The 66,599-nt window shown below is 42.5% G+C and overlaps 11 protein-coding genes across 22 annotated transcripts in view; 3 read left to right on the top strand and 8 right to left on the bottom strand.

The window, feature by feature from the left end:
- The first annotated feature begins 1,698 nt into the window (after positions 1-1,698).
- On the top strand, positions 1,699-4,632 carry LOC108044425 (UDP-glucose 4-epimerase). Of its 2 annotated transcripts, none has more exons than XM_017123552.2 (4): positions 1,699-2,206; positions 2,343-2,583; positions 3,550-3,840; positions 3,898-4,632. In XM_017123552.2, the coding sequence occupies exons 2-4, from the start codon at positions 2,344-2,346 to the stop codon at positions 4,417-4,419; spliced, it is 1,053 nt and encodes a 350-aa protein (XP_016979041.1). In that variant the 5' UTR covers positions 1,699-2,206; position 2,343; the 3' UTR covers positions 4,420-4,632. The 2 variants fall into 2 exon arrangements, with proteins under 2 accessions (XP_016979041.1, XP_016978963.1); XM_017123474.2 differs by having other exon boundaries at positions 1,701-2,206; positions 2,340-2,583.
- A 336-nt stretch (positions 4,633-4,968) lies between these two features.
- LOC108044665 (tax1-binding protein 3 homolog) lies at positions 4,969-6,515 on the bottom strand. Its single transcript, XM_017123779.2, has 3 exons — positions 6,318-6,515; positions 6,048-6,176; positions 4,969-5,732 (listed from the first exon to the last, which is right to left on the bottom strand). Exons 1-3 carry the CDS (start codon positions 6,369-6,371, stop codon positions 5,544-5,546), a joined length of 372 nt encoding a protein of 123 aa, XP_016979268.1. The 5' UTR covers positions 6,372-6,515; the 3' UTR covers positions 4,969-5,543.
- Positions 6,516-6,718: 203 nt separating this feature from the next.
- LOC108044574 (mediator of RNA polymerase II transcription subunit 30) lies at positions 6,719-7,844 on the bottom strand. Its single transcript, XM_017123665.2, has one exon. The coding sequence runs from the start codon at positions 7,746-7,748 to the stop codon at positions 6,780-6,782; it is 969 nt and encodes a 322-aa protein (XP_016979154.2). The 5' UTR covers positions 7,749-7,844; the 3' UTR covers positions 6,719-6,779.
- Positions 7,845-7,869: 25 nt separating this feature from the next.
- On the top strand, positions 7,870-11,866 carry LOC108044285 (DNA repair protein Rev1). 2 transcript variants are annotated; one of them, XM_017123361.2, is made up of 8 exons: positions 7,870-8,006; positions 8,066-9,390; positions 9,445-9,727; positions 9,785-10,208; positions 10,263-10,346; positions 10,403-11,087; positions 11,148-11,334; positions 11,770-11,866. In XM_017123361.2, exons 1-7 carry the CDS (start codon positions 7,971-7,973, stop codon positions 11,308-11,310), a joined length of 3,000 nt encoding a protein of 999 aa, XP_016978850.2. In that variant the 5' UTR covers positions 7,870-7,970; the 3' UTR covers positions 11,311-11,334; positions 11,770-11,866. The 2 variants fall into 2 exon arrangements, with proteins under 2 accessions (XP_016978850.2, XP_016978775.2); XM_017123286.2 differs by lacking the exon at positions 11,770-11,866 and having other exon boundaries at positions 11,148-11,697.
- A 32,600-nt stretch (positions 11,867-44,466) lies between these two features.
- On the bottom strand, positions 44,467-52,237 carry LOC108038453 (pollen-specific leucine-rich repeat extensin-like protein 1). 9 transcript variants are annotated; one of them, XR_006417460.1, is made up of 5 exons: positions 51,790-52,237; positions 51,097-51,510; positions 50,548-51,032; positions 45,149-45,758; positions 44,467-44,775 (listed from the first exon to the last, which is right to left on the bottom strand). XR_006417460.1 is itself a non-coding variant. In XM_017115235.2 (4 exons), the coding sequence occupies exons 3-4, from the start codon at positions 49,449-49,451 to the stop codon at positions 47,211-47,213; spliced, it is 2,175 nt and encodes a 724-aa protein (XP_016970724.2). In that variant the 5' UTR covers positions 49,452-49,536; positions 49,664-49,721; positions 49,776-50,142; the 3' UTR covers positions 46,954-47,210. The 9 variants fall into 9 exon arrangements, 7 of the variants coding, with proteins under 7 accessions (XP_016970724.2, XP_016970725.2, XP_016970726.2 ...); XR_006417459.1 differs by lacking the exons at positions 44,467-44,775; positions 45,149-45,758 and adding exons at positions 49,447-49,721; positions 49,776-49,912; XM_017115235.2 differs by lacking the exons at positions 44,467-44,775; positions 45,149-45,758; positions 50,548-51,032; positions 51,097-51,510; positions 51,790-52,237 and adding exons at positions 46,954-49,347; positions 49,414-49,536; positions 49,664-49,721; positions 49,776-50,142.
- A 1,035-nt stretch (positions 52,238-53,272) lies between these two features.
- Positions 53,273-56,204, bottom strand: LOC108051600. Its single transcript, XM_017133746.2, has 2 exons — positions 55,709-56,204; positions 53,273-55,112 (listed from the first exon to the last, which is right to left on the bottom strand). The coding sequence occupies exons 1-2, from the start codon at positions 55,820-55,822 to the stop codon at positions 53,502-53,504; spliced, it is 1,725 nt and encodes a 574-aa protein (XP_016989235.1). The 5' UTR covers positions 55,823-56,204; the 3' UTR covers positions 53,273-53,501.
- Positions 56,205-56,907: 703 nt separating this feature from the next.
- Positions 56,908-59,207, bottom strand: LOC108051602 (retinoid-inducible serine carboxypeptidase). The gene is made up of 4 exons (XM_017133748.2): positions 59,075-59,207; positions 57,723-58,514; positions 57,484-57,669; positions 56,908-57,254 (listed from the first exon to the last, which is right to left on the bottom strand). The coding sequence occupies exons 1-4, from the start codon at positions 59,139-59,141 to the stop codon at positions 56,959-56,961; spliced, it is 1,341 nt and encodes a 446-aa protein (XP_016989237.1). The 5' UTR covers positions 59,142-59,207; the 3' UTR covers positions 56,908-56,958.
- Positions 59,208-59,848: 641 nt separating this feature from the next.
- Positions 59,849-61,446, bottom strand: LOC108051603 (retinoid-inducible serine carboxypeptidase). The gene is made up of 4 exons (XM_017133749.2): positions 61,390-61,446; positions 60,509-61,294; positions 60,264-60,449; positions 59,849-60,204 (listed from the first exon to the last, which is right to left on the bottom strand). The coding sequence occupies exons 1-4, from the start codon at positions 61,439-61,441 to the stop codon at positions 59,909-59,911; spliced, it is 1,320 nt and encodes a 439-aa protein (XP_016989238.2). The 5' UTR covers positions 61,442-61,446; the 3' UTR covers positions 59,849-59,908.
- A 591-nt stretch (positions 61,447-62,037) lies between these two features.
- On the top strand, positions 62,038-63,742 carry LOC108051606 (ras-related protein Rab-14). 2 transcript variants are annotated; one of them, XM_017133752.2, is made up of 2 exons: positions 62,038-62,335; positions 62,669-63,742. In XM_017133752.2, the coding sequence occupies exons 1-2, from the start codon at positions 62,156-62,158 to the stop codon at positions 63,128-63,130; spliced, it is 642 nt and encodes a 213-aa protein (XP_016989241.1). In that variant the 5' UTR covers positions 62,038-62,155; the 3' UTR covers positions 63,131-63,742. The 2 variants fall into 2 exon arrangements, with proteins under 2 accessions (XP_016989241.1, XP_016989242.1); XM_017133753.2 differs by lacking the exon at positions 62,038-62,335 and adding an exon at positions 62,513-62,602.
- A 44-nt stretch (positions 63,743-63,786) lies between these two features.
- LOC108051605 (vesicle transport through interaction with t-SNAREs homolog 1A) lies at positions 63,787-64,655 on the bottom strand. The gene is made up of 2 exons (XM_017133751.2): positions 64,453-64,655; positions 63,787-64,390 (listed from the first exon to the last, which is right to left on the bottom strand). The coding sequence occupies exons 1-2, from the start codon at positions 64,544-64,546 to the stop codon at positions 63,792-63,794; spliced, it is 693 nt and encodes a 230-aa protein (XP_016989240.1). The 5' UTR covers positions 64,547-64,655; the 3' UTR covers positions 63,787-63,791.
- Positions 64,656-64,974: 319 nt separating this feature from the next.
- LOC108051604 (probable serine/threonine-protein kinase DDB_G0280133) overlaps positions 64,975-66,599 on the bottom strand; it is a 7,136-nt gene continuing 5,511 nt past the window's right edge. The window contains exon 2 of the mRNA XM_017133750.2: positions 64,975-66,599. This exon is cut by the window's right edge and continues 303 nt beyond it. Coding sequence (XP_016989239.1) covers positions 65,175-66,599 — 1,425 coding nt within the window. The 3' untranslated portion in view covers positions 64,975-65,174.

A 66,599-nucleotide genomic window follows, 5' to 3' on the forward strand; every position in this document is an offset into this window, starting at 1 on the left:
GTAAATGTTGCGTACATTTAATCTAACAACGAAATGCTTATACATTTTGGTAAGTGAACTTTGAGAAAATGAAAATAAACTCAGATTCAAATATATTTCTAAAACTGATTATTTAACTGGAACTTTTAAGGAATATATTTTTTCATGCATTGATAACATTTAAATGAAAAAGTAAGTTAAACTTAGTTTAGCGCGTTATGACCTAGTTTCCGTGGCTTATTTAACAACAAGACAATTTCTAACTCAAATTAGTGAGATTTTTGAACAATGTAAATGTTAGTTCTAATCTCCTGATTCTTTTGAGACTTGTTTCGAATCTTCTGGGTTCGCAATCTTCAGGTCGCCTGCCGGATTTCGAGTCGTTCGCAATAGTGCGAGTACAGCTTACTGGCCAGACCCCCCGAAAACCTTAACCCCACAGCTCCACCACTCTCGCGCCGAATTGATAATGGCGATGGCGATTCCGATTCCGATCCCGATGCCGATGCCATAATGTTCGCCCCGTAAAGTGTGTGCCAGAGCGCTTTTATATAGACCAGACCGCACTATATAATATACATACTTCGAGACTTCGTCTTTCTCTTTCGGTTTCTGTTTCTGTTCTGTTTCTGTTTCTGTGACTGTGCAAATTATTGTCGCTCATATAAAAAATATTGCAGGCCATCCAGAGGCGAGCGATGACGGAAGTTCAACTAACTCATTTCCGGTTATGTGTCGGCCGGATCCTCAATTGTCAGTATGTGTGTGTGCTCGAGAATCTGAAAATACACAACGGCCAGTAAGCGGAATGCATGGTCTTGTATCTTATGGTCTTATGGTGTTATGGTGTGCATGGCATATATACACGTCTGCCTTATCGAGAGGGCTTCTCTGCGATCCGTTCCTTGGTGATAATAAAGATTGTATCGTCCAAAAGTAACATAGAAAATCAAGTTTCAGTTGCTATTTGTTTGAATAACGAGAGTCTTTGCTGCCAAAAAAACATTAAAATTAGGTGATAAATTAAACATATTTAGATCTTGTTGATTGCGTACTTTTTACTCTATATCCAGATTAAGCAATGCTAATAGGTGAATTACTTATATTCCAACAAAATAAATTCTCGCGTCCGTAGTCATTTACTTCGAATAAATAATATGTTTAAATCAATTTAAAAAACATTTCCGTTAGAAAACTCATGTAAAATTAAATAATTATCTACATGACGTAGACAACCAGTTGGCAGTGATACCGGATCGCGGGAAATAGGTTAAGCAACTGCTAGTCAAAAGAAAGCCTTAGAAAGTTACTTACTGAATTTAGTGTGATTTCGCATGTCTACTATTATTATAAAGTCACCGCCAAGTTAGCAAAGTTTGACTAATTTTCCTAACTAAATTCAATGCCTTAAAGGACCTTACCAAAATGTATCCGACACTTAAATCGTAATTGCCGCCAAACAACATTTTTTCACAAATTAGCTTTGCAAAAGAATCAGCTCTGAAATTTTGAGACTATTACTTGACCTATAGAATCCTATTTCAAAGAAATGCGATTTCCAATGCTTGATTTTAAATGTCGATTGTAAGCCAGGGAACTTATCGGAATACAGCTTGCCAGCTGAGGGTAAAGTCGGCGGATGTGGCAACGCCGTGGCTTTGTTTACCTATTGATAATATTGTTTTTTCGCAGAGAGAAGCGAAGAGTTGCGTAAATATAAATGGGAATGGAATCGATGGCCAGAGGTCAGCGGCGATAAGGCTGCACATCGGGACAAAGTCGGCCTGCAGCTAGCACTCGAAAGCGGGTGACATTGGAGGACCCCAGCCCAGGCCACAATCCACATCCAAAACTGATAAGAAGTGGGAGCGTGGCGAACGCGGAGAACGGAGAACGCAAAACGGAGAACAAGTTAAATAGGCGCCGTGGAGAGAGAAACGCTCAGTTGGCAGGCAAACGCGGAGCAAAACAGACGTACGAAAACACAGATGAATGAAAACGAGTGCGAGAAACGGGTTAGCAAACGTTAGCACTCATCGGTCAGCGATCTTTGGCATCATCTTCATCTGCAATAGAACCGGAGGTCGGAGACTGGAGATCGGACATCGGACATCGGGCGACATCGGCATCTGAAGAGTTTCAAGGGCAACCCTCGCTTTTTTTCCGACCTGAATCTGAATCACTAGACGGGGCGTCTTCACCACAATCATAATCACCTGTAAAACAGGTGAGTGAGTTGCTTTTGCACGGCAGACGGCTGTTTCGCACGCCTGTAGAAGTGTAGAACGTTTTTTGGTGACGTCAATGAGAACTCCACGCTCGTGTGGCCTAATTTTGACCATTTCTCCCTTTCTCCGCAGCAGGATGGCCCCACCCACCGTTTTGGTCACCGGAGGAGCCGGCTACATTGGCTCCCACACGGTTCTGGAGATGCTCAATGCGGGCTACAACGTCATCTGCGTGGACAACCTGTGTAACGCGTACAGCAGCGGCGCCAAACTGCCGGAGGCCTTGAGCCGCGTCCAGGAAATCACCGGGAAGAAGGTCAACTTCTACAGAGTGGACATCACGGACAGGGAGCAAGTGCGGTCCGTCTTCCAGGAGGTGAGCTTGTGATGGGCACGTCAGCAGTTCGCAGTTCTTGTTCTCCACGCTCTATTGTATGCTTGCGCCAGTGCCAACTGGATACCATTCAATCAGCCTTATCTGGCATGCGCGCTATCAGCTTTTTCTCGTTTGCGCTTGTTTTGTTTGCTCAAGTGGTGGGGCACTTCCGACGCACCGCGCCGATCGACCCTGAACACCAGACCCACTTGGCGAGGTCAGAATCGAGTTGGTGCGCTGGCATCCACATCCACAATTGTTCCCGGGCACGTATGCACGTTGCACTCGAGAAGATTGGGAGGCCAAAGAACACAAGTTGGGCACAGAGTACCAAGTCTACATGTACAGATTACCAAGAGAATTCGCTATAATCGGTTTAATGCGGGATTCGGGCATGTTTTCACGTACTAAATACCCACCATAATCACTAGTAGGTTTTTTTTTAGCCTCTCCGTCAGTTCTTCATTTATAAAAAGTTCATTTAGTTTGTTGACGCCTCAGCAAAAGCATGTTATTGCCCAATCAGCCATGAAATATCAGTGAGCTTTAAAAACGCAAAGCTTATGCTGACACTGTTTTTATAATATGCATACCAATGTTATCTTAACCAAAAGTTAAAATAAGTCAATGTGAGGCCTAACTAACTATAAATGGATTTAAGAAATATTTGCACTTATAACTTTAACAGGCAATAGATAATCATGCTTACTCGTACTGATTATTGAATAGAGTTCGCAGAAATCGACAATGTGGAATTTTCCCTAATCAGTCATAACAGCTATTTATAGAATATTTATTCGCTGTTTTATAACCGTCGTTAAATTAAATAACAAATAATTGCTATTCATATCAAAATAAAGTAATAATAATGATAGGGCTGACATTAATTATACATCATACTTTAAATTTAAGGAAGGTCCTCAAAATTGTTGAAACTAATCAAATAACCACCTCTTTCCTTTACAGCACAAAATCGACATGGTGGCCCACTTTGCCGCCCTGAAGGCCGTTGGCGAGTCCTGCCGCATTCCTCTGCAGTACTACCACAACAACATGACCGGCACGAATGTCCTCCTGGAGGCGATGGCCGACAACAATGTGTTCAAGTTCGTCTACAGCTCCAGTGCCACTGTCTACGGAGAGCCCAAGTTCCTGCCCGTGACCGAGGAGCATCCCACGGGCAACTGCACATCGCCCTACGGCAAGACCAAATACTTCACCGAGGAGATTCTCAAGGATCTGTGCAAGTCGGACAAGGTGGGTGGTTCGTTTTGCCTTTTTTTAGTATCCCATCTAATAGTGTGACTTTTTCAGCGGTGGGCTGTGGTGTCGCTGCGCTACTTCAACCCGGTGGGCGCCCACATCAGCGGGCGGATTGGAGAGGATCCCAACGGCGAGCCCAACAACCTGATGCCGTACATCGCCCAGGTGGCCGTGGGCCGCCGACCCAGCCTGAGTGTCTACGGCAGCGACTTCCCCACGCACGACGGAACGGGAGTGCGCGACTACATCCACATCGTGGATCTGGCCGAGGGACATGTGAAGGCGCTGGACAAGCTGCGCAACATCGCGGAGACGGGCTTCTTTGCCTACAACCTGGGCACCGGGGTGGGCTACTCGGTGCTGGACATGGTGAAGGCCTTCGAGAAGGCCTCCGGCAAGAAGGTCAGCTACACCCTGGTCGATCGCCGGTCCGGAGATGTGGCCACCTGTTATGCGGACGCCACGCTGGCGGATCAGAAGCTGGGCTGGAAGGCCGAGCGGGGCATCGACAAGATGTGCGAGGACACGTGGCGCTGGCAGAGCCAGAACCCCAATGGATATGCCAACAAGTAGCGCTCTTGCCCCCGTTCCTGACCTGCCCTCAGCAAGTTCCTGAGTTACTACACCTTCCTAATAACTCAGGTAATACGTTTATGTTGCCCCTAGCTGTGTATATTTCTTTCCAAATTTCCGTGTAGTATCCCCTGTTTTCGATGTGTGCAAGTGTGTGTATGTAAATCCAAAGTACTTTGTAATTAAAAAAGGCTTTTCGCTGTCGTCATGTAATTCTCTGCTCCCGTATAGTGTTTGTTGACCGCTGGCATCATTAGATGACGTTGACGCGCACCAATTGTCGCATCGCGTAATTAAGGTCGAAGCCAAGGTGGCAGTGGTCGTTACTCGGAGATTTCACTCAGTAATAGCGCATAGTTTACCTGGGAGTAATCTGTGGATCTATTGAATTAGTCAGGCGTCTGTCGAATCCCAATCCAAAATAGATTGACTTTGAGGGCCCGCTAATAAATCTTTAGCAAACAAGCAAGGGAACAATATTAATTGCCAATATAACATAATTCAACATATACAATCCTAAGTCCTTTACATTCATAAATATTCACCGCCTTTCGTAAGACATTTATATAGCAAACATTTATTCAAATGCAATTTAACATTAAAAACTCAATTTTTAAACTTAAGTGATGCGCTTCTACGCACATATCTGCACAGTTAAAGTCATTTATCACAAGTATGTACTATGAATGTATGTCGGTTTCAACAACTTTGCGTTCGTCATTTGCTTCGGTATGGTTTTTGGAATGGTCTGCACATATAAAAGTACAAAATTGTTTATATTGGAGTCTGTTTGAGTGATGGTTCTGGAACTGTTTGTTTATAGTGGTGTTTGGCAATCTGTTTTCTGCTCACGAGCTTGGCGATTCGTTCAACAACGGATGGAGGGGGAAAGAAATCGTGTTCGAATTCAACAAGAAGCATTACTGGGAATGGGTGCTACATTTACGGCTGGCTATGTGTGCGCGATATGCATAAGTTATGAATACAATATATATAATATGGTAAATCTAGGTATGCGGATAGTTTCCAAGGGGCGAAGAGATCCTGGCCAAGATAGGCAGTGGAGGGGATGGTTCAGATGCCGCTTCAATACTGCTGGGGCCCCAGTGCGGAGTGGAGTCCACTTATGTGGAGGTCACGCCCTTGCGGGCCACCAGCATGTTGAGTATGGGGTTTTTCCGGATATAGCTCACGGCCTTTTTGTGGGTGACCATGGTGAAGTCGTAGCCGTTGCACTGGAGGATCTTGTCGTGGATCCGCAGACCGGCGCGTGCGGCTGGGCTGCCCTCGTGCACTTCGGTCACATAGATGCCCTGGTTTAAAAAAGGAACAAGAGTTAGAACATTGTAGATTCTCAAGAAATTACCAAGGCAGAACTAGATTCTTGTATTGAAAACACAAGTGTACACAAATATTAAGACTTAAGAAGCCATTTGGATTTTAAAAACTAATCCCAGTTCAGCTCTTGGTTACTTTTTAACCATGAGCTGATAACTGAGTGAATAACTTTCAATATACTTTTGTAGTAAATATTCATTTGTAGGCTTTAAGGATGAAGCTCTATTTAAGTCAAGAATAGGGTTCTCTAATGGTTTACTCTGAGTGTGGTTGCCCTAGTATCTTCTCACATAATCCGTGTATCCTTGGGGACTCTTTTTGTAGTCCTGGTCGATTCCCCCGCCGATCTTGAAGCCGCACTTCAGGATCTCCCGGCCCTCCTGGTCGTAGTCCTTCTCCTTGTGCAACGTGATGGGGATCTGGAAAGTGTAAGGTCGCGTAAATCGAATGTTCAAATATGAAAGTAGCTTCCCATTTTTTTTGCTCCAGCGACCCAATTTCACCAATACACACAGGCGACTGTGTGCGTGTGAGCCAGGTTTAGGGCATTCCCAACTCACGCTCAAACACTCCATCGCCGTGCCGGCCTGGTGCTGAAACGCCATTTTCGCCATGTCTGCCGATGTTTTGATTAGCTTTGATTTGCTAAATTAGTTTCTAAATGATAATATACAACGTTCTCCTACACAAATGTTAAAATACATTGTTTTCTCACAGAAATGTTAGGGAGCACCTTAGAGGTGGAGATGTTTTCAAAACATCGGTAATATCGATGTTTGGCAGTGCGTCATCGAAGTTTGTTCATCTCTACCGAGTATTGTTGAAAAGTGTCGAGCGGCGCACTGCTTTATAAAATACGTTTGGAGCATGGCACTGCTTAGAATAGCTATCGATATTTGGCGCACATTTTCTATCACTGCAAAGTTTAAATTTAAACTCTCGCATGGAATGCAATGCAATGTTTTCTTGGCAATGTTTTTTAGTTTTATTTAAGTGTTAATACATATTTAGAATCTATAAACCTATGAGCGCCGCATGGCTAGCATGGTGTTGATCTCCCAGATGATGATGCGTGTCCTATCGATGATCTCGCGCAGCTGTCGGTTCTTCAGCTTCACGGTCTCGATGAGCTCATGGTTCTCCTGCAGGACCTTTCGGTACTCATCGCACTGCGAGGGCTCGATCCTCGGCTCCGGCTCATCGCGGTAGGGAATCAGGCTCTCGGCGCTCATGTAGTCCATCCCGGCATCGTTGCACTTCTCGTAGATGATGCGGACCCGCTTGAAGAGCAGCCTGATGGTGCGGAAGTACTCCTGCACCTTCTTCTCGGTGTTGTTGTCCCTGTGCGAGGTGGGCTGGATGTTCTTGAGCGAGGCGAACACCTCCTGGAAGCGCGAGGCGATGTCCTGCACGGTCTCCTGGCCCAAGCGGGATAGCTGCACAATGTTGATCTCCTTGTGGGGATTTTGCTGCGAGATGGCCAGCATATTGTTGTTGCCCCCGGCGCCTCCAGGCGGCATTCCCGCTCCAGGATTGAGCTGCTGCTGTTGGGGAATGTTCTGCTGTGGCATGTTTTGCTGCGGCTGCTGCTGTTGGGGCACCACGCCCCCTCCTCCCAGGCCGACGCCCACGCTGCCGCCCATTCCGACGCCCACGCCCACTCCGACTCCTACGCCCACTCCTTGCTGCGGCATTATCATTTGCTGCTGCTGCATCATCTGCTGCTGCTGCTGCATTTGGTGCTGCGGCGACATGCCGGGCATTAGGCCGCCAGGACCTTGGGGTCCTTGGGGATTCATCTGCATGCCGCCCGGTCCGCCCATCATGCCCATTTGTTGTTGTTGCTGATGCTGCGGCGACATGTGCATCTGCTGCATGTTGCCGTGCTGCATGCCGAATCCGCCCATGGGCATCCCCATGTTGGGGCCCCCACCCGGTCCGCCGGCTCCAGCTGGTCCCTGGTTGCCTTGGTTTTGTCCGTACTTCCACATTTTCCAATCTTATAAAATAAATAAACAACGATTTCGCGACAGTATGTAAGTGGTGTTGGAAAGCGTCAAAAGTGCGCACAAGCAAGCAGCTGTGCCGGCAGACAGAAGTGTTGCCAGACCAGCACCAAATATCTAGTGCTGAAAAACGCCATAGTGACAGTTGAGCGTCATTTGGTGGAATTTTAGCTTTGCTTCCCCATGATTTCAAAAGTGAACTAAAACATGGCCCACGACGATAATAATGGATTCAGTGAATGGGTATGTCTATAATTAAAGCATGTTGCGTACGTATAGAACTCGCAATTTCTCTTTTCAAGGGCGGCTACTTCGAGGCCAAGAAATCCAAGTTGGAGGAGCAGTTCGCGGCCGCCAGCGATCCATTTCGCAAGTCCGACTTATTTCAAGGTATTTCGATATTTGTGAATGGCCTGACTAACCCGTCGGCCGACGAACTGAAGCGGATCATGATGGTGCATGGGGGAACCTTCCACCACTACGAACGCAGCCACACGACCTTTGTGATAGGCTCAGTTCTGCCGGATGTCAAGGTCAGGAACATGAATCTTTGTAAGTTCATCAGCGCCAAGTGGGTGGTGGATTGTCTGGCGAACAAGAAGGTAGTGGACTACAAGCCCTATCTGCTGTACACGAACCAGAAGACCTCGCAGCCCAGGCTTAACTTTGGCAAACCGAAAGACAGCAGTGTGAATGAGAGCAAAATGGAGGTGGAGCCCCCAAAAGATGAGCTGCAAATGGAGCTGGGCGGGATTCTCAGGGAGCTGCAGCAGGCGGTGGCCACTTCGCCGGAAAAGGAGGCCAGTTTGTCCGAGACCAAGATCATCAACTTGTCCACCACTTCGAATACTTCGAGTGCCGCACGCACCGCCGCCGACCCAAATTTCCTGAGTGAGTTCTACAAGAACTCCCGCCTGCACCACATCGCCACTCTGGGCGCTGGCTTTAAACAGTATGTATGTGAGCTGCGCCAGGATCATGGCTTGAAGGGGTTCCCCAAGCGGGAGGAACTCAAATCAGTCGCGAAATCTACCCGAATGGGGTCTGAGCGCTTCGTAATGCATATCGACATGGACTGTTTCTTTGTGTCCGTGGGCCTGCGGTCCCATCCTGAGCTCCGTGGCCTGCCGATTGCAGTGACCCATTCGAAGGGAGGCAGTGCGGCCACCGATGTGCCCGTGCATCCGCAGGCGGATAGGAAGGCCGAGCTGGAACTATTCGCCCAGCGCTTTGAGAACCATCTTCACGACAACATAAAGGCTGATAAGGTGCGCTCGGGTTTCGACAAGAAGATGTCGCTCTCGGAGATCGCCTCCTGCAGCTACGAGGCTCGGGCCAAGGGCATTCGGAATGGCATGTTCGTGGGCCAGGCCTTGAAGCTCTGTCCGGAGCTGAAGACGATCCCCTACGACTTTGAGGGCTACAAGGAGGTGGCCTCTGCACTGTACAATACAGTGGCCCAATACACCTTGAACATCGAGGCAGTGAGTTGCGATGAAATGTTCGTTGAGCTGACCGATCTGGTGGAGGAACTGGAGATGGATGTGATGGCTTTCGTGAGGCACCTCAGGAAGGAGGTGCACCTGAAGACGGGATGTCCCTGTTCAGCGGGGGTGTCAGGCAATAAGTGAGTGGAAAATGTATTTAAAAAAACACTACTAAAGTAAATACATCTTTTTAGATTACTTGCCCGCATGGCTACCAAGGAGGCCAAGCCGAACGGCCAGTTCTTGCTGGATATGAAGCAGGATATACTTTCTTATATGGCGCCTATGTCTCTAGATGCTCTGCCAGGAGTGGGCAGCAGCATGAGCCACAAGCTCAAGCTGGCTGGGCTCAACAACTGTGAAGATGTCCAGAACTCATCACTGGAAAAGCTGGAAACGGTGCTGGGAAAGAAACTGGGCCAGAATTTATTCCAGAACTGCAGGGGAATTGATGAACGCCCCTTGGCTTACGAACAGGTTAGTTTAACAATATTTGTTAGTGTTTATTAATAAAAAAAACTAATTCCTTTATAGGCCCGAAAAACGGTGTCGGCGGAGGTGAACTTCGGCATTCGCTTCACCAATTCAACCGACTGCGAAAAATTTCTGCGTCAGCTCAGCGACGAGGTTACCAAGCGACTAATTGAGATTAAGCGCAAGGCTAAGTCAATCAACCTTAAGATCATGGTTCGTGCACCAGAAGCTCCAGTCGAAACCTCCAAGTATATGGGTCACGGAGTGTGCGACACCATCAACAAGTCGTCGCTAATTAAGCATGCCACGGATGACGTAAATGTGATCACCACGCAAGTCCTCAACCTGATGAAGGAAGCTGATCTGCCGCCCCATGAACTGCGCGGTATTGGCATACACCTGACAAAGCTGGAGGATGCCACCGAAGTTCAAAAGGAGAACGTCATCAAGCGGATGTTCGTTAAGATGACTGAGATGAAGAAAGGTATTCAATTCGATCGAAGTATGCATAGAAATTTACCCTTCACATGCCCCGCAGATCAACCTGTAGTGAAGAAACTATTAATTAAAGTTAAAAATATGGACATGGAACACACGACCATGGCACTGAACGGAGATAAAGGTATACAAACCGATAATTGTTGTAGTTATAGTTTGATCACACTTATTTACCCGCAGATCGCTCGGCAGTGGAGAAACCTCCAGTGGGCGAAATCAGAGCCAAGGCCCGGGAACCGAGGAATGTGATGACCATGCTGACTGCAGCAGCAGCGCAGAATAGGAAATCACTAAACGAGGTTGCAAAGCCAAGAACTCCTGTACTTCCTCTTGGTCCTGAGCTCGATCAGGATATTCTGGCCCAGTTGCCGGAGGATATACGCCTCGAGGTGCTCTCCCATAAGGAGGAGTACCTGCGCCTAGCCGAAAGCGATAAAAGCACTGCAGCCCGAACATTTCGACCTCTTTCTCCGCCGCCTTTGATGAGACTCAACTGCTCGCCGGTCAATGTTAGTCCCCTAAACGCCAGCGATCTCAAACCATCTACTTCTCGGGCTGCCCTGGCTCGTCTGCAAATGCGTACGGATCGCAAGGAGCACGTCCGATCGGATCAGATTGTGGCGGACTACATTGAGGAGCTGCCCAAGCACATGCATCCCGCCATTCTGGAGTACATCTCCCGACCCGCGGATGAAGTGCCCGACCTGCTGATGGGCGACAACTACAAGAGCCTGCTGAACGAATGGGTTAGCCGAGAGGAGGTTCCCAAGCCGCCGGACGTAGACATTATTCACCGACAGATTTCCCATATGATTAAGAACGACATGTTGAATCACATGTACGATGTGATGAAGTATTTGTGCCGGTACGTATTTTGTCTTAAACCGAAGATTTCGTTTCTGTAATCGTTATCCTTTTAATACAGCATCATTAATTCGAAACGCAGCACCTCCTGTTGCTGGCATGTGGCATACAAGCACATCGAGGAGGACATTCAAAACCAGATGCTGGAACTCGAGGGCTACAACCTTTGCTTCATCGAAAACATTCGTTGCTACAAGTGCACCCCATTTCTTGAGATCACTTAAACAATATTTACTGAAATGGTAAAGGTATTTAAATTTTTCTTATTACACTTGGAACTATAGTACTTATAGTAACATTTAAAAATATGAAAAGTTAAAGCCTTTTTCAAACCGGTTATGTTGTTTTAGACAATGTTGACTTCATTACATTTGCCAATTATTTTTATGAGAAAGAATCTCAAAAACACACAACACTTAAACTTTATTTTGAACGGAAAAGGTTATGAACCGGTTATGTTGTCTTAGATAATGTAATGAGAAAGGATCTCAAAAACTATTAAAAATAGTTTTGTTATTTAATTTTAGCCAAAAGAAGGCATTTTGATATTGGATTCAGTTTAGAGAACCAAGTAATTTCAATATTTTTAATAAATGTTATTAAAAGTTAAATGTATTTTGAATTTCATTAGAGATAATTGAGTAGTTCTTCCATTGCTTCACTTTTTATTTGTGTATGTGTAGCTAGCTGAAAAGAAATGCCACCGAGCCATTTACAACTCCAGATGCGCTCAGGTAGCAATTAATGTAGCCAGAGTAACTAATGTCGGGCAGTGGATGCTGTGGATGCTGCGACGATGGCGTTGATAACTTCATACGTTAAAGGGCAGAGCCCCGTCTTCGCGGCGGAGGCTTGGGCCAAACGCCCCGGTGGCTCTTTCCCAGCAAGCCGGGCCACTCAAGACAAATAGGCCAGGCGGGCACAACACCTGGCGGAACTGGCAAGTCATAATTTGCACTTTAATGAAAGCGGCATCGACTCGGCTCGAACAGGTTAGTGTTGAACAGTTCTCTAAAGTCACTGCAGTTAATCGCTGCGACGGCTGTAATATGTAATTGATTCGCATGCCTACCAAGTTTCCCCTTAAGAGTCCCAGAATCAGAATCCCGGCTTCAAGCCAAACCCCTGCCATCAGCAGCCCCATGACAAGCCATAACAATTACAGTGCCAGGAATCCAGAGATGGGTAATATCTAGGAGTTTACCTAGTTAAATGTTTTACAATATTTTGGAAAATATCTTAGAAATACTCGAAATTCAGGGTGAGGTCTAAATGTTAGTTTTCGAAACTTCACTTATTCTTAGCTATTTTTATAAATTATAGTGAGTCTTCTTTAATATCTTCAACATATATTAAGAATTAACTTGTGTAGGATTGGGAATTCTGTTTCAAAATATTCTGCATCCTATTTTTCTACGTCGTTAACAAGTACAATATTGTTAAGGTACTTATATTTTTTTTTTACTCTTGTACAAATATTCATAATGTTCCCCACCTGGGTAAGAAGTTCGTACCATCTCTGAAGGCCACCCCACTTCGGCAGGCAGCTGGAGCTCAGAACCAAGCTGGAGCAGATGTTGGCCGGTAATTAAAAATAGTCAAGCTGCATTTCTGGCTCAGCATCCGGTGGCGATGTGGCTGGTGTCTCTGTGGGATGGGAATGGAAATGGGATGGAGATGGGGATGGGCTGGACCCGGCTCTCGGGATTTACATGAGCTACGCTTTGTCTGATTTAATTATGTGCGCAAAAGGCGTCGTTGTTTCATAAATTTTATGCATCCTGTCGTCGCGGAACTCGGTAGCAGCAACATGGGGCTCCAACTTGCCCCATGTTGTAGTCGAGTTATCTGGCTCAGACCAGATGCAAATGTTGTCAAGTTTTGATAGACTTGTTGGCTGCCAACGCGATTTGTCAACGACTCCTCGCCGGCTGGTTTGGCGTGCTGCTTAGATTCTTGTCTGTGCTGCTTTACTTTGCATCGGCTTGTTTTTGTTCTTCTTCCTTTTCCACAATTGAAACTATTGCTTTACAAATACCAATTGAATTTAAATAGCTTTATCCTATTTAAAGAAGAATTTGAAGGGATTACATTTCTTAAATTGTCTAAAATTGAACACACATTAATTGCGGAATAATGGTAGATAAAGCAATAGTATATATTACTTACTATTATATATATTTTAGTAGAAACTGAAATCAAGCATTTTTAGAGATTTGCCAAAATGATCTCAGCTATCAACAGGTCAAGTTATAAACCCAAAAGAAAAGAAAGGGGTCCTATTTTAGCAAAGCTTAAGTTGAAATCAGAGTCGCCAACCTTTAACAATAATTATTAACGCAAAAGAACAAAGGTTTTGAACATTTTGGGAAATAAATCCACGATCGGTATCGGAATAATATTTGTTAGTCGAATAGTTGTAGGCTGTGACTTAGTACTAAGGAAATCTGCAGAACACTTTGTGTTTTCGGGAGACATGTAGCACATCAAGTAGCTGTGACAGCTATCCTCCACCAACGGAGTGGACTGATGGGTGAGTGTGAGTATCTAGCAGACAGTAGCAACATGGGCCCAAACCGAAGCCCAGCGTGTTGCCAGGCTTATTCCCACGCTCGGGAAGTCAACCGAACTGGCAACAGTAGCTGCCGGAGCAGCTGGAAACTGTCAGCATTATCGGACGTGACTCCGCGACAAGATCACTGCCAGAGTTTCACTTTATGCTCAGCTGGCTTTGGCTGGAAGGCCCTATGCCACAGACATTGCCCACATGTAAATATATGCCTGGTCTGGAGAATTTGAGGCTCTGATGCTGATAGTGCCTGGGGTTTTCTGTTGTGGTTTCGGCTCCTACCAAATAAGTCGCGGCAGACGATTCGGATTTAGCCGCCAAAGTTGCAACTGAGGTTGGGCCTATGCAAAACTTCTAGCCAATTAACTTGGCCGGCGGCAGAGGAGAGACCCCAAGTCTCTGTTCCTGGTGCTGTGCCTTATGATTAGAATCGTCGACAGCAGGCCGCCAAACGGGCACAGCAGCAACAGCAACAACTGCAACATCAGCAACAGCAACAACTGCAACATCAGCAACTGCAACAGCAACAGCAACAACAACTGCAACAGCAGCCACATCAACCGCAAGCAACCAAAGCTAATGAACCATGTTGCCGCTGATGAACCCAAACTGATTAATGATGGTTGGATGGGAAGGAATGGGCCAGCAGTTGCCACTGCGAAATCCGATGGGGTTACACTCCCGAATCCCGATCCCCCTCCAAATCCCTGGGGCCCAGCTAACAACTTAACTAGTTCAGTAGTGGGCTTAGGGTTACCAATAAAAGCAGTGAGAGAAATTTCAATTCAAAGATTGCAAATAGCGCTTTCTTAGGGAATTTTCTTGTTAAGTAGTTTATTCTACATTTATATTTTTTAAAGGTACAAATATATTATGACCTTTAATCTTCTAAAGGAGAGCCAAAATTAGACAAACAATTCTTACTATTATACAATTAAGGACTTGATTTTAAAATGCGTTTTCTGCTTTGTATCAGCTTTAATTTTTTTTTATTTTTTACTTAGAAAATAATATCACTGGCAGGACTTTTTTCACTTGTAGATCTTCACTGTTTTTTACTGTGCAGGAGTAGAGGTTCGCTCAATTTTCGGCCAGCTGAGTAAGGAGCTGACAAAGCCCGGCGAAGGCGATGGCGAAGCCCAATGGCCATGGCCAAAACAAAGGCCGCGCAGGCGCACCTGAGAATGTTGATAGCCCCATGGAGGCAGCCCGTCGGAGTGGGAGTGGAGGTGGGATGGTCAGGAAGGGGGAGGAGAAGGAGGAGAACCAGCTCGAATCCAAGTGCAAGTCGTTTTTTATGCCACTCAAGCGGCGACAACAGGGATTGCAACAAGGGTCTTGAAGACCCGAGGCCGCAGTGGATTGAAGGGAAGTGGAGGGGAAGGGGAAGGGCCAAGGAGTAAACCCGGCCCAAAGCTCGTTTCGGCCGGGCCCTTTATCACATGCGCACATCATTTACTTGAAAAGGAGACAGGGACGCAGCGCACTTCAGCAATTGCCTTTAAAGTGTTTGCGTCGTGACAAAATCAATGTTGGCCGTCTGTTGCCGTTGCGATGTTGCTGCTGTTGCTGTTGCTGCTGTTGCAGTTGCGATGTTGCTGCCGTGCTCTGAAGCAGCTGAAGCTCTGACAGCCTCCTCGCGGACAGTGATTCATGGTTTATTAAGCGCATTATGCCGCAGGACACTTTGAAGTTTCCAAGGAGGCGGAGTTGCACGTGTTTCGAGGCCCTTAAAAATGCGGCAATTGTTGGCTGGCCTTTGGCCAATGGCTTGGCCATGAACACTTGGCCGGGTTCTAAGTTGCTGCCGTTCTGCTGGCCAGCAATTGATTACTTAACGTGTTTTATGCGTACGGCGAGCTATGTGCCGACTGCCGCGTTAATTTGCCTCCGCGGCCTTGGTCCAGACTAAACGTCCAAACAAATTGGCGCTCGGCAGGCGCGGCCGTAAATCAGCGCAGCAGTCAAAACACATCAGCAGCATCAATGGCCAACTGGCCATGCGTTTGGGCCGCAATCTCGGCTTTAGAGCTTCCCATGCCACAAAGAACTGCAAATCCCCAAACCCTCCAGCTGCAGACACCCACATGAGGCGAGACCAATTTCAAACGGGGCGGTTCGAAAATCACTTCACGCGATAAGCCAGTCAATGGAAAAAACGGAGGTGATAGCGTGAGGACAACAAAGTGCATGATTATATCGTGGGGATACAAAAAAACCTCCAAAAATGGATTGTTTTAAATCCTAATCCTACTACTACAACATAAAACCCTTAAAAAAAATTAATCCATAAAGTAGTAGTACTACATGCAATATTATTTTAATTAGTAAAGTTGCCCTCCTTCAAAAATATTCTTAGCTACCAATGTTTGATTATGGAAAATTCAAATAAATCTTTTTGAACTATACTGATTACAAAACTTAAAAAGAAGAAGATTGGTACGCCATAGTTTTGTCCCATAATTAGTTAAAATACCTTAGTATGATGATTAAGTCAAAAAGCTCTCAACATATTCGATTCATATTCGTTAAGATAATAACTCAATTTCGGGCTTATTAGCCAATAGCTCAATTTGGCTCGTGTCACGCGACTTTACTCAGGGTGTGAACCTACACGGCGTATGCGCAACGCTCGCATGTGCAAATGGAATTAATTATGCGCCGCGTAAACAAATACAAAACGAATGGAAATTGAGTGCGAGATGAATTGCCAGGCGGAGATGTTGGCGGGCGATAAGCAATATAAACGCGGCTCTGATTTATGCCCGTGTTGCTGCTTTGGTGTTGCTGCTGCCGATGTTGCAGCCGTGTGTTGCTGCTGTTGCTGGCATTACGTATGCCAAAAATATGCAAATTGGCAATTGGAAGTGTGAACACCGCCAGTGGCAACAGCAACAACAGTAACAGCCCAGCAGCAGCAAGATCAGCAGCAACAGCAGCAACAGCAACAACAGCAGCAGCAACAGCAACAACAGCAACACTCCGAAACATCACCGACAGCAGCAACTTCCCCCTTTGCTATATGCAATACATATATATATGTGCACTTGCCATTAGAATGCCGCCGCCAATCGAAGCGTCAGAAATAAATTACAAAATCGTGTAAAGTGCAAACTGGACTCGGACATGGATGGTGGTTTTCTTTATTTTTCCCTCTATTTTTCGCAGCGCATTTTGTCTTTTGACGTTTCGCCTGGTTCTCTAATCGCCTTTATGGCCACATAAATCTTGGCTAAAATTTGCCGTTGCCCGCCAATGGATTTCCTTTATTTATTTATATGTTTTTCAGCTGATTTTTCGCCTTTTCAATTGAGCTGCAAACTGGTCCACACTTTGATTTATTTCAGCCCCTCAACGGCGGCAAAGATAACATTCTGCGCGCTTTCACGCATTTTTAATTACTCCCCCTCTTGCGCACATATATCCGATCGGAGTCGAGCGATAGTGCCATGTCGTGTGCAGCCGGCCACCTGTAATTGAATCGCTCAACCTGGGAAATATGCTAAGCATAGCCCCGCCCCCTTCTCAGGGGGTGGTGGGGGTGGAAAGGGGTCAGTCGCCCAGCTGTTGATGCCAGCTGACAGGTGCAATAGCTTTCTGCAAATCGCTGTAGTTCCAAGAGTTCATACCACTAAGGCATGACATTAATCGCGGCATTACATCAGCTTCGCCATCGGATTTGCCTTTGCTTCTGTGGGCCATGCTAATGATTACACGAATCGTTTAGAGATCTTTGGATTCTTAAGAAACTTCTGGTTCTGTATTATTAATCGAAATCTGTAGAAGTGGGTAAATAGTTAAAGTTTACTGAGCAGTTTGATAAGTTAAGTTACCAAATGCCGAACGGATACTCCCATACTCATTAGTCCCACTAATCTTCCTGTGGAATACTGAAGGACAACCCCATTCATCACGGTTAACACTCCCGCTACCGTTGCAATTACTGTTATCCTCCACCCACCCACAAATAGGATACAAATAAAAACTCAGAGCGTTCGGTACAATCACAGCGGCATTTAGTCATACCAAACGCTACATAAACTGACAGTCTATTTGTTTTATGTCAGGCAGCGGCCGTTGCCATTTGCCGGTCGAGATTGCAACGGTTGCTCCGGTGCAGCAGCAGCAGCAGCAACAACTGTTGCTCCTGTGCAGCAGCAACTGTTGCCGCTGACACGCCTGCAATTGCGCCGATATGAATCACACGCCGCCATGGAGAGTCGGTATTATCTAGATAAATAATTATTCAACTTAAATCGAAATCGTAATGAATTTTTCGCAGTTCTCCTCCGGTTTTTTTTTTCGCGGGAGTGTCAAAGTGACGGCGTTGCATTGTCAGTGGTTCGTTAGTAATATCGCACAGCGAAGTTGCCGCCGCATGTTGTGCAGCTTAATTGGACAGCGATACAAATCGGACTGATCTCACTGCGAGGGTTTCCGAGCAAGACCCATGCCCAAACCCCAAACCCCAAACCCCAACCCAATCCCAATCTGAATCCAAATCGGGCCGCCACGCCCACCCGAAACACCTGCAACCGTTTACACGACGCAACAGCAACATGGACATGTTGGGCATGGGCAACCGCCAAGACGATGGCAATTTGTCAAATTTCCGCAACGAAATTGGAGCTGAGTTAAAACTAAGGCTAAAACCCCGAAGCCAAGTGGAAACTGCCCGTCTGGACTCACTTAACGCCCCAGTCGGCGTTGCAATTATCCTTATTAGTTGTGGCGTAAAACATCGGTCCCCTCGCCAAAGGGCGTACAGTAGGTGCTCCTTAAGTGTAACCACCACCTGTCATTAGAGAGCTTTGTTAGGAAAATGTTAAAGTTCTCTTTTCAAAGATTTATTCTTTTAAAGAGTGATTTTACTATTCGTTTTACTTAGAAAATAGTTTATTCTGGGGATTAATGTTTATAAGTTCCCAATCTAATTAAAATATGAAATGGTTTCCCAAAATTACACATGTCCCTAAAGCAAACTCTTAAAACATGTAATAGTCCCATCATTGGTGACCAATTAAAATGTACATTTGATAGAGAATTGCTTTAATTCTATTGGTTATACATCATATGAAATGGCCTTCAGAAAATACTTCACAGAGGAGTTCACCTGTCTCCCTTTTGATATCGGATTTTGGTGCTGTTTTTCGTGGCTTTCGATTTTGGCTTAAGCGGTCTCTTAGCGCTTGTTTGCACTGATAAATGCGAGCAGCAACAGCTTCAAAAGTTGAAACCTCCTCGACAGCAGCGAAGTCGGTCGGGAATACACCTAATTACACGGCTCGAGTCTTGCGGCTTCCTGGAAGGCAAGCGCTTGTCCAATTTCACACCAATTCCCAAAGTCACGGCGATCGTTGCGCTTCAAGTTTATGTTCTTTTCACTTTTATGGGCTGGCGGGGGCCCATCATTAGCCACCAGACTTGGGCAGAAACATCCTCCTGGATCGCTCATCCGATGCCATCAATTGGTTCCCGGCAATTATGGATCGCAGCCTGTGTTTCCAGTTTTCCAGTTTCGGCCGCATTGTGAGGCATTTATGGCGCCGCATACGCGGGCAATTAAACAATCGGCAACAACAATGCCTCCATGCCTCAATGGCCAAATTAAGCCCGATGCCCATAGATGGTCAACGAAATCGAAACAAGTTGTAAGCGATAAGAACCTGGCCATTGTGGCTGCCTTAGATGTTGTCTTACTGCCGTACTTGTTGTTTTCGCATTGTTGTCGCCGCTTGTCCATTGACTTTGTCTGCGCTCCGTGTGTAATTATGGACATTATTATTATTGCTCTCGGCTTACATCGAAATCTACATGCAATTGCTGTTGCTGCGGCGCCGGCAATTCGAGCTGCAGGTCGATTAACAATCGGGAAGGCGGTCCCACAAACGGCTACCGAATATATCAAATTACACCTGGGCAAGCAGATCAAGTGCGCCTTTATGATCGACACCTGTCCGGGATAATGCCCGAATCACCGCCAATTAAACTTGATTAGTGGATGCACTGGTGGATGCAAGGGCCGCCAATCGTGTTCCCCGGGGAAATACATAAAAGTTATGGTAAACTTAATGAACCATTCGGGGGATTGCTTCTTGGGATGTCTAGTGTCTAGTAAGTAGTGCTCTGGGGGAAAATAGTCTTGTAAATAAGGAAATTTATAGGAAACAATTTATTATAGTTTCCAAACTTAGTAAAATAATTTCATTCAATAATAAGTATATAAATCGACAGAAAAATAGTTAATTTAAACCACATTTCCCTCGCTTCTGTCAGAGTTATTTAGACTTATTGGGCAGTCGTGTGTTTTTGGTGCCCGGGGCTAATTAATTTGCCATCGGTGTCCCATTAGCGTAATTGTCTGTCGCCCCTTTGACATTGCTGCCCATAGCATACCATTCCGATCCATTCCACTCCACTCGGATCGACGACAGTTGGACAACCAGTTAGTGGCGAGTGGCCAACCTTTAGCTGCGTTTCATGTGTCACCAAGTGTCTCGTGCGGTAATTTGCATTCGAGAGTTGAGAGACGAGGCCTTGTGAGCGTGGAATTCGCATCAAAGATCACCGCTTCGCTTTTCCTGGCGCCTTTTCAGTGAAATGGGCGTTCCGCGGCGCCCACATCGCGTCTGCTAATGGCGCCCATCAGTCTGTGGGAACACCTGCACTTGGCCCACGCAGACCCACCTCCGGTGGAGGACCCACCGCCCCCTCAGCCACGTCCACTCCTGGGAGCACTACTCCACACCCATCTTGAAACTCTGGCCAGGGAAACTGCTTTGAGAAACGCGCTTTGATCGCAAAGGCTTCAGAGTTAAAAGTGAACCAAGCCAGAACATTTTCCGAGGCAAGAGGACGGTGCCTAAAGCTGTGATTCATATAGAAAGGTATAGAAAATGGTTTGAATTACTAAAAGTAATTCCAAATCTTATTACCTTGGATTAAGCACGCATTGTGTAGTGCTTTAAACGGTAATGCAAATTAATTTTATTTATACAAGCCAAACTAACAATACAAAAGAATTATAAATGTTCTTAAGTATTGACAAAACTTAATTATTCTTAATATGAAAACGTTAAGTTATGTGGATGGAAAGAACAAACAAAAGTTTGATGTGCCAAAACATTTCGAAAAGTAGAACGCTTCATATAAATGTTGTTATTCTTAAACATTTTAAAGTGTTTTGTTTTACTTTTCAGCTTGTTTTTCCTATAACCCTCAAATTTTAAGCACAATTCTAGAACTTTGTGCGACGAGTTAAAATCCATCTGAGAGCTATGTGTGCCCATCCAAATCGCAGTGAATGAGGAGCACTAGACCACCACTGAAAGTTGAGGAGTGCAGCTGCACCACAACATCGCATCTGGGGACTGGTGGCACAAGATGTCGGCTCGTTTGCCTTTAAAAGGCAAGTCTGCTGAGGATCGCAGATGTCGCCAGTGGGACCTGGATCGGGAATGGGGAATCGGGAATCGGTAACCGGGGATTGGGAACTGGGAGGGGACTCCAGACTGGCGTCCCTTTTGGAGGCAGCTGCGGTAAAGGTTTTAGCCTGGCCCACGCACTTGTCTAGCAGGCTGGCAAACAAAAGGCTCCAGTGCAAACTCAATTTGCCGAGAGGAGTGAAGAGTGAGGAGTGGGGAGTGGAACTGTTGGCGGGGCGTGGGCGGCGGCCAAGTCACGACTTGGTCAATCACCGGGCTGAAGATCGGGAACCCGACCCCGAGCACACATTTCCAAGAGTTGGTTTTTAAGGAGTTGCTCGCATAATTCCAACAGCACTCGAGCGATAAGTCCAAGCCACAAGGTTTGATGTGGACAGCGAAAATATCATGGTTGATAAATTACTTAAAGATTTCATTTAATATCATCCCAATTTTTAATTTGCAAACTCAATTTGCCGAGAGGAGTGAAGAGTGAGGAGTGGGGAGTGGAACTGTTGGCGGGGCGTGGGCGGCGGCCAAGTCACGACTTGGTCAATCACCGGGCTGAAGATCGGGAACCCGACCCCGAGCACACATTTCCAAGAGTTGGTTTTTAAGGAGTTGCTCGCATAATTCCAACAGCACTCGAGCGATAAGTCCAAGCCACAAGGTTTGATGTGGACAGCGAAAATATCATGGTTGATAAATTACTTAAAGATTTCATTTAATATCATCCCAATTTTTAATTTGAATTTAACATCTGTTTCTCTTAGAGAAAACTAGGTTTTATATAAACATTAAAGTAATATTGTGATTCGTTTATTCTTATATCGATTTTATTTTTAACTTTTGTTTGAATACTCACTTAAAAGATAACATTTTCCTTTTTTTAATTTATACATTTTAAAGATTTAGTGTTGTTATTTTCTTTATGTATTATTTTAACTTTTCAATTTTTCTTTAATAAAAATTTTAAGGATGCTTACGATTTAAACTGTTTTTATTCGAATTTTAATCATCAACAGTAAGCGTAATTTGTAAATTTTATATTAATTCTTACATTTCTACTTTGAATTCATTACATTTTCTGAAGAAGGTTTTTTTTTTGCTTAAACGCAATTCAATTTTCTTGATAGAACTCAGTTAGTAAGCGGCTTACTGGTTAATTTGAGTATTCTTTTTTTCTGTGTGAAATGCCAGGAGATCCTACATGCTGGGCATCCCAGAGCCCGCTGGCTCATTAAAGCTTTTCCCCGATTTCGGGCTCTATCTTATCATAAAAAACGCAGTTGCTTCAACACCTGCGAGCAGCATCAAACACGCATTAGCACTCTGATGGAATTTCGCCTCATTTCTCTGCGTTTTTTCGGCGATGCCGCATAAATTTCAATCAGCCTTAATAAACTGTAAATATTTCATCCATCCTTTTTTTTCGGGTCGCATACAGTATTCGCAGCACGAAATTAAAATGAGGAAAGCGAACGGCAAAAATTGAGATGCAATCGCTTTTTGCAGGCGGTTGAGAGTCGAATTTTTAAATATTTTTTAATCACAGGCTGCAGAATGTTCTTGCGATTTTCCATTTATTTTTATATGCCCAGCTGACGGCTCCCTGGCCACATAAAATTCACTTTAAGTGACCATAAAAATCATCCAATAAGTTTGTTCGAATTTCGCCCTGCAATGAAATTTATGTGCCTGCCATTCGGACTTCAGAAGTCCTCAAGTCATTGTGATTTCAATTTGAGACCCCGGGGCCTCTGGCGCAGAAGGACCGACTGAGTGCGTTTGCGTGTTCCTCATCATTTGTTTGCAATGAAAATAACACCAGCATAAACAACCAGTCCCAGACAGACGCGATCCGATCCCAATCCCTGCTTTTGGCCGATTTTGCAACCGTCGGAGGCATAAAAATGCACAGACCCGCTGAGCTTGTCCTCCGAGTCCAAGTCCATGTCCTTTATAGGCGCCACACCCTGCTGGGGTCCAGACCCCGTTCCATGCCCCATCCCATGCCCCATCCCATGCCCCAGTCCATGCCCCAATCCGGCCTGCCAATCCCCAACTTCGAGTGGGAGCCAACCGCATCTAAGTTATGTCAAAGCCCCGAGAACGACAGTTCCTTAATTGAATTTCTTACCCCATCGAAGGCTTGCATGCCCGCTTTAATTTCTGATTTCTGCACTCGGAGGCCACAGGAATACTCATCATTTGTCGGGTTGCCAGTGCCACATGAAGATGTAACTGTGGGGAAAATTGATGATTGAAATTGGGGAGCAAAAATGTTATTTCGGGCAAACGAAAGATGAGTTCTGAAAGTGAATTATGGGGAACGATTTGTTGTGATTTGGGTAAAACAATCCTTGAAGATATAATAATTAAGAAAAACCCCTGGGTACACAAAAGATGCTGAAAAGAATAATATCTATATAAAAAGAAGAAAGGAAGCAAACTTCGGCAGGACGAAGAGTCTTGCAGCTCTTAAAAAACATTAAATATTCTATATTTCGATTTCGATGCTTAAAAACAATGAAGCTGGTTGATTTTCCGATACATTTTAGATCGTTTTGATCGTATGATATAATGTGTGATTCTTATAAAAGTGAAACCATATTTCTGAGATGACTATATCTCGGAATAGTTGGGTTTAAAACAACGAAGTTGCAAACTTTTGACTAAAATGTATAATAACTTCTGCAAAGGTGACGATTTTTTCAAATTAATTCGTAAATTCCTATATGTGTTAAATAAATTCTACATTGAAGAAAAAAAAACATTATTTATTAGCTAATTTTTATATTTTCTTAACAAGAAAAGAGCTAGCTAATAATTTACAATATGAATAAGCAACATCAGGTTTACAGATTACTTAGTTATTCAAGTTGAGAGCGTGCCAGTTGTAATTCGAGTGGCCCCGATTTTTGGCTACTGTTCCAGCTGCAGCTCCTGTTCTTTCCGATCTTTATGGCCAAGGATTGAGACATTAATGATGCAGCTGACACGAATCGGCAATGTGTCCTGGTTGCCAAGTGCGAATCGGAGCTTAGATGCTGCCGTCTCGGATTACCAGCCGCATCAGCCGGCTGATGGCTCAATCCCTGCTCGGGTTACCAGTTATCCTCTGGTCTATTTAAAGCTGGGCATTTGCCTGCGCTGCCAATCGGAGTGCCCAATTAAAAAGTCATTAGGCAGGGGACCCCACCATCCACTCCCCTTTTTCGGGGCGAAGGGAGAGGAGCCTTAATTGCCGGTTTGGCATGACCAAAATGTCCGGCGGGCAGGCAAAAGAAATCACTTTTAGCACGTGGAGCGGCCCAAAATGATGGGCACTTGCATTAAACGAAATCGTTTAGCCGCGGCTTAAGGGGCCCAAGCTCCAGAGAGGGTTCGATGGCAATTAAGGCTGGCATCGGCAGAAAGACCATCCCAATCCCAATCTCAATCCCGATGCCGAGTCCAACTCCGACTCCGACCACATGTCCATGTCCTAAATGTGTTCAATTTAAATTAACGATCGCAGAGTAGCAGTGCAGCCACATGCAAGCGATGCAATTAAGCAAAAGTTTTATTTAAATTGCCGGCGCTGTCGGCTCGAAATTTTGGCGTGTTTATGGCCTGTAACTTCTGGCCAAGAAGTAACACTTGGCTCTCCATCGGTTCCATCGGTTCCATCGGAGGAGAGCCTTTCCACTCGCACATGTGTTTGCTAATTTCTGCGTGCAGCCCAAACATTAATTAAATCGAACATTTTCGCTATAAATTGTTTGCTTAATTGCCATTTAGGGGGACACTGGATGCTGGCTGCTGGCTGTTCGCTGCTGGACTCTCGGTTACATCCCATCCAGATTGCCCACTTTTCTGTGGCAGTTGAATGCCAGGGAAAAGCCAAACCATAAATAAATTAAAAGTCCCAGCGAAATGACAGCAACAAGATCAGGCAACATCAGAACAAGAGCAGCAGTATCTGGCATTGGTAGCATCAGCATATGGCCATCGGGATTATTAATGATGGCGGAAGCAAATGCGGCCTCCTTTGATACTCTGTGTCCCTGTTGCTGTCCGAAAAGGCTGACAAGCCATGTTGCAAGTTGCAAGTTGCCGTTGTCGTTGCGATGACAAACGCAGCAACTTCTGCCCATCAGCAACACGAATCTTGCTCAGCAGCAACATCAACGGTCTTGCAGCCCAAATTGCAGTTAATCGAAGGCTGCTCACTGGTGATCCAAGCCGAAAGTTCAATAGACGGAAATTCGATCCCCAAATGCAGCTGGGCCTGGGCGCCTCTATTCCTTATTTTTTCTACCATTTTTTGCAGCCATGGGCGACGCATAACTTGGCACCAAGCTGGCAAATCGTTTTCACTACCAAATAAAGCATTCAATGCCCCCGTTTGTTTCTGTTGGCAAACAAAACCCCACAAATGTCTGGGCTGAACCTCGAATCGCGTCTGAATCTGCGTCTGTGTCCGAGTATGAGTCTGAATCTGGATCTGGAGTGGAGGTGCGTGGTCTGAGCCGGCGCTCTGTAGCTCCAGTTCGAATTCTCCTTGTTCAGTGGGCCTTTTTTGCTTTGTTGTCTTAGCCTTGCTTTGCATGTTGTTCAATTTCAATGGCGCCAAATCTTGGCCGTGGGTTGCAGACGCCAAGAAAGTTGCAGACGCAACGAAATCCTTGGTTTCGCTTGTCGAGTTCAATGTTGCTGGCCATTTAGGCCGCGGGCAGGCAGCCAAATGGCCAGATAGTGGCCGATGTGTAGATATAGACGGGCAGATAAGCAGGAATAGTTTACCGAAAGACTGCAATTCGTGGTCAAGGGAAAAGGGGCACCAAGTCGGTGAGTGGAGTTTACTTTGGGATAGCCGACTTCGATTATTGAAATAGAGTCTTTTGAACTACACTTCCAAAATCAAAACAAATAAATTCATTTGTCTAAATTTGTGGAAATTGATAGTTAAGATCTGTTTTAGCAAAAAGGTAGTCTTTCAAACTGTGCCTTTTGTTTTTGGCATAGTTAAAACAAATACAATTTTTAAGCCAATTAAGCCATTTTTCGAAGCAGTTACCATTGCTTAATGTAATGTAAATGTTATATATATATGTAAAATAGATTTCTTTAAATAGAATTTGTAACAAAACAAAGGCATTCAAACAGAAAATTTTTTATGCTTAGCCACTTGTTACAATATCACCCCTTATATCGGGAAGTGATAAAAATGAATAGGTTTGGAGTTAATATGCTGATTGGCTTTCTTAGGAAAAAGATCTCGTTAAACTCTTGATAAAATTGCCAAAAGAGAGAGTACGGATTTCACCTATTACCCTTTTCGCACTCTCCTCGGATTTTACCTTGTTTAACTTAATTGCCAGCCAATTTCAATCCAAACTAAAGTCCCGCCAACGCCACCAGCAGACTTTGATCTCACGACAAGACAAATTTGGCTCAGTTAGTCTCAATTAGAGGAGTTCGATCGAGCTGTGAGCTTTGGTTTTGGCGTTGGCCATTTGCCAGGTAATCATTAATCCCATGGATTGGATTCCCACACGAGAAACCAAAGCGCTTTGAGTGCGTTTCCTGTTTCACTGGAATATCTCCACACTACAAAGATCCCATCTCAAATTAGCCCAACAAATGCGAACGTGAGAACTTCAATTGAACTTGATGAGTGTTAGACAAGGGTTTCTTCAGGGACAATAGCTTGAGTACGGGAATAGACTAGATGTGTACCTCTGATTGCACCTGCCCCCAAAACTTTGGCACCTTTTTGCAGCCCATTGTCTTGCGCTTCAACAGCTGCTCTCAAATTTCAATAAAAACTTAAGTTGCCCGTTAAGCTCATAAATAAATAATGAAAAAAAAAAAAATAATAAAATCAAATTACATTGCGTTCAATTTGCAGCTGCGGGCATAAAAAAACCATATAATTTTATTTGCGTTTAATTCTGTGTGCCTGCAATTAAATATCAATTAAAAAATGGCTGCAGGAGCCAAATGCAAATGCGCACGCACTGCGCCAAAAAAAGACGAAAGACTTTGGACACAAACTTGACAAAAAAATAAACGAAAGACTTAAGACACAAACTTGACTCTGGTGCCGCCGTTTTTCTGCGTTTCTGCGTGCTGTTCACCTTCGAGACTTCTCAGCATGTCGCACACATGTAAATGGTAAACGCTTAACGCAATTTATGGCGGCCGACAAACTTTATTAAATTTTGCGAATTTCATTTTCGTTTTTATTATGATTCTGTGTCTCTTTTGGCCGCCAGTCGCAAGTTCAAGTCGTTTGTCATTCGCACACCCGACTTTGCAGCTGGGCGTTTTTCTGTTGTGGCATTTGCATAAACGAATGCCCCTCTAAATGCCTTCTGACACATATCCCCACTCGGAGGGGTGGTACTTAGAATCCGGCCTTTTAATTATGTGGAAACGTCAGACGACGGCGAATAAAACGAAACGAGACGAAACGAAACGAGTCAAGTGGTCGCATTACAGCCACTAAATGTCTTGTGTAATTGCCAAGACCCGATGTTCAATTAAACGGAATTGAGTCATTAAGCAGATATTGTTTGGCATTGCCCACCGGCGATCGCCAAGTGGCCTCCAGCTCGCTGGAAAAACACTCCCGGGAATGTCGGACCTCCAAGTGGGTCAAGTTTGTCAGGCATCGGTAAACTCCCAGATGCGAAACTCTTCCAAAAAACCTTTTAAAATTGCTATTTACAATTTACAATAAGGAAACTGGCAAGCTTTTTCTATTAATTTATTGCAACTGTGGTTAAAAAAAGATGATAGTTAAACCCTTATCTTCCACTTTGTATTATAAATTAAAAAACAATTAATTTAATTTATATTTTCGGTCAATTTTATTTGATATAAAATCAAACTGCATACTTGGATACTTGCTACAGCTTTTACTTTTTGTTAGCCGGTTCCCGTGCCCAATTCAGATTGCATGCGAATTAAATATAAATAAGGTGCATATTGCGCGGCCCACTGAGAAGTATTTTCCCATGACCTCGAAATCGGGTAATATCAGACGCTGACCACAAAAAAAGACACAAACTGAAAAGCAGAGGTAAAGAATGCAAATCAGACTGCGACTACCAGTAAAACCGCGATGACGGCCAACTGTGACGACGTGACGTTGAAATTAAATTAACTAGACTAGAGAATACCCGGCTTGGACACTCAACCTGCCAGAAAGCCAGACGATCCAGCCACTTGGCCAAGATCGCCGGCCAAAGACGGGTTTTCCCGGGCAGACAGTGCTTTTCGGCCATCTCCCTGGTTCCCTGACTCCCTGACTCCCCGACTCCATGACTCGATGACTCCCCGGCTAACGCGAGTGCAAATTGTTTAACATTTAGGCGGCTTTAATTTGCTGCCACGGCCATAATGCACCGCATTAATGCCGGCCAAGGCCCCAGGCGACAATTTTGATTAAAATGCCATTTAGCCGATGCTGCCGTCAAGTTGGTCGGGGATCTTTAATAAAGTAATCCGCTCGATCACCGTGACTGCGAGACTTAAGCCCACTCGAAGTAAGTAACTAATTGTGGTCATGACGGATACGCAGATGAATCGGTTGGAGATGTAAATTAAGCAATGATAAACACGGTTCGAATTGGAGATATCAACAAGACTATCTTTTAAAGAAATGAAATCATATTTAAGCTGTTTAACACTTTTCTTTATTTACTATCCAAGTTGAAAAAGTATAGTTACATTACACTTCAATGAGTGGCTTTAGGTATTATCTTAATATTATAGTTCTTTTAAAGCGCATTTTTTATTTGCTTAGACATACTTTTACATATTTGATATAATTAAATCTAGACGCTTTAATCAAAATATAATGTACTTTAATTTGTTTCTGAAAGATAATATTTAATGAAATGAAATTAATCTGAAAAAGGCTAGCTCGAGAGATATTGAACCAATACCAAATGAAACAAAATCAAATTATTATATAATAATAGCTTTAATAATTGGTTTTCCTTAAACTATCTTACACAATTTAGAATAACTAAAAACACTAAAAATATTCTGATATCCTAAGTACACCGTATCGACTTGAAAGCCAATATTTGAATTTTACCCCGTTCATTGGCCGCTGATTATTGCACAGTTATTGAACCTAAATTGGAGTCCAAGAGCAGGTCCAAGTGAGCCCAAATCCGAGATGGAAATTGAACCTGGCCCTGGCACGTAGTCCCTGCTCCGCGGGTTCCTTCCTCGTTCTGTGGACGCCAGTCGACAGTTCAAACTGATTGCAACTACAAATCTCAGACACGTAGCCGCAATTTGCGCGCCATGGGCTCCGGTTAAGGTTCAAATTCAGGTTCGGGCCAAGATTCAGGTTCAGCCAAAGATCAGGAGGCGAGGAGCAGGTTCAGGTTCACCTTGGAGCGCCCCAATAAAGCCAGGTCCCGCGAAAGCCTGCGCAAATCAATAGTAATTGTATTGACTGAGTGCAGCGAGCAGATCAAAAGGTCGATGCTGATTTCTTTGCCTCTGAGATTATTTGCATGAAATCCGAGGAGATGAGTAGAAAAGTCCTAAGAGAAAAAAGTCTTTAGTTAGCAAAGTTTATATTTCACTATAAATTATTTAATTATAATCTGTTGTGGGCTTTTAATATTTAAACAGGCATTCGGTAAAAAATAATGTCTACTTTTCGTAAAAATATTTTATTAAAAAGTTACTACAAAAGTGCTTGGAAAAGGGAAAAATTAAATTATAAGAAAATCCGCAATATCCGCAAATCTTACTTTCTTTAAAATGTTTGTATACCTTTGTTTTTGGATCTTTAATATGTGATATTAATTAATTGAAACCTATTCTTATGTTTCATTAGTTTTATAATGATAAGGAAATCTTTATATTATTCTATTTATAAAGTATTTAATGGATTCATACTCCTTGTACATTTGGGCAAAATTAAAAGTTCTTGTACGCTGGATTTATAAATCCCAAATGTTTCTTTAAAATCTTAGCCAGACTGCAACCACAAAATGCAGAGGGATTAGTCTGGAAAATGCAGAGCGCAGTCAGCCCTTTGTGGATTTTTCAAAAGGTCAGCGGGCTTACTTCCGCATGATTACGAAGCCAATTCCATAGCGGCTTTAGCTTTGAATCTGTGAAAGAGCCGATTTTATGAGAGAGCTCTGAGAGATCAAGCTCCCCGAAGTTATTCTCCAATGGGTCTCTAAGCTGGGGAAGTTTCTTGAGCTGGGGAAACAGTCGCGCATGCTCATTGAGGAGAAGTTCAGGGTTCAGGGGCAATTCAGGGGGAACTCAGGGGAAGCTCACTGTGGAACTCGTTTCCACTCAGGGGAAGAGGAGATTAAAAAGGTGGTGGGTTTAGGTTAAGGGGTTTTCACAGGGGTGTCAACTGGGGAAAAGTCTCCATTGGATCGTAAACTTAGTTCTCCTGAATGTGGATGAGGGGAGGAATTCGAGTGGACAGTTTAAATATTGCTTTGTTATGCAAGCATTTCCTTTAATCTTTTTTCAAAAAAGTACTCTCTCTTTGAGAACGCTAATTTCCCCTTCTTTTCCACTGACTTTTGTTCCCCTCTTCGTAAATAATTAAATTAAATTGGGAAGTATAGAAGATTTATTGTGTTTAAAATCCTTTAAAATACAATGCAGCTATACATTTAAGTACATTTTTGTGGATATAACTAGCTCGAAAGCAAAGTAAACTTCTCTTCCCAAATGATGATCGATGATTCGTTGTGAACATGACTACCAGAAAGGCTCCTCTAAATAAAGATCCCCGCTTTGGAGCTGATAACAATGAGTAATTGTCAGGCGGTAAATGATCATCATAAATGAGAGATTTCGCAAATGAAGCTGCGGTGGATGGGGCCTCCATCCTCCGCCTTTTGCGCATATATTCACGTATATTAACTCGCACCTCGGCGATAAGCAAAAGTCAAAATTTTGCAACCGCCTGTTGGTTGTTGTCAACATATCATTTGTCACTGCAGCATCGATAGAGGCTCTCTCTCAACAACCTCCTAACTTTGATTGCAGATTCCCACTACATTTGAAAAAATGTTGTCTTGTTTTTAATAATTTGTTTAATTCAAAAACTACTTTAAAGGTTTTTACATTTTATAATTTCATTAAAACTAAACTGTTTGTTTTGTGTCAGATATTTAAGAAACTCAATTTTTGAATAAAGCATACCATTGCTAAAAATAATTATTTTTTGTCCATTTAATCACAGTCTTTTACAAATAATTTAAACAGAGTTATTTTTGACTTCTTAAAGTTATTCTATTAAATGTATATTTAAAGAATTAGCTGAAATAGGATAAAAGGCCCCAGAAAATATTTTTTTCAGTGTACTTGCATCCATTGAAAACAAACGGCGTTTGGCTAGAGGAAAATCTCGCTATCTCAGTTATTAATGAAGTTGCCAAATCGAAAACCGGGGACTGAAGATGCAACTGTGGGGGGATTGAGGTGGAGAGGAAGATGGGGAGGGGGAGGGGGACGCCTCATGGCCAATTAACCCGCTAATTAAACGGCTGCCACGGTAGCCAGTGGCTGCTGTACAGGAAGCTCTCCGCCGGCCAATGTGTTTTATGCCCCGTTATCGGCCGAAAAAGAGAGATGCCTCATGAATTGCAACGTCGCTGGAGTTGAAAATGCGCTGCGACATTTTCTGAACCGTCTGCCACTTCATTAACTCCAAATTGATGGGTTCAATTAGGCAACAAGGTCCCAGTTCCATTCCCAGTCCCCATTTCGATTCCCGGGCAGCTGCATGTCCCCGATTCCAGTCGTCGGTAATTAGCGCAGAGATTTTCAAATTGCCAAAACTTGTTGGCCAAAATGATGACGATCACCTGCTGCGGTTTCACTTTCGCAGGATGTCGAAATGGAATCAAACGAATATGAATTCCGTTTGCCCAATTCTTCGTTTGCAGCTGCCAGGGGTATTCGTAGAATTTGGCCTGTCTCCTTATACTTTTTTTTTATTTCGGGAGTCGTTAATTAGCTCGTTTCGGAAATGGTATTCTCGTGTTAAAACATTGATTCGATTGGCGCGCTTAAAAGGTGTCGCCGAAAACTCAACTTTTCGGCTTACTCATGCAGTCGTAAAAGATTCGGCCAGAAAAAATAAAAATAAATAGTAAAAAGCCACGCTGAGCTGCAAAATATGCCGAGAATCAAAGGCGCCGTATCCTTTTTTTCGGTTCGCCCATCATTAATGGAGCCATTCGGGTCGAAACCGAAAGCCGAATTCTGGCGGCGGATTTTTGAATTTTCAGCTGCTCATGTCAACTTTTATGGGGCTTATGGCCTGGCTTTAATAGGTAATGCCCGTTTAGCAGCGCGGTCCCAAATGACCGGCAATTCATTAAGATGCACGCAGGATAGCAATCATATGGGTATAGGCATCTGATTCAGTTCTCAGTCCCACACTTTGGTCATGCGAAAGGCACTTCAGATATTTCGAAACTGAAAATGCGGCAAAAAATGCGAAGAGAATTTTTGATCATGTAATTGCAGGTCTCTTTCAAAGGCCGAAATTGGGAGGTATTTTTCCCACTCTCATTCCATCCACATTCTGGGTCCGTTTCCCACATTATGCCAGTCTCACCTCCAGAGAAAAGCTCTTGAAACTTCATTTGAATCTCTCTCCAGGTTCCTATACAAGTATGTTACTGTACTCTGGAGACTCAATTAGTCCGCAAGTAACTGCTCGCCAAAGTTCACACGACACGAGAATCTCACCCCCACTTTGGAAGGTAATTCCCCCGGAATCCCATTCCCAACATGAGCAACTGTTTCGGTTCTCGTGTGACTGTCTGGATTCCCGATTCTCGCGATGAGCTTGAACCTTGATAACTCCGCGGATCGAATGGCATTCCCACCCCTATATGGTATGTCGGATTTGAGTACTATATATACTGATATATCTGCACCTGCAGTCCGCTGGATGCGCTTCTGATTTCAGGGTGGTTCTCGACGCGTGCCGCAGTGCGGAGTGTGTGAGAACTGCAATTTGTTATTGCTTAACTGTTTACCATCATTTGGGCTATACAAAGGGCTGCCTGGGAACACAAACCATTTAATGAGTTTCATTTCAACTGTTGTTTTGGTTTTGTTTTCGAAAAATATCTGGGCTGAAAGGGGAAAGAGTTTCCAATTCAAATGACCATCCGTCTGATTAAGAATTCCATTTAATATTTTAACAATTTTATTTGGCAAAAACACCGATTTTGTTTATACTTTTTCAGAAAGTCAGTTTTGGTCACAAGTTTGTAAGACAGTAAAGAAGAAATGTTCGACCCTATAAAGTATATATATTCCTGATCATTTCCAGCCACATCCGTCTGTTCGTCTTTGGCAATCGCTGCTTTATTTCTGTATTCAATGGCTTTGCAGAAACGATACCAAAACCTGCACTTCTAAGCCCATAACTTTTTCTTACAGACATCTGATTTCAAAGTGGCATACCTCCAAATGATTGTGGTTTAATTCTCTAAGGATCTGCGTTTCCAGTTTTTTTTGTATTTTGGGGTCGATTTTCCGTCATTTTAATTTTCGAAAAACGGCTTTGCAGAAAAGTGGTCCAAAACCTGCACTTCTAAGCCCATAACTTTTCTTACAGACATCCGATTTCAAAGTGGCATCCTTCTAAATGATTATGGTTTAATTCTCTAAAGATCTGCGTTTCCAGTTTTTTTTTGTATTTTGGGGTCGATTTTCCGTCATTTTAATGATGTTACCCCTTTCCAAATTTTCGAAAACGGCTTGGCAGAAAAGTGTCCAAAACCTGCAATTCTAAGCCCATAACTTTTCTTACAGACATCTGATTTCAAAGTGGCATACCTCCAAATGATTGTGGTTTAATTCTCTAAGGATCTGCGTTTCCAGTTTTTTTTGTATTTTGGGGTCGATTTTCCGTCATTTTAATGATGTTACCCCTTTCCAAATTTTCGAAAAACGGCTTTGCAGAAAAGTGGTCTAAAACCTGCACTTCTAAGCCCATAACTTTTCTTACAGACATCTGAGTTCAAAGTGGCATACCTCAAAATGATTGTGGTTTAATTCTCTAAAGATCTGCGTTTCCAGTTTTTTTGTATTTTGGGGTTGATTTTCCGTCATTTTAATTTTCGAAAAACGGCTTTGCAGAAAAGTGGTCCAAAACCTGCACTTCTAAGCCCATAACTTTTCTTACAGACATCTAATTTCAAAGTGGCATACTTCTAAATGACTGTGGTTTAATTCTCTAAAGATCTGCGTTTCCAGTTTTTTTTTGTATTTTGGGGTTGATTTTCCGTCATTTTAATTTTCGAAAAACGGCTTTGCAGAAAAGTGGTCCAAAACCTGCACTTCTAAGCCCATAACTTTTCTTACAGACATCTAATTTCAAAGTGGCATACTTCTAAATGACTGTGGTTTAATTCTCTAAAGATCTGCGTTTCCAGTTTTTTTTGTATTTTGGGCTCGATTTTCCGACATTTTAATGATGTTACCCCTTTCCAAATTTTCGAAAAACGGCTTCGCAGAAAAGTTGTCCAAAACCTGCACTTCTAAGCCCATAACTTTTCTTACAGACATCCGATTTCAAAGTGGCATACCTCAAAATGAATATGGTTTAATTCTCTAAAGATCTGCGTTTCCAGTTTTTTTTTGTATTTTGGGGTCGATTTTCCGTCATTTTAATGATGTTACCCCTTTCCAAATTTTCGAAAAACGGCTTTGCAGAAAAGTGGTCCAAAACCTGCACTTCTAAGCCCATAACTTTTCTTACAGACATCCGATTTCAAAGTGGCATACCTCAAAATGATTGTTGTTTAATTCTCTAAAGATCTGCGTTTCCAGTTTTTTTTGTATTTTGGGGTCGATTTTCCGTCATTTTAATGATGTTACCCCTTTCCAAATTTTCGAAAAACGGCTTTGCAGAAAAGTGGTCTAAAACCTGCACTTCTAAGCCCATAACTTTTCGTACAGACATCTGATTTCAAAGTGGCATACCTCAAAATGATTGTTGTTTAATTCTCTAAAGATCTGCGTTTCCAGTTTTTTTTTGTATTTTGGGGTCGATTTTCCGTCATTTTAATGATGTTACCCCTTTCCAAATTTTCGAAAAACGGCTTTGCAGAAAAGTGGTCCAAAACCTGCACTTCTAAGCCCATAACTTTTCTTACAGACATCCGATTTCAAAGTGGCATACCTCAAAATGATTGTGGTTTAATTCTCTAAAGATCTGCGTTTCCAGTTTTTTTTGTATTTTGGGGTCGATTTTCCGTCATTTTAATGATGTTACCCCTTTCCAAATTTTCGAAAAACGGCTTTGCAGAAAAGTGGTCCAAAACCTGCACTTCTAAGCCCATAACTTTTCTTACAGACATCTGATTTCAAAGTGGCATACCTCAAACTGATTGTGGTTTAATTCTCTAAAGATCTGCGTTTCCAGTTTTTTTTTGTATTTTGGGGTCGATTTTCCGTCATTTTAATGATGTTACCCGTTTCCAAATTTTCGAAAAACGGCTTGGCAGAAAAGTGGTCCAAAACCTGCACTTCTAAGCCCATAACTTTTCTTACAGACATCCGATTTCAAAGTGGCATCCTTCTAAATGATTATGGTTTAATTCTCTAAAGATCTGCGTTTCCAGTTTTTTTTTGTATTTTGGGGTTGATTTTCCGTCATTTTAATTTTCGAAAAACGGCTTTGCAGAAAAGTGGTCCAAAACCTGCACTTCTAAGCCCATAACTTTTCTTACAGACATCTAATTTCAAAGTGGCATACTTCTAAATGACTGTGGTTTAATTCTCTAAAGATCTGCGTTTCCAGTTTTTTTTGTATTTTGGGCTCGATTTTCCGACATTTTAATGATGTTACCCCTTTCCAAATTTTCGAAAAACGGCTTTGCAGAAAAGTGGTCCAAAACCTGCACTTCTAAGCCCATAACTTTTCTTACAGACATCTGATTTCAAAGTGACATACCTCAAACTGATTGTGGTTTAATTCTCTAAAGATCTGCGTTTCCAGTTTTTTTTTGTATTTTGGGGTCGATTTTCCGTCATTTTAATGATGTTACCCGTTTCCAAATTTTCGAAAAACGGCTTGGCAGAAAAGTGGTCCAAAACCTGCACTTCTAAGCCCATAACTTTTCTTACAGACATCTGATTTCAAAGTGGCATACCTCAAAATGATTGTTGTTTAATTCTCTAAAGATCTGCGTTTCCAGTTTTTTTTGTATTTTGGGGTCGATTTTCCGTCATTTTAATGATGTTACCCCTTTCCAAATTTTCGAAAAACGGCTTTGCAGAAAAGTGGTCTAAAACCTGCACTTCTAAGCCCATAACTTTTCGTACAGACATCTGATTTCAAAGTGGCATACCTCAAAATGATTGTTGTTTAATTCTCTAAAGATCTGCGTTTCCAGTTTTTTTTTGTATTTTGGGGTCGATTTTCCGTCATTTTAATGATGTTACCCCTTTCCAAATTTTCGAAAAACGGCTTGGCCGAAAAGTGGTCCAAAACCTGCACTTCTAAGCCCACAACTTTTCTTACAGACATCTGATTTCAAAGTGGCATACCTCAAAATGACTGTGGTTTAATTCTCTAAAGATCTGCGTTTCCAGTTTTTTTTGTATTTTGGGCTCGATTTTCCGACATTTTAATGATGTTACCCCTTTCCAAATTTTCGAAAAACGGCTTTGCAGAAAAGTGGTCCAAAACCTGCACTTCTAAGCCCATAACTTTTCTTACAGACATCTGATTTCAAAGTGACATACCTCAAACTGATTGTGGTTTAATTCTCTAAAGATCTGCGTTTCCAGTTTTTTTTGTATTTTGGGGTCGATTTTCCGTCATTTTAATGATGTTACCCGTTTCCAAATTTTCGAAAAACGGCTTGGCAGAAAAGTGGTCCAAAACCTGCACTTCTAAGCCCATAACTTTTCTTACAGACATCCGATTTCAAAGTGGCATCCTTCTAAATGATTATGGTTTAATTCTCTAAAGATCTGCGTTTCCAGTTTTTTTTTGTATTTTGGGGTCGATTTTCCGTCATTTTAATGATGTTACCCCTTTCCAAATTTTCGAAAAACGGCTTGGCAGAAAAGTGATCCAAAACCTGCAATTCTAAGCCCATAACTTTTCTTACAGACATCTGATTTCAAAGTGGCATACCTCAAAATGATTGTGGTTTAATTCTCTAAAGATCTGCGTTTCCAGTTTTTTTTGTATTTTGGGGTCGATTTTCCGTCATTTTAATGATGTTACCCCTTTCCAAATTTTCGAAAAACGGCTTTGCAGAAAAGTGGTCTAAAACCTGCACTTCTAAGCCCATAACTTTTCTTACAGACATCTGAGTTCAAAGTGGCATACCTCAAAATGATTGTGGTTTAATTCTCTAAAGATCTGCGTTTCCAGTTTTTTTTGTATTTTGGGGTTGATTTTCCGTCATTTTAATTTTCGAAAAACGGCTTTGCAGAAAAGTGGTCCAAAACCTGCACTTCTAAGCCCATAACTTTTCTTACAGACATCTAATTTCAAAGTGGCATACTTCTAAATGACTGTGGTTTAATTCTCTAAAGATCTGCGTTTCCAGTTTTTTTTTGTATTTTGGGGTTGATTTTCCGTCATTATTTTTAATTTTCGAAAACGGCTTTGCAGAAAAGTGGTCCAAAACCTGCACTTCTAAGCCCATAACTTTTCTTACAGACATCTAATTTCAAAGTGGCATACTTCTAAATGACTGTGGTTTAATTCTCTAAAGATCTGCGTTTCCAGTTTTTTTTGTATTTTGGGCTCGATTTTCCGACATTTTAATGATGTTACCCCTTTCCAAATTTTCGAAAAACGGCTTTGCAGAAAAGTGGTCCAAAACCTGCACTTCTAAGCCCATAACTTTTCTTACAGACATCTGATTTCAAAGTGGCATACCTCAAACTGATTGTGGTTTAATTCTCTAAAGATCTGCGTTTCCAGTTTTTTTTGTATTTTGGGGTCGATTTTCCGTCATTTTAATGATGTTACCCTTTCCAAATTTTCGAAAAACGGCTTGGCAGAAAAGTGGTCCAAAACCTGCACTTCTAAGCCCATAACTTTTCTTACAGACATCTGATTTCAAAGTGGCATACCTCAAAATGATTGTTGTTTAATTCTCTAAAGATCTGCGTTTCCAGTTTTTTTTGTATTTTGGGGTCGATTTTCCGTCATTTTAATGATGTTACCCTTTTCCAAATTTTCGAAAAACGGCTTTGCAGAAAAGTGGTCTAAAACCTGCACTTCTAAGCCCATAACTTTTCGTACAGACATCTGATTTCAAAGTGGCATACCTCAAAATGATTGTTGTTTAATTCTCTAAAGATCTGCGTTTCCAGTTTTTTTTTGTATTTTGGGGTCGATTTTCCGTCATTTTAATGATGTTACCCCTTTCCAAATTTTCGAAAAACGGCTTGGCCGAAAAGTGGTCCAAAACCTGCACTTCTAAGCCCACAACTTTTCTTACAGACATCTGATTTCAAAGTGGCATACCTCAAAATGACTGTGGTTTAATTCTCTAAAGATCTGCGTTTCCAGTTTTTTTTTGTATTTTGGGGTCGATTTTCCGTCATTTTAATGATGTTACCCCTTTCCAAATTTTCGAAAAACGGCTTTGCAGAAAAGTGGTCCAAAACCTGCACTTCTAAGCCCATAACTTTTCTTACAGACATCTGATTTCAAAGTGACATACTTCAAACTGATTGTGGTTTAATTCTCTAAAGATCTGCGTTTCCAGTTTTTTTTGTATTTTGGGGTCGATTTTCCGTCATTTTAATGATGTTACCCGTTTCCAAATTTTCGAAAAACGGCTTTGCAGAAAAGTGGTCCAAAACCTGCACTTCTAAGCCCATAACTTTTCTTACAGACATCCGATTTCAAAGTGGCATCCTTCTAAATGATTATGGTTTAATTCTCTAAAGATCTGCGTTTCCAGTTTTTTTTTGTATTTTGGGGTCGATTTTCCGTCATTTTAATGATGTTACCCCTTTCCAAATTTTCGAAAACGGCTTTGCAGAAAAGTTGTCCAAAACCTGCACTTCTAAGCCCATAACTTTTCTTACAGACATCCGATTTCAAAGTGGCATACCTCAAAATGAATATGGTTTAATTCTCTAAAGATCTGCGTTTCCAGTTTTTTTTTGTATTTTGGGGTCGATTTTCCGTCATTTTAATGATGTTACCCCTTTCCAAATTTTCGAAAAACGGCTTTGCAGAAAAGTGGTCTAAAACCTGCACTTCTAAGCCCATAACTTTTCTTACAGACATCTGAGTTCAAAGTGGCATACCTCAAAATGATTGTGGTTTAATTCTCTAAAGATCTGCGTTTCCAGTTTTTTTTGTATTTTGGGGTTGATTTTCCGTCATTTTAATTTTAATTTTCGAAAACGGCTTTGCAGAAAAGTGGTCCAAAACCTGCACTTCTAAGCCCATAACTTTTCTTACAGACATCTAATTTCAAAGTGGCATACTTCAAAATGACTGTGGTTTAATTCTCTAAAGATCTGCGTTTCCAGTTTTTTTTGTATTTTGGGGTTGATTTTCCGTCATTTTAATTTTTTCGAAAAACGGCTTTGCAGAAAAGTGGCCCAAAACCTGCACTTCTAAGCCCATAACTTTTCTTACAGACATCTAATTTCAAAGTGGCATACTTCTAAATGATTGTGGTTTAATTCTCTAAAGATCTGCGTTTCCAGTTTTTTTTGTATTTTGGGCTCGATTTTCCGACATTTTAATGATGTTACCCCTTTCCAAATTTTCGAAAAACGGCTTTGCAGAAAAGTGGTCCAAAACCTGCACTTCTAAGCCCATAACTTTTCTTACAGACATCTGATTTCAAAGTGACATACCTCAAACTGATTGTGGTTTAATTCTCTAAAGATCTGCGTTTCCAGTTTTTTTTTGTATTTTGGGGTCGATTTTCCGTCATTTTAATGATGTTACCCCTTTCCAAATTTTCGAAAAACGGCTTTGCAGAAAAGTGGTTCAAAACCTGCACTTCTAAGCCCATAACTTTTCTTACAGACATCCGATTTCAAAGTGGCATACCTCAAAATGACTGTTGTTTAATTCTCTAAAGATCTGCGTTTCCAGTTTTTTTTTGTATTTTGGGGTCGATTTTCCGTCATTTTAATAATGTTACCCCTTTCCAAATTTTCGAAAAACGGCTTTGCAGAAAAGTGGTCCAAAACCTGCACTTCTAAGCCCATAACTTTTCTTACAGACATCCGATTTCAAAGTGGCATACCTCAAAATGATTGTGGTTTAATTCTCTAAAGATCTGCGTTTCCAGTTTTTTTTTGTATTTTGGGGTCGATTTTCCGTCATTTTAATGATGTTACCCGTTTCCAAATTTTCGAAAAACGGCTTGGCAGAAAAGTGGTCCAAAACCTGCACTTCTAAGCCCATAACTTTTCTTACAGACATCTAATTTCAAAGTGGCATACTTCTAAATGATTGTGGTTTAATTCTCTAAAGATCTGCGTTTCCAGTTTTTTTTGTATTTTGGGGTCGATTTTTCCGTCATTTTAATGATGTTACCCCTTTCCAAATTTTCGAAAAACGGCTTTGCAGAAAAGTGGTCTAAAACCTGCACTTCTAAGCCCATAACTTTTCGTACAGACATCTGATTTCAAAGTGGCATACCTCAAAATGATTGTGGTTAAATTCTCTAAAAATCTGTGTTTTCAGTTTGTTTTGAATTTTGGGGTCGATTTTCCGTCATTTTAATGATGTTACCCCTTTCCAAATTTTCGAAAAACGGCTTTGCAGAAAAGTGGTCTAAAACCTGCACTTCTAAGCCCATAACTTTTCTTACAGACATCTGAGTTGTGTGGCATACCTCAAAATGATTGTGGTTTAATTCTCTAAAGATCTGCGTTTCCAGTTTTTTTTTGTATTTTGGGGTCGATTTTCCGTCATTTTAATGATGTTACCCGTTTCCAAATTTTCGAAAAACGGCTTGGCAGAAAAGTGGTCCAAAACCTGCACTTCTAAGCCCATAACTTTTCTTACAGACATCTGATTTCAAAGTGGCATACCTCAAAATGATTGTGGTTAAATTCTGCGTTTCCAGTTTTTTTTTGTATTTTGGGGTCGATTTTCCGTCATTTTAATGATGTTACCCCTTTCCAAATTTTCGAAAAACGGCTTGGCCGAAAAGTGGTCCAAAACCTGCACTTCTAAGCCCATAACTTTTCTTACAGACATCTGATTTCAAAGTGGCATACCTCAAAATGATTGTTGTTTAATTCTCTAAAGATCTGCGTTTCCAGTTTTTTTTGTATTTTGGGGTCGATTTTCCGTCATTTTAATGATGTTACCCCTTTCCAAATTTTCGAAAAACGGCTTTGCAGAAAAGTGGTCTAAAACCTGCACTTCTAAGCCCATAACTTTTCTTACAGACATCTGATTTCAAAGTGGCATACCTCAAAATGATTGTGGTTAAATTCTCTAAAAATCTGTGTTTTCAGTTTGTTTTGAATTTTGGGGTCGGTTTTCCGTCATTTTAATGATGTTACCCCTTTCCAAATTTTCGAAAAACGGCTTTGCAGAAAAGTGGTCTAAAACCTGCACTTCTAAGCCCATAACTTTTCTTACAGACATCTGAGTTGTGTGGCATACCTCAAAATGATTGTGGTTTAATTCTCTAAAGATCTGCGTTTCCAGTTTTTTTTGTATTTTGGGGTTGATTTTCCGTCATTTTAATGATGTTACCCCTTTCCAAATTTTCGAAAAACGGCTTTGCAGAAAAGTGGTCCAAAACCTGCACTTCTAAGCCCATAACTTTTCTTACAGACATCTAATTTCAAAGTGGCATACTTCTAAATGACTGTGGTTTAATTCTCTAAAGATCTGCGTTTCCAGTTTTTTTTTGTATTTTGGGGTCGATTTTCCGTCATTTTAATGATGTTACCCCTTTCCAAATTTTCGAAAAACGGCTTTGCAGAAAAGTGGTCCAAAACCTGCACTTCTAAGCCCATAACTTTTCTTACAGACATCTGATTTCAAAGTGGCATACCTCAAAATGATTGTGGTTAAATTCTCTAAAAATCTGTGTTTTCAGTTTGTTTTGAATTTTGGGGTCGATTTTCCGTCATTTTAATGATGTTACCCCTTTCCAAATTTTCGAAAAACGGCTTTGCAGAAAAGTGGTCTAAAACCTGCACTTCTAAGCCCATAACTTTTCGTACAGACATCTGATTTCAAAGTGGCATACCTCAAAATGATTGTGGTTAAATTCTCTAAAAATCTGTGTTTTCAGTTTGTTTTGAATTTTGGGGTCGATTTTCCGTCATTTTAATGATGTTACCCCTTTCCAAATTTTCGAAAAACGGCTTTGCAGAAAAGTGGTCTAAAACCTGCACTTCTAAGCCCATAACTTTTCTTACAGACATCTGAGTTCAAAGTGGCATACCTCAAAATGATTGTGGTTTAATTCTCTAAAGATCTGCGTTTCCAGTTTTTTTTGTATTTTGGGGTTGATTTTCCGTCATTTTAATGATGTTACCCCTTTCCAAATTTTCGAAAAACGGCTTTGCAGAAAAGTGGTCCATAACCTGCACTTCTAAGCCCATAACTTTTCTTAGAGACATCCGATTTCAAAGTGGCATACTTCAAAATGATTGTGGTTAAATTCTCTAAAGATCTGCGTTTCCAGTTTTTTTTTTGTATTTTGGGGTCGATTTTCCGTCATTTTAATGATGTTACCCTTTCCAAATTTTCGAAAAACGGCTTTGCAGAAAAGTGGTCCAAAACCTGCACTTCTAAGCCCATAACTTTTCTTACAGACATCTGATTTCAAAGTGGCATACCTCAAAATGATTGTGGTTTAATTCTCTAAAGATCTGCGTTTCCAGTTTTTTTTGTATTTTGGGGTCGATTTTCCGTCATTTTAATGATGTTACCCCTTTCCAAATTTTCGAAAAACGGCTTGGCAGAAAAGTGGTCTAAAACCTGCACTTCTAAGCCCATAACTTTTCTTACAGACATCTAATTTCAAAGTGGCATACTTCTAAATGACTGTGGTTTAATTCTCTAAAGATCTGCGTTTCCAGTTTTTTTTTGTATTTTGGGGTCGATTTTCCGTCATTTTAATGATGTTACCCCTTTCCAAATTTTCGAAAAACGGCTTTGCAGAAAAGTGGTCTAAAACCTGCACTTCTAAGCCCATAACTTTTCTTACAGACATCTGAGTTCAAAGTGGCATACCTCAAAATGATTGTGGTTTAATTCTCTAAAGATCTGCGTTTCCAGTTTTTTTTGTATTTTGGGGTCGATTTTCCGTCATTTTAATTTTCGAAAAACGGCTTTGCAGAAAAGTGGTCCAAAACCTGCACTTCTAAGCCCATAACTTTTCTTACAGACATCTAATTTCAAAGTGGCATACTTCTAAATGACTGTGGTTTAATTCTCTAAAGATCTGCGTTTCCAGTTTTTTTTTGTATTTTGGGGTCGATTTTCCGTCATTTTAATGATGTTACCCCTTTCCAAATTTTCGAAAAACGGCTTTGCAGAAAAGTGGTCCAAAACCTGCACTTCTAAGCCCATAACTTTTCTTACAGACATCCGATTTCAAAGTGTCATACCTCAGCTTGGTTCAAATTTTAGGAAAATGGCTTTGCAGAAAAGGGGCCTTACACCTTCACTTTTAAGTCCATAACTTTTCACTGAATAAGAAGGTATCGTTTATTATTATTCTCGTGCGAATTGACTTATTAAGACTATTGACTTAGATTATCATAAGTAAAAGTTTTTAAATAAAAAATAAATGAATTTTCTGATATTTGGTTGCCGTTGTTTTAATTTACTTTATGGGTGGTTGATGTCGACGCATTCCACATGTGCTCCACTCGCATGCAAGGTTTTTTGCGATTTGTGGATCACATGTGGATCGTATCTTAAAAATACACGTACGATCCACATGGGTTCCACATGGGTTCCACATACGATCCACATCACAACAGAAAAATAATTTTCATGGATCGTATGTGGATCCTATCTTAAAAATATGCGTACGATCCACATGGGATCCACATACGATCCACATCACAAAATAAAACTAATTTGTGTGTATTCCATGTGGAACTTATGTGGATCCCATGTGGATCGTACGCATATTTTTAAGATAGGATCCACAAGGTGTGGATCGCATGTGGATCGTACGTGTATTTTGCTTAGTTTTCTGATTCCACATGCAATCCGCATTAAACGAATAAACCCCCGCATATGGAATGCGTCCACATCAACCACCCATACAAACACATATCGGAAAATTCATTTTTTATTTAAAAACTTTTTTATGTAATGTAGATGTTTTTAGGATATTCTTAAGCTAATTATATGTATATAATAAATACTTAAGACAATATTCTGCTAACTATGTATAAACATGACAACATAAACATTTATCTTATCATAGGGGTCTTAGGTTAATTGTTTGAAATTTATTTAATAAAGCTTTTTTAATAACTTGAAATAACGACTAGTTTAAGGCGTTGTTGTTTAGGTGAAAACCAAGGAGTCGACGACTGGTAAATCCTGGAGAGCCTTTAAGGAGTCCGGTACGGTATATGTTGCAGTAATCCACGGGAACTTCATCTGCAGTGATGATCCTTTTCTCACATCCGCTTTCCTTTATTTAATTGTATTTAATTTAGTTTAATTTATTTCGATTCTGAAATTGTATAGTTAAAATAAAATTTGTTTAATAAAAAATAAATATGCACAAGTTTCAATAAGGGTAAAAACGATCATCTTTTATTTAAGTATTCTTAAAGTTATATCATCCCCAAACAGTCAAAACGTGATATATGGGCGAATCGTCGAATTTTCTTCATGACCAAAGACCAAAATTTTAAGCTATGTACGACAATTGGTTGGAAATTTGATAACAAATTAAACGGGATATAAGTTAAAATCTCACAACCCCCACATTTCTTTTTAAAGCACCAAATTTTGTTTTAACTTTTTGGGCTATCAAAAAAAATATATAATTTGAACTGCTTTGAGATGATTTGGGACTTTTTTGAAGAAATGTCTATACTCACCTCTTCCAAGATTTAAGCATTATCTATGTTTATCGATTACGTTAATCCAGACTAAATCAAAACATATCGTGTAACTCATGATTGATTCGCTTTAAAAGGGCTGGACTCTTAACCAAGTTGCGATCATTTCGGCCGCAGTTAAAGCCTAAATGTTGTTCCTTTTGTCCATCTAAGCATCTCAAAAGCATTTGTTTTTATGCCATTGCAGTGGTTGCAAGTTACAGCTGCTGACGAATCAAACAACAAACTTGCAAACAAAAAAACGATATTATCGTCATCAAAGGGGAAAATAGGAAATAAGCGAGCGATAAAAAGATTTTTGTTACTTGATTTCGTTGCACCAAAAAAGGCATCGGCAACTCCCATTAAATTTCCCAAAAAGGCAAAAGGCGCCGTGTCGCAGATTGTTGCTGTTTCTGTTGCAGATTGCGGCTGTTGCAGAATGCTGGCGCCCATCAAGTCGACGAAACCGGCGACCACCGCGGGTATTTCACTCCCTGAGTGCACTGCCACGCCCACTACACGCCCACTGGGGCAGCGATTGTGGCATATTCACAGATTTGTCCAGGCCATCCGATACGCGCCCTTCAATCGCTTCAGTGATGCAAACCTGTAACGAAAACATAAAGAAGTCATTAATACACGAAACTAAACATATATATTTTTAATACAATTATGTTCATTTCAATACTATATTTTAATTTTAACAAAATTGTTCATCTTCAACTCGAAAACACATTTCTTGCTTATCTACAATAAAAAAAGGCGGACTGATAATCAAAAGTTTAACATTAATTACTAGATACTTTTATATTACCTAACTGAAAAAACAATATTTCCTTTAACTTTTTTAGCTCATCATTAAGACGAGAAAACGGACTTAAGACTTCTAAGAAAAAAATTTAATTTACATATTAATAAAAAAATGTTTTGACACAATAGAGATTTGTTTTAATAGATTAGATACATCTGAAAAGAGGCCAATTTGGCATCTCTAAGTCTGATTCCAAAGCAAGCTGCAGCATTAAAGCTGCATTTAATTTCAATGCCCATTTAAGAATCGGCCCCTCGAAGCCCGATTTTCCACCTAGACTCTCCCGATTGTGGGGCCCTGAACCTCGAAGACTTCAAAAAACTCCACGACTTTCAAGCGACAGCTGCCTTGCATTTCTTACAGCAATTTTGCCGCGACTAGTTGGCGGGCAACACGTGCAACTGCAACTGCCTCCCAACTTCCTATCATGCCAGCATCTCATCGAACTGGGTTTCCAGCACCCCAGCCCATCGCAGTTGTTGTATCAATTAATGCTGAGGTCGGTTTTTCACTTGCGTTGGGCGGACGACAGGTGCAAAGTGCTACAACAGCTCGGACCCATCAGAAGCAGCCCTAATCGGTCTCTCCCAGTGATTTGAATTTTTCGTTGCAGTTGCCTAGATAAATAACAGGCTTACAGGAGCGGTCAAGATCGTAGTTCTCAGTAAAACTTAATGTACAAATATAAGTTCGGCTTAATTAAAAAAAATTAAACAGCAATACCAAGTAAGTATGACTCGGTTCCCTTGTTTTCTCACTTTTTTTCTAATATTAAGGGACGCTGCTGCCATCAACAGATTTAAGCTTATCTGCAGATCCTAAAACCCCACAGATGCAGGAACAGCTGGGTGAATCATTTCGAAACTCTTTTCCAAAGACCAGATCAGTTACAGCTTTGCAGGATTAGCCAATAATTTAAAAATTCATTTCAGTATATAAAAACATCTTAAAGCTTTAAAAAAAAAAATCCGCTTGTAAATTAAAAGGTTGGTTTCAATGCTTAAGAATTTATTATAACGAAATAGATCGAATTGCATTTAATAATATGCTAGATGGCATATATAAATTTCATATAATCACATTCTGCCATAAATAAACAGAATAATTTAAATTTAATTTTTGTTTTGATATTGCGTATCAAAGTTAATAGGCATATTTAACAGTTTTGAAAAACTAACATAGCAAAGAATTAGTTATTTAATTAATTTAATACTAATCTCCAATAGTTAATAGTTTAAACTATGCATTTCACTGAGGAGCTTGGCCATTATTTGCGGATCCCCTCTGAAGACTAATGCGTAGCTGATTGACGAGATGGAAAGCTTCCTGATTCTTTTGACCATAGGCAAACAACTCCACCTGGGCCAGCATGCCCATGATGTTGGCCAGATCGGAGCGTGGATCGCGTCCGCTTAGTTGACTACTGTACTTGTCTGGAGCAGCAGGAGCCACGGCAATATTTGGTTGAAAGCTGGAGGATGTCGCCGGTGCAGGAGCCACAGGATTAATTGGTTGATAAGTGGAGGAAACCACAACTGGTGCTGGGGGCACCGGCCTAATTGGTTGATTAGTGGAGGTGTCAACTGGGACAGGAGCAACGATTATAGGTGGTGGATATCTTGATGCTGGAGTCGCAGACATTACTGGTGGATAGCTTGGGTTAATTCCTTGATAGCTGGAGGTGGTAGCTATTCCTGGTAGATATCTGGGTCCTCGGTACATAAGCGAGTTAACTGATCCGGGAGCCATAGGCATAATTGATGAATAAATGGTGTTGGTAAGATGTACACCAGCTGCGCCAGGAACCACTGGTGGGGCGGCCACTGGGATAACTGGTGCAAAGCCCCCATTGTGGGGATAAATGGAGGCATTAACTGCTACCGCGGTCACAGGGATATTGGGTGGATATCTGGAGGTGGTAACTGAAGCAGGGATATAGTTATCCTTGGCTGGTCTTTTTGGCTGTCCATGTATATTCTGCGTGGCCGATTCGCATCGATATGCTTCCGGCTCCGGCTGCAACCTTCGCTTTTCAGCGGCTCCTGCAGGATTGGAAGGTTGAGCTGGTGCTATCTGCTCAACCTGACCTTGATTGAGAGGTTCAACTGGGGCTATCAGATCGGTGCGAACCCGTATAAAATCCATTGGGGCAGAAACGAGAGGTCTCCGTTCTATATTTTTGGGAGATGTATCTTTGCTTGACAGCGAGTCAGCCAATAGCACTTCCTTCCCTATCGGCATGGATTTTATGTCTACTATTTTTAGAGAGTCGTTTATCGTTAAAATAAGTTTTGGGTCTTCACTTTTGGGTGGACTTGGTTCAACTTTTTCAAATACTTGAAATTCTGAGCTGTTAGGTTTTCTTGGTTCACTATTTTCTTTGGCTTCTCCATTTGTTTTTAATGGCTTTTCTGCATCTGTCTTTATAGCCTCATTAAGTGGGATATTAGCGGTTGATTTTGACTTAGTTTCATTATAGTTTAATGAATCACAGGTGGAAGTTTCGTTGTTAGCCAAGGCATTCGATTGAAGTTCCTCATTTACTATTGGAGATTTTGGTTTTGCATCATTGGTCTTTGGTTTGGTTTTCTCTCTTATTAGAAGTTCATTATTTTCTTCCTTTTTGACGGAGTTTTCTTGACTCACATCATCAATTATAATCAGGTCGGGTTGAGTTTCTTCCTTAGCAGAGGTCTTAAAGTTTGTTCCTCCTTCGATGTTCAGCTCTCTAAGTATCAGGGAGCTTCGTTTCTCGGTGTCAGTTGCCACATTGTTTGCCCCTCCAATCGGACTGGCTTTCATTTTTCTGCCATACGTTTTCAAAGAACGTCGGAGGACATTAGGCGGACTTGTGTCGGGCTGCGTCTTGGTGGGCGTCAAGTATTTCTTCATCGTAGTCTGTTTCTTGGCACTAAAAGTGGTTTTCATCTCTTCGTTGTTCCACTTCTTTATAGAGGCAGCATCCAGTTTTCCATCCACGTGATCCGCGTAGTCCTTTAAGTTTACCTCGCCCAACTCATCGTCGAGGACTACAAGGGAGGAATTGGAGATTACTGAATCGGAGTCCAAGAGATCCCCATCCAGAAAGGTGTCAATGGATTCCCCATCTTCTCCATCGCTGCAGAGGTCCACAACAGCTGGGTTCGTTGTGTTCGCCTTAATCTCTTCTGGTTTCGCAGCAGAATCCTTCCTCGAATGCACCATACCGTTCTTCTCGTCCAGACGCTTCATCCACTTTGCCACCCAGACCATAAGTTCTTTGAAAGACTTCGCAGGTAGCGACTTTTCCAGCTCATCCCGGCACCTTTTGTCCAAATAGTGACCGTTTGGGCCCTTCTTCACCTTCAGGTTGCTCTGACCAAGGCGAACCAAGTGCTGCCAAGCCCTACGATTTGGATGGATTACGAGGACTTCAGGATAAGCCAGTAATTATAAAGTCATTAGCACTTACATGGAATTCTTTCCCAGTTCGCTGCACTTTTGCATCATTGATCGTTCTTAAGAGATTGGAAAACCGGTAAATATGTAATTTAATCACGTGTGAAGGTCACTGCATCGCCAATATTTAAATATTCTATTTATAAGAGTTAATAACATATTATGATAACGTCAACCATTTGTACTTGCATTGCAGTTTTGCATAGACTAAATAAATCAACTGGTGTGGAAACACATAGTTAATCTCAGATATATCACGAGACCTTGAAATGTCCATAGAATGATTCAAATATCTTTATATCAGGCAAGAACGATAGCTACCTGTAATAATATTAAAAGATTGAGACCTCTGCAACAAACATAAAATACACTTACAGGAAACTTAATCAGCTCTTCTGGTAAAGATGTGTAATTGTTCGAAACTATTGCGGGACTGAGTTCTAAAGTCATGCGCATGCGCAGCACCTTGTCAAAACCAGGTAGAACCAAAAAACTAGCTCCTTTTATCCTTCCTAGTAAAAAACCAAAACAATTTTAAGATAGCGATGGGTTCGTGACTGTTTTTTATCGGGTCAGTTCACGAAAGTACTTAAGTACCTGAAGTACTCAGCAAAAGGCATGCAAAAATACAATATAAAAAAGAGGGTGAGGAAATTAAAAAAGGTTTAGGGGTTGTTTGTGGTCAAACTGTTAAGACATTTCGAAGGACACTAAATTTTAACGACGTGCGTGCTCGTGTTATGATAAAAGAAATTCTCTAACTTGAATGGCTTCATATGTGACCATATGGCTGCTACCCGTTTTCCAGCACTGTTGGTAAACGGCGGAAAATTTAAATGAAAATTTGAAATGCTGGAATACTTTTTATGCCGTTTTAAAAACTATAACATATATTTTTATCTGGGATAAAGTACTTGGTTGCAATAACCTTTTATTCCTAATTTAATTTATATTGGTTTATTTAATTCTCATAACTTTGGTGTAAAAAGAAAAGCATAAAAGGAGCATTGAAAAGTCTCAGGGGTACGCAATTTTTTGTAAACTACTATCCGACAAACTTATGTGCTCAAAAACCCTAATTTATAAATTTAAATAAAATGCACATCGCTGGAAGAATTAATTAAAATGTAAAAAGTGTGGCAATTACCTTATTATTAATGATTACAGATGATTGCCCACGGTGCTTCGCTGATCTCCGCGGTTTACTCGTAGGTTTCCCATACAGCCCTCGAACAGGATGTCTGCGATGGCCTTTCGGGCCAGGATGCGTTGCGTGGGGGCCATCTCCTCGTACTGAATAGCCCAGGATCTGGCCAACACTTCGGAGGACTCGCTAAGAATGGTATGTCGAGATCCTTGCTCGATTTCCGGCTCTAGTTGCGATGAGCAGGCGGGTTTTTTGGTATCCGACGTATCTACCGCCTTTTCTTCCTCATTGTGATCAGAATGTTCCATTCCATTTGTTAGGCTCTCCTCCTCCGGCTCAATTAACTCCACTTTTGGGCTGAGCAGGGAATGGGAACCTTCTTCGGATTGAGGGGCAACTGGGTCGGTTGGGTAGATCATAGCGTTATCATCCGTCGTCGGCCAATCAACAACGCTGTCGCTTTTGAGATCTGTGTTCTGCAAGTTCTATTTATCACAGGGGATAATTATTAAAAGTTTGTATATTTTTCAAATAAAATCCTCAACTTACGTTATTTTCCAGACGAAAGACCGCCTTCTGCTTGCCCCCTCGACCTTTTCTAGTCCTGTGCTGAAAGGTCTCCTGGGTCAGGAGGAAGCCCATGTAGTCGTAGAACCAGAGAGTGGGCTTACAAAGGTCCGAGTGCAGTCCCAGCTCCTTTTGCTTGAGGATTCGCATTTGCTCCCGCCTGTAGTTAGTGCGAAATATGTTGATACGCCTTCCCACTTCAGTGCGTGTGGCATTCGGCTGGATCTCCCGGAGTTTCCGCTCCAGCAACTCGTAGGCCCGATTCCGTAGCTCCTTGTTCCGGTAATTAAAACTCCGGACGTCCCACAACTCCGGCATTCCTTGATAGAGGGCGAGGAATTCACGCCAGAATTGTCGTTTCCCGGCACTAAAACGATCCGGCAGAGCAGCAGTCATCTACAAAGAAAAAAAAAAAAACAAATTTTTTAATAAATAAACTAAACAATCAAACCTGCTGGATTTTTACATAAAAATAAGGCATTTGAAATCAAGCATCATATTGGGAAAAATTTAGGAAATATACATAGATATTTTGGCTTTGCAGAACAAAAAGAATACTTTATTTAAAAAATATGTAGATATAGATATATTTAATTTAAAACACGCCAAAATTTGATTAAAAAGCATTAAAATTAAATTTAAAAAAGTGTAAGGAGAATAAACATAAATATTTACCTTTTTTTGTTTTTAGGCCAATCAGCTGTTTCTGTTTACAAGTCAGCCAGAGTTGCCCAATCGATGCTGGAGTGTTGGATAACGCCTCACTTACTCCCTCCTGTTATTGTTGTTGCTTTTGGCCGACCTGCGGTATAAAACGTTATGTTCTCCTCAAGCGCCAATCACGAACTGAATTGATGGAGAACCAAATGAGCGGGTGTGTGTGTGTATGTGTCTCGATTGAGTGATTGATTAGTCGACTGACGGGTGTCGATGTGTGCGTGTGCAAATGCGCAATAAATCATTTGATTTTCTTGCCATATCAGTAAAACTAAAGGTATCTGAAAGTATATGAAAAACATATACTTTGAAATTAATTTATAACATTTTATTAAATATTTAACATTTTCCATTGGCGTATTTATAAACAAAGCGAACCAACTCCCCGGAATTGTAATGCACGTGTGTACGAGAGAGGGAGCGAGGAAAAACAACAATAATTCAGAACTATACTAATGGCAGACATGCGCATTTACCCATTTTTTCCCAATCAAGATTGTCGACATTTGCACATTAGCTAAATTCAAAGTATTTATTCCCTGTTCATACACATGTATTATTCTCAGATCGGGAAAAAGTTCAAAAATACTCGATAAGCTAAAGATTGAATCTAATGATTGACCTCTTTGTTCAGTTATTTTTGTGGGCGATGCTCATCTCTCTCTCCCACACTCACTCTCCCTCTCTTGTGTTTGTGTGTGGGGGTGGTGGGAGAGGTGACCTCCCGCCCGGTAAAGTAAGAAGAAGCTGAACTAAGGGCAGACATGCGCATATGTATATATTTAGCCGACTTTTTATGCCGGCCATGAATAGCTGTGAAAACACACAACATAGGTAATTATAATAGGGTTTAAATAAAATTTAATAGTCAAACCAGAGGTCAAAATAATAGCTCCAAGAAAACGCACCATACTTCAGGATGCAAAAATAGAGGTTAATATTATTCATTGGGTTACTATTAATGTAATATTTAATTTATCCCAGCATATTCAAATATGTATATACATATATATATATACCTTATTTACTTCTTTGTAATCTTAACATCCTAAGTTGTTAGTGCTGAAATTCATGTAAACTCGCGCCCTGAAAGATCAAGCCAAGTCCTTAAAAATAATATAAGGATGAACGGTTATACCGCTTTTGTAACAAAAGGAGTAAAGTAAAATATTATCTACTCGGAGGATTTTAAAATATACTATAAATCCACATACAACATTAAATAAGTTTACTTTATCTATGTATATTTCCAAAACTAACGCAAGATTATTAAGTTTCAGAACCATGGAATCGTCAACAGGCCGTGTTTGCCTGGTGAACAACGATCATATGGTCAACATTTTGTCAACGCACAAGGATTATGTAAAGAGTTTTAAAATAAAGCAATAAATACTACCTATAATTCTTCCCCTGTCGTTCATTTAATGTGTACACAGTCATATTATTTAGTTAATGCAGTTTCATTCCATATTTAAATTAGGGTCAAGATTAAAGCTGCTGACCCCTTTGACATTGGATTATTTGCGTTTATTTGGTTCGAGTACAAATTAAATTTACCTTAGGTCTAGTGATTGATTGCATCCGACCGAACGCATCTTCAAGATGCGACCGTTTGCATAGCTAATCCTCTTTGGCAGAAGCTATTTCTCGTGCTTCCTGTTCGGAGCATCCTACGCCACATCGTCATCCATTTCCCGCATCACCTCATCGGCCCTTGTGATCAGGCCAATCAGCCGGTAGTTCTCCTTGAACAGAGCAAACTCCTCCAGCAGTTTCAGGTACTTGCGGGCATCGGAGCAGCTAATGACACCCGATCCGCTTCCTGGCCCGGATTCCCCATTGTTGTTGTCGTCCTGGTTGGACTCAAGGCGACGTTTGGTTCCCTGCCGGGAGTTCAGCGACTTTTCAATGGGTGAACCCATCTTGCGTTGGCGCATCTGTTCAATGTACTCCATCTCGTCCTCCACATTAGCGGCCAAGACCTCGGCCAGCGAGGTGACACTGGAGCGACCATTGTTTGCATCTTCATCCGGATCGCCGGATTCCTGGTCCATTTCCGTTTCCAGCTCAGCTTCTGGCTCCTGTTTTATGTGCACTGTGGGTAGGGTTTCAATCTCCTTTTCGGATGAAGTTTGCGTTTCTTTAGGTGGCAGCTTCGTCTGCTCCAAGAGAAACTCTTCTGGATCCTTGGGCTCCGTTTTGATGTCCTTTTCCTGCTTGATCTCCAGTTTGGGCGGTGGCACCACCGGGCCCTTATCCTGCTGCTGCGGGGAAGGAATCTGAGTGATGCTTTGGGCTAGGGTTGCCAGTGGTATAATGGTCATGGTCATGGGCTGACCCCCCGCTTGCGGTGGCACAATGGGCGTGGCCAGGAGCACTTTCTGGGAAGTGCCTGGCGGAGTGTTGGTTTGCAGGGGCAGTCTAACCAAAGGCGGCAATGGCTGAAGAGCTCGGGCAAGATTCAGCTCACTCAGCGAGGGCTTGACATCAGGCTCCTCCTCCAGGTCATCCTCTCTGCCGCTAGCATCGCCTCCATCCACATCCACCTCGTCATCCTCGTCTTCACCGCAGCTGCGAGGATTGCTGCTCAGCGGGCTGCCCAAGCTGACCTCTTCCTCCTCCTCCTGCTCGTTTCGTTGCGCGCTCTCAGGCATGCACTCCGACATGACGTCCTTGACAATGTCCTTGATCTGCACCGAATAGCCCTGCGTGTAGCCGATCTTCAGCAGTCTAGTGTCGGTGTGTTGGATGCTGTAGGTGCGCCGGAACTTATCACACCACTCCTGGTGCGGAAAGAAGTGAGCCAGGCCCATGGAGCTCTTGAACTGTAGCGCCATCTTCTGAATAAGTCCGTCGGAGATGCTGAAGTCCTTGTAGTACATCATGCGCCGCATCCAGTCGTACACGGCCTTTCCCAGCATCGATACCCTCACGGTCTTCGTTTCCATGGTCTTGGCATCCTGACTTCTGCGCGTTCGCTGGTCCCAGGCGTTCAGAATCTCCTGGCGCTGCTGGACGATCCGCTTGATCTGATCCGGACTGCAGCTGAATAGACGGCCCACATGCTTGTACACCGGCAGTCGATCGTATTCCCGCAGGGCAGCCACCTTTTCATTGAGGGCCAGCACATTCTTGCGCTTGATGCGGTTGTCGAAGGCCACCTTCTCGGCCGCCGGCAGGCTGGGAGTGGGTGGTGTGCTTGAAGTGGGTGGTGCTGCTGGCGGCGGAGCAGGTGCAGGCGCAGGCGCAGTAGCTGGTGTGAGAACCTCCGTGTCGGTTGTCTAAGGACGAAGAACAAGAGAGTTTTCAGGACCGGGTGCTATGGCAAATACAGTCGAAATTGTGCAAAGCAAAACCACCATGGAGGAGGAAAATAGATTTAACGACAGTGCTCGCTTTGAACTCTAATATGAGCTATTGTGGGAAGGTACGATTGTGATTAAATAAGGCTAAGTAATCCATTAAATGGCCTTGAACACAATCCACTTTTGGCCTAACTTTAAGAAAAACTGAATTAAAAGATTTATCTATAAATCACAAAATTAAATTATCTTAAATGTATACAACTAGATAAGCAATTTCTAGGTACAATTTTTTTTTATTTGTTTTAGATTAGTCACTTCTATAAAATGTTCCTGTTTTTTTCTATATCCAAATTAGTGATCGGAATCGGAAATGCGGACAGTGCTTTTAATCTTATCAATGTGGTTTATATCATATTCCTACACTCTTATTTAATTTATAATTTATAAAAAAATTAATCACAAGATCGTGTCATTTAGACTTAATGGTTTTGAAAAGTAAAGCTATATAAGCTTTGTCGTCACTTCATTTGTGGGTCTAAAACATTTAGGGGAGCTCTACTGTGGCCACTTACCTTCTCCCTGTTGTTGGCTTCCTTCTTCGAGGACTCCTTCGGCTCCTTTTGCCCCCTCTCCTCCCGCTGCTCCCTCATCTCCCTTTGCAACTTGCGTTTTTCGCGTATCCGCATTGTTTTTGTTTCCCCGTGCAATTTACACGGCAATTGTTGTTTGTTTTTGTCTTGTTGTTGCTGCTGCGCCCACTCAATTTCGTCCACCCCCTTTCACTCGCACACTCACTCCCTGTGTGTGTGTGTGCCCGTTTGCCTGTATGTGTGCGATGGCTACGATTATGCGCGTTGACTGCCAAGTGAATTCATATCATTTCGTCATTGTTTTTCAGGCTTTTCTTTGGCTTTCCGTCTGCTTTGACTTAATTGGTTTGGTTTTTGTTGTCTAGGTTTTATAATTCACTTGCTGATAGTGATTTTCCAACTGTCCGTGCGCTGCGTTCTGTGTATTTTCCGATGTCCGTGTGAACTAAACGACACGACGACCCATACAAAAATAGCTGCCGCTTTATCTCGCGTTTTTTTTGCCGCCTCTCTCTCGCTCTCTCTCTCAGTAGCATGCGCAACGTGGGCAGCTAGAAAGAGAGCGAACGTCGGCGTGAGTGTGTGCGTGTTGCAGCTGAGAGGGTGCAACTGCGCATGCGACAACTTTACTGTTACTTTTTTGATGTGGCAACGCCGCTAGACGATCGTTTTTTTATATAACGGATTTTAAATGGGAATTTAAAAATATTTCTGAACTCAAAATGGAACGTTAAAAACAATAAAAAACTTAATTTACTTATTTCTGGCAGATATATAGTTGGCCAAGGAGATTTTTCCAAGATTAAATTTAGTATTATTTACTAGTCTTAATTTGATAAAATCAAAAAAATTAATAGTTGAGATAGAAGAAACCAAACAATTATATTTTCCAGAGACGCCAATTTCTTCAGTCATATACATACATACATATTACAAATTGCTAACGATTGCACAATATACACTGAGATAGGAGAACTATCCACGAATGTAAAAAAATTTTTTCTTAAAAAGATTTGTTTTCTTTTTGTAGAGACTTAAATTAAATAAAAGCTAATAGTTATCAAATTGTGTCATTTAAAACTTATTTAGGTTAAGGGTATTTATTATTCACACAATGTTTAAATTGTTAAATTGATGAGACTTTGAACCTTATTTCCTTTTAAAAAAAAAACAAGTTCCAGTACATTTCGAAAATAATCTTTATTTATATTTGATCACTATTTACTATTTGGTTAGCCAAACTTTGTGAAGTGACGGAGGATGTGGGACATGGCCGCAGGATTATCGGCGGGTACCATGTGACCAGCCCGGTTCACCCAAAACATGCTGAAGTTACCGTAAGTCTTCTCGTAACCCTCCAAAACTCGATCCACGGTGATTCCCACGCGGGAAGCGGCCTGGTACGAATCCTTGTGGGTCCATTCCATATCAGCGATCCAATTGACGGCTCCCGGAGTAGCGCAGATCAGGTCAAGGCCTCCGGAAAATACACCCACTTTCACGGTGGTGTTGCTCAGCAACTCACTCACTAATAAAATTAATAAGATGGATAATTTGGTGTGTTTTCCTTTCAACAAACATTAAATGGGATTAATTTAAAACGCTAAATTACGCACTATAACTTTTAAAACTAATGACTCACTCAAGTAAACTATAAAAAATTAAACTTTTTCGATAATTCCTTTTGAAGAGATCGAACTGAGGTTGGAATTCGAAAACCACATGACCACTTATAATCGAAGGCCTTTTTCTCTTACCAATATCCACGGCGGGCTTCATGAAATCTCCCATCAACCTGGTGAAGGTGGTTCCGCTCTGGGCGCCCCACTTGACTCCGGAATCGATTCCTAGAGCCTCGGTGACGGGTCCCAGCATCAGATCCTCCAGAATCTGGTCCCGGTCTTCATCCACGTCGAATTTCACCAGAGTGCGGTACATGAGCTCTGGGGAAGCAAGCGGTTAGGTCCAATTCGGTAGGTATAACTACAGATCCTACCCTCTGGGGTCATGGCTGCCCGGGCCATCAGTCTGTACTGGTCACCAAGTGTCGGGGTCTCCACGTTATAGAAATCCACGCCCTTGGACTCGCGCAGCACCACCGACTGAGTGGAGCTCCACTGCAGAGTGGCCTGTGTCCACCTCTCGCGATCCACATAGTCCTTTGTCTTCAAGGCCGCAGCCTCGATCTTGTCGTGGCCATCCTGATCCACAATTCCCATCTGCAGCAGGAAGGGAGCCCACGAGAGCACGGAGTCGATGGGTGAGGTCCAGGGATCTCCCAGCGCCACCGAAACAAAGTTACTCTCAATCTCTCCGCGCTGGATGGCGTATTCCAGCTCCAAGGCAAACTCCGGAGCCATCTTTCCGCCATAGCTCTCGCAGAAGATGTGCAACGGCACGGTCTTGAATTCCGGGTGGTTCTTGTAGAAGCCCTTCATCAGCTCCACCAGATCGAGGGCAATCTGCTTGTTGGTAGTCGTATAGTAGGAGGATCCGTCCACGTAGCTGAAACCACTGCCCACAGGGTTGTCGATGAACATCACGTTCATGTCCTTCACCCAAGTCCAGTCGCGGTAGCTGCCATCCAGCTTCAGAGGTCCCAGCTCCTCAAAGTTTCCGTACCCCGTGGACGAGGCTCCCGGTCCGCCTTGGAGCCAAATGGCCAGAGGGCGTTCCGTGTAACTGGAAACATTGGCGGTGGTGTAGTACAGCCAGTAGAACATATGTGCACCTGTCCTGACATCTACAAAGCCCCAATCCTGCTCCCCGGATCCATAGCCCTTTCGTCCTGAAATAAGTTTTTTTTTGCATTTTTGTGTATCACTTTTTATCTCTCTAACTTATTCGGAATGTTAAACTACATTTTAAAAACCTTTTCAATATTTTTTTTCAACTTGAAAAGCTTTAGTATTTATTAATAAACTTAAGTTATAAATACATTGAAAATTCCTACTGCATAAACGTACTTTGTAGATAAGCACTGATTTCTCTGAAACACTTAAGTGTAATCAAGCCTTTAAGTATATTAAATGACTGCATGAGTAGCCACTTAGATAAGATTAATTGTTCTAGATATTGAAGGTATTGTCTAATCAAAGAAGCCATTTATATGTCTACCTCTTAAAACGAAAAAATCAATTTTAATTTGTTAAAAAATCAAGAGATAGGTTTGTAGAAAAATATGAATAAATCTATCTCCGAAATTGAGAACAGTGCCTAAAGGTAACTGATAGTTTTTGTAATTCTTATGTTCTGCTGACCTGCTCTACAAGCAATAAAAACAGTTTGGTTTGTAACACTTTCTCGCTGATTAGCACCCCTGATCGGAATATAAAACGGGCTACTCACCGTCAACAGAACCCAAGCTGGCGATTGCGAGCAGAGCCGAAAGAGCGATGATAACCCGTCCAGTCATGGTGCACCAAATTCAAGAAACACCGCTAGAGACCCAACCGAACACTTGGCAGTTCCACCGCCGAATGATCGCTGGTTGCTCCGAGGCATTGAAGGTAAAGAAACCCTAGGCACCTGACACACCTGGAATTCGTAATCTTCGGACGGGGGAGTTGTGTTTGCAGAGTATTTATGGCCCTTACTCGGACAATGACGCGTCTTTTTTACTCAAACTACTTTTGACACTTGTCCGTTTTTGGCAAATCTCTATGTCATATATTTAGATAGAGCCTCTAAGTCTGCCAAAATTGTCGCACAGATTGCATTTTGTTATCTTGAGTGGGTTTTCCAGGGCTTTTCCCATTTATCATTCGACATTCTGTCTAAGTGCATCCCATGTGACACACGCTTTTTAATTTTTTTAGGATTCAGAGGAATATTTTAGTATTTTGATCAGATTTTGTGATTAACGAAATTGACATCTCAAGGATTGAAATTCAATTTCTTATTAACTCTGACTTCACTGTCACGATTCCGTTTAAAAAGCTTATAAATTAATTGTGTTATGTAATAGTTTTAGGCCGGCGCCTAATTGCGTAATAATAACGTAACCAGTCTTAGGCTTTCAATATTTTAAAAATTGAATCCTCAATTTTTGTTTATAAGCAATTATAAAAATACATTTAAACAAATTTTTTGAAGGGATAAACAAAAAAAAATTCGGGTTAATTAAAACAGTGAGTATACATATGTTTGTATACCGAGTTTATTAGTTTGAACAGAACAAATTTATCCAAAAGTGGTAAACTCTCGCAGGACGTGACTCATCGCCGCCGAATTGTCCGCCGGAGCCATGTGCCCACTTCGGTTGATCCAGAACATGGTGAAGTTACCGCCCGACTTTTGATATCCCTCCAAAATGCGATCCACGGAAATGGCGTTCCTTGGAGCAGCCAGGTATTCGTCCCTGCGGCTCCAATCCAGTTTGGCTATCCAATTTACTGTACCCGGAGTGGCACAAATCAAATCCAGGCCACCGGAGAATACGCCCACCTTCAGAGGAGTCTTCTCCAGCAATTCGTTCACTAAAATTGACATAGTTGGCTAAGAATATCTCTCATAAATATAATCATTTGGCCCTTGCCTATGTGAATGACGGGCTTCATGAAGTCGGTTCTATGGATGTCGAAGGTGGTACCACTCTGCGATCCCCAGACGACATTCGAAGGGATTCCCAGGGTTTCGGCCACCGGACCTCGCATCAGATCCTCCAACAACTTAGTGCGATCCTCGTCGATATCGTACTTCACCATGGTGCGGTAGAGGCGTTCTTTAGGCAAAATATCAGGTTTTAAATAAAAAGGTCTAATTCGAAAATAAGCTGATCACCTTCGGTAGTCATGGACATTTGCCTCTGGTAGAGACCGCCCTTAGTTTCCTTGAGGACATTGTAGAAGTCCACGCCCTTGGAGGCCTTCATCACCTCCCACTGGGTGTTGCCCCACTGATAGGTGGCCTGGATCCATCGCTCCTCCTCCACCAACTGAGCCGTGAAGTTCGCCGCCTCCTGGATGGCTTTGTATCCCTCGTGATCCACAATGCCCAGTTCCTTGAGGAAAGGTCCCCAGGCGAGCACAGAGTCAATGGGTGAGGTCCAAGGGTCGCCCAAGGCCACCGAGGTGAGGTTGCTCTTCACCTCTCCCCGCTCCTTGGCGTAGTAAAGCTCCAGGGCAAACTCCGGAGCCATCTTGCCGCCGTAACTCTCACAGAAGATGTGCAGCGGTACCTCCTCGAATTCCGGGTGCAGCGTGTAAAAACCCTTCATCAGCTCCACCAGATCGAGGGCGATTTCCTTATTGGTGGCCGTGTAGTGAGCCGTGTTGTCCACGTAGCTGAAGCCACTGCCCACGGGATTGTCGATGAACAGGACGTTCATGTCTTTCACCCAGGTCCAGTTGCGCCAATCACCGTACAGATCGACGGGTCCGAGTTCCTCGAAGTTTCCATATCCAGTGGAGGAGGCACCAGGACCTCCTTGCAGCCAAATGGCCAGTGGTCTTTCCGTGTAGCTCGAAACATTGGCGGTGGTGTAGTACAGCCAATAGAACATATGAGCACCGGGACGCACGTCCACGTAGCCCCAATCCTGATCGCCAGGTCCGTAGCCTGGCTTTCCTATTATTTTCAGTTTAATCGTTAAGAGATAGCTATTAATACAGGGCCTGTCGATTGCTTTTTTTTAAAGATAGCGCTTGATTTACGATTATTACCATGCGCCAAGGCGGCGAAAAACGCCAGGAATGTTACCAGCCAAATCGACATCTTCAACTGGGAGTGAAAATGGGGCTCGTGGCTTTATTTAAAGGGTAGGCTTTTATCAGTAGCGGTAGCCATCAGATAATGGTTTTTAAAAAATGATAGTCACATCAATCGAACTGGTTCCTGATAGTATTTAGCGAAACCTCATTTTATCATGGATCGGTATTATAAAGTCTGAAAATCACAGTAACTAACGCAAGTAGTTCTTCTGTCTTAAATATTAACCACATACATTTGTATGTATATTTACAGACAAATATTTTTTGGACTCAAAACTAAAACTATTTTGTTTTGAGAATATTATTTTTCTTTAAATGCTTATTTTAAATTTTTTGAATTATCCTGTATAATTTTGCAGACATTTTGTAGTATTATTTTTCAAAACATTTATATCTAATTAAATTTCACACGATTATTTTTCACTAGACCCTCTAAAAGTTTATTATTTGTAATTTGTGATCGTAACTACGGCGGGCAGCTGTTTTTAAATTCCAAATCTTTATCAGAACTGATAAAACAATTCAAATTCGATGAAAGTAAGAGAATTATCAAGCCTCGATAACTTTTAAAAGGCTGGCAACGCTGTGATGGGCAATGTTTTTGCAAGAACAGCTGTTGGCGCTTTGTTTTTTTCGTCGTCTTTGTGTCTGCAGGTCCAAAACTATCAAACTATCATTAATCCAATTAATTTTGCATAAATAAAGGCGAATCACAGCGATGGCCACGATGCGCATACCCAAACAGAAGGTGATCCTGTGCGGCGATTACGGAGTGGGCAAGAGCTCCCTGTTCCGGCGATTCGCCACCAACACCTTTGTCACGGATACGGATCGCAAATCCACGCTGGGACTGGACCACATCGATAGGGAGTATAGCGTCAATGAGAAGCAGATCAAGGTGGGTTTTGGGTGGCAAACGAGGACTGCAATCTTGGCTAAAAGTTACCCGTAGAGAATAGAGCAATGGTAACATTGTAACAAGAATAACATTCTACTATTCGGGAACTCTTACGATGATATATGCTATAGTTCTTTGACTTTCTATGTCCCAATATAGTAGTTTCTTTCCGAATCTTCTATTTAAGTCACTTTCAAATCTTTTAACGAATCAAATTCAAAATCCCTTTGGCTATCCAAAAAACACAGTTTTAAATACACCCAAGAAGTACCCTATTATATATGACCTACTAAGTGTGTGGTAACCCATTAACAAACCCCCTACAATTTATAGCTCCAACTGTGGGACACTGGCGGCATGGAGCGCGTGGCCTCGGTGACCTCCTCGTACTACAAATTCGCCGAAGGAGCTATCCTGGTCTTCGCCTTGGACAATGCCGCATCGTTTCACTCGCTGTCGCAGCATTTGCTGGACATTGTGACGTATGCGGAGAACGCCAAGATCTTCATTTGCGGCAACAAGAGCGATCTGGAGGGCAGGGAGCCGGAGGTGAGCGACGAGGAGGTGGAGGCCTTCTGCGAGCAGTGTCACTCGTTGATCAGTGCCACCTACAAGACCTCCTGTCGCAGCGGCGGCGGCGTGGAGGAAATGTTTCAGGACATCTCAAGGCAACTGGTCCAAGCAAATCGCTCCAAGATGGAGCTGCAGGCTCTGGAGCACAAGAGCTTCCAGGTGGACACCGCGGGCAGCAGTGCGACGATCAACGAGGAGGATGGATCCTCCTGCGGCTGCTAGCAGTTGGGGAACATTGAGTTTGGCTAGGCATCCACATCCTGGCCAGGCTCAATGACCCATGCAGAGATGCATTTTCACTGTTTCCTTTATTTATTAACAGTTATTGGCTATGTTTATTGTTTTTTGATACATGTTCATTTTAAATTGATACGAAAAATACGTCCCGAATGCGAACACGAGTCATAGAGTAGGATTAGTTATTAACCAGACGCCAAACATTAACCATTTAAACTTTGTACACGTAAATAAGGATGGGTCAATACGAAAATGTAGGAAATGAAAGTATGCAGTAAGAACTTTGACTAACAAAAGAATAACGTAAACGAAATGGGTCTTAGTCATATCCTTAAAAGCTATTGGGTCAGAAAAATTAACTTTATGGTTATGTAACTTTAATAACCTAAGCAAATACTTTTAAATGTGTCCTATTTTTGGCTTCAATTTTACACTTTTAATGAACAGGTCGAAATTATACTAAACGATTCGCATTGAAAGTAATGAACCCATCCTTTCGTATATAGATTAGTGCGTAAGCCTGCAGCTTTCTTCCACAGAATATCTCGTAAAGATAAACTATGCTAAACAATAAATAATCAACTCACGAAACTGGAATGGATACCCTCTAAATTTGGGCTACAAATAGGTTTCTCTGCTAAAATTACTACGACGTGACGGATGTTGTAGAGCTGGGTGCAAAAGTCAAATAGAGACTGACACCCACGGCCACAACAAAACAGACACCCACTCCATATAGTACTACCTTTTCCCTCAAAGCTCTCAACATCATGGTGTTGAGGGTGCGGGAGGCCCTTCCCAACTCGGCATTGGTTTCCCGAAGACGCGCCCTGGCTCCCTGGAGCGTTTCCCTTTGGTGATGAAGGTCGTTCAGCACCTGGGCGCCCAGTTGCTCCGTTTCCACCGCCACTCGATATCCCTCAGTCAGGCGATTGCCCGTTCTTTCGATCCTCTCCGAGTTGTCCAGGAGGCGCTGCCGTTGATCCGTGCTTATGGACACATCCTCGTAGCTGTCACCCAAGTCAAGAGTGGTGAACGCATTGGCCTGGGCCTTCTGTTTATCCTTGCTCATCCGGTATTCCGCCTGCAGGCGTTTTAGTTCCGCCTGGGCCACCTGCAGTTTGCCATTGAAGCTGCTCCGCTGTCCGGGATTCAGTTCCCTCACCTCCAGGCCCATTTGCTCCAGCAGTTCCTGGGCCTCGGCCATACTGCCATCGATCTTGCTGCACAAATCATGGCGTTCACCTGGGGTAAATTGTAAAGTGAAAACTAATCATAGTGTCCCTGGAAAATCAACACCCACTCACTGTTGTTGCTTTGCTGCTGCAGTCGTCCAATATGGGCCGTTATTTCGGCTATTAAGGAAGCATACTGCTGTTCGTATTGCTCCAGCAGCGACATTTGTGCGGTTTAGTGCCCGATTTGTTGTTTATTTTATTTGGTATTGTGCTCAGCAAAAATTTGCAGAATTTATTTTCTTGCTATAAAACGTAAACATTGGAGGAGTGTAGCCAAGGTGTGGTTTGGGTAATAATCCTGAGGTATTTTTATGGCTTGGTCACTCTGATGTGAATGCAGCATTGCCAGAGTAATCAATAAATAACGGTCGATTTCAAGGATATAAATGGATTTTCTGGGTTTATTATGGCAATAAAAAATCAGATTAATATGTTCTATATTTTTTAAATGCAACTTACTCCAAACATTTTTCTGATCACGTTTCTATAAAAAGCGGGTAATCCAGAAATTAAAAACAATTTCAGTGTAATGTGTAAGACCCACTTTTAAAATATAAATAACATTAAACAACATTTTTGATCATTATTAAAATTCCATTTTAATGTTCTTATAGTAATTAATAAATTAATGAATTATGTTCAGAGCTTTATGCGAGTAGAGATTCTTCGTATCCTAAACAACTCGTTTGGTGGTAGTACGAATTAATAATACTACTTGATACATATGTACACTGTTCATCACATTTGTGTTTTGTGCTTCTCCTGGAGATTACCCATCTCGACTATTCTACTCAACCCTCGACCAGAGTGGCCTTGTCCCCTTTGCGGAGCACCAATTCCAATTGGGAGAGCAGACCGATTGCCCGGAAGTTCTCTTTGAAGAGCACGAAGTCCTCCAGAGGTTTTAGGTACTCCAAGGCCTGGTGATAGCTGTCCAATTCTTTGAGCATGGCCAAGGCTTTCTTGTCCTCGGGTTCGGGGGATGTGTGGCCATTGGATTGGCTGCCAGAGGAACTGCTGCCTGCTCCTCCATTGGAGATCTTCCTGGGCGAGGCGGGCGCAGAGGCTGGTTTGGCCGGAGCTAGCGCTGGGGAATCCTTTCCTTTGGCGGAAAGTGCGGGCGTAGACTTGCCACTCGGTCCGCCTCCCTTTGGGGCATTCTCCTTGCTGCTGGCACTGTCCCTTCCCCCGCTGTTGTTGTTATTCTGCTCCTTGGGACTGGGACTCCGGCTGTCCTTGCCGGTCAAAGTGGACTCTGCGAGGGCTAGCGGTGGCGAGGTGACCGACGAGTTGATCTCCTGCACTTCATCGTCATCGGGTGACTCCATTTTGGGCCTCTTGGCCAACTGAACGGGCTGGAAGGGACTGGCTCGCTGGGGAGGAACATTTGGCGGCAGTTGGGGCTGAAAGGGTTCCCTTTGCGGTGGCATGGTGGGTGGAAATTGCGCCTGCTGTTGCATCTGCTGCTGTTGCTGCTGCTGCTGGAGTTGCTGCTGCATTTGCTGCTGATGCCGCTCGAAGTAAAAGTCATTGAAGCTGGCGAATCCTGGGTGTGGCGGAGGAGGATGCCCAGGATGTCCGGGAAATGGTGGCCAGGGGTGACCCATCTGCTGTGCCATGTGCTGCTGCTGGAGGGCAAATTGTTGCTGCTGCTGCTGCTGCTGGTGTTGCTGTTGCTCCTGGTAGCTCTGCTCCTTGACGTCCATACTGTCGTCGTCCTCTTCGTATTCCCCGTACTGCTGCATATAGGTCATGTACTGCTCGGGCATCTCCTCCAGCTTCGCGACTCGTTCAGCACTGGCGGGCGGAAAGAGGTGGGCCAGGTCTTGGACAATGTCTGGGATCCACAGGGAGGATCCTAGGGGCTTCAACTGATTGCTGGCCAGCTTCTGGGCAAAGCCCTGTAGGTGCGTCTCCCGGAAACGGTTCAGCCAGCGATTGTCTGCGATGAAGGAGGTGCTGCCGACGACCTGCCTCGCATTCTCCGCCTTGTCCTTGATCATTCCATGGGTGATGCTGCCTCGCAGCTGGGGATTTATGTTTGCTCTGACCAGCCACTCGTAGACCACCGCATTGATGTAGGCGCACTTCCTGCTCCTCTCGATCTCCTCCACCATGGCTTGTTGCTCCACGGCCTCCAGGTTGGAGGGCACCTCCAATCGCAGGGTGGGCAGAGCATTCGACTGGAGCCTTCTGCCCCCCAAAACACTGGGATC

The sequence above is a fragment of the Drosophila rhopaloa genome, unplaced genomic scaffold (assembly GCF_018152115.1).
Source record: "Drosophila rhopaloa isolate 14029-0021.01 unplaced genomic scaffold, ASM1815211v1 contig_159, whole genome shotgun sequence".
In the NCBI taxonomy this organism is placed as follows: Eukaryota; Metazoa; Arthropoda; class Insecta; order Diptera; family Drosophilidae; genus Drosophila; species Drosophila rhopaloa.

Excerpts from the sequence above, each read along its gene's own strand:
- LOC108044425 (XM_017123552.2), top strand. The coding sequence starts at position 2,344 with ATGGCCCCACCCACCGTTTTGGTCACCGGAGGAGCCGGCTACATTGGC. Across the intron at positions 2,584-3,549 it reads TGCGGTCCGTCTTCCAGGAG|CACAAAATCGACATGGTGGC; the intron begins GTGAGCTTGTGA and ends TTTCCTTTACAG. Across the intron at positions 3,841-3,897 it reads ATCTGTGCAAGTCGGACAAG|CGGTGGGCTGTGGTGTCGCT; the intron begins GTGGGTGGTTCG and ends TGACTTTTTCAG.
- LOC108044665 (XM_017123779.2), bottom strand. The coding sequence starts at position 6,371 with ATGGCGAAAATGGCGTTTCAGCACCAGGCCGGCACGGCGATGGAGTGT. Across the intron at positions 6,177-6,317 it reads CGGCGATGGAGTGTTTGAGC|ATCCCCATCACGTTGCACAA; the intron begins GTGAGTTGGGAA and ends TACACTTTCCAG. Across the intron at positions 5,733-6,047 it reads CCCAAGGATACACGGATTAT|GGCATCTATGTGACCGAAGT; the intron begins GTGAGAAGATAC and ends TTTTTAAACCAG.
- LOC108044574 (XM_017123665.2), bottom strand. The coding sequence starts at position 7,748 with ATGTGGAAGTACGGACAAAACCAAGGCAACCAGGGACCAGCTGGAGCC.
- LOC108044285 (XM_017123361.2), top strand. The coding sequence starts at position 7,971 with ATGGCCCACGACGATAATAATGGATTCAGTGAATGG. Across the intron at positions 9,728-9,784 it reads GCCCCTTGGCTTACGAACAG|GCCCGAAAAACGGTGTCGGC; the intron begins GTTAGTTTAACA and ends ATTCCTTTATAG. Across the intron at positions 10,209-10,262 it reads GATGACTGAGATGAAGAAAG|ATCAACCTGTAGTGAAGAAA; the intron begins GTATTCAATTCG and ends CATGCCCCGCAG.
- LOC108038453 (XM_017115236.2), bottom strand. The coding sequence starts at position 49,451 with ATGATGCAAAAGTGCAGCGAACTGGGAAAGAATTCCAT. Across the intron at positions 49,348-49,413 it reads GAACTGGGAAAGAATTCCAT|GGCTTGGCAGCACTTGGTTC; the intron begins GTAAGTGCTAAT and ends TCCAAATCGTAG.
- LOC108051600 (XM_017133746.2), bottom strand. The coding sequence starts at position 55,822 with ATGCGGATACGCGAAAAACGCAAGTTGCAAAGGGAGATGAGGGAGCAG. Across the intron at positions 55,113-55,708 it reads AAGCCAACAACAGGGAGAAG|ACAACCGACACGGAGGTTCT; the intron begins GTAAGTGGCCAC and ends CTTCGTCCTTAG.
- LOC108051602 (XM_017133748.2), bottom strand. The coding sequence starts at position 59,141 with ATGACTGGACGGGTTATCATCGCTCTTTCGGCTCTGCTCGCAATCGCC. Across the intron at positions 58,515-59,074 it reads CAGCTTGGGTTCTGTTGACG|GACGAAAGGGCTATGGATCC; the intron begins GTGAGTAGCCCG and ends AACTTATTTCAG. Across the intron at positions 57,670-57,722 it reads GGCAGCCATGACCCCAGAGG|AGCTCATGTACCGCACTCTG; the intron begins GTAGGATCTGTA and ends TTGCTTCCCCAG.
- LOC108051603 (XM_017133749.2), bottom strand. The coding sequence starts at position 61,441 with ATGTCGATTTGGCTGGTAACATTCCTGGCGTTTTTCGCCGCCTTGGCG. Across the intron at positions 61,295-61,389 it reads TTTCGCCGCCTTGGCGCATG|GAAAGCCAGGCTACGGACCT; the intron begins GTAATAATCGTA and ends TGAAAATAATAG. Across the intron at positions 60,450-60,508 it reads AATGTCCATGACTACCGAAG|AACGCCTCTACCGCACCATG; the intron begins GTGATCAGCTTA and ends TTTTGCCTAAAG.
- LOC108051606 (XM_017133752.2), top strand. The coding sequence starts at position 62,156 with ATGGCCACGATGCGCATACCCAAACAGAAGGTGATCCTGTGCGGCGAT. Across the intron at positions 62,336-62,668 it reads TCAATGAGAAGCAGATCAAG|CTCCAACTGTGGGACACTGG; the intron begins GTGGGTTTTGGG and ends TACAATTTATAG.
- LOC108051605 (XM_017133751.2), bottom strand. The coding sequence starts at position 64,546 with ATGTCGCTGCTGGAGCAATACGAACAGCAGTATGCTTCCTTAATAGCC. Across the intron at positions 64,391-64,452 it reads GCAGCAGCAAAGCAACAACA|GTGAACGCCATGATTTGTGC; the intron begins GTGAGTGGGTGT and ends AATTTACCCCAG.